This window comes from Canis lupus, chromosome 36 (assembly GCF_048164855.1).
Source record: "Canis lupus baileyi chromosome 36, mCanLup2.hap1, whole genome shotgun sequence".
Taxonomy (NCBI): Eukaryota; Metazoa; Chordata; class Mammalia; order Carnivora; family Canidae; genus Canis; species Canis lupus.
The window spans coordinates 16,029,487-16,101,575 of record NC_132873.1 but is presented as its reverse complement, the minus strand read 5'-3'; the positions used below and the strand labels follow the sequence as shown (position 1 = coordinate 16,101,575).

Below are 72,089 nucleotides of genomic sequence, written 5' to 3'. Positions count from 1 at the left end.
TGCACACTTGGTCTTGCTATATTCAGCATTGAGTCCCGTCCTTCCCCAGAGTAAAGCCCAATAGTCCCTGTACCTACTGGGGGGTCTTCAGTGAAAGCTGCAGTCCCTCTGTTGACAAGCGTCACTGAAATACTTTCCCTTTCACCGGTCCACTCTGTGGAAAACCGTATTGCGGGTCAATCCCACCTTGGCGACATCCTGTGCGTTAGCAAACCCCCCAGAGCATCATACATTATACAAGTGGGACGTACGGATTGCTCTTTCTTGTGACGGGGTTATATTGCTGAGCAAAAAGTCCTTCATGGGCGTTCATGGCATGGTAGGTGAACAGTTTTTTTTTTTTTTTTTTCTTGAAGGCTGCATGCTATTGCATTGTATGTATTCACTGTATTTTCCCTCTCCATTCATCCAGCGATTGATTCTTGCAATAGCTCCATCTCTTGGTAATGTCAACAATTGTGTGAACCTCAAGGGTCAAAATAGGTTTCAGAGACTACTTTTAATAGTTCTGGATAATTCCACGAGTGGGATTCCTGGATCTTTCCTGGATATTCCCTCTTTTCATATTTTTGATTCAACTTCTATAGTCTTTTCTAGCAGGGAGGGGTCCACAATTCACATTCCCTGGAGCAGTGATCTCGCGTTCCTAGCTCTCCATCTCCGCACAGATCTCCTCTGCAGTAATTGTTGTTTTCTTGTTCTGTTGATGGGGCCATCCTGAGACATGTGTCATCACGTATCATTGTGGTTTTCCTCTGCATTTCCCTGATGAATAGTGATGTTGGGCATTTTTTTTTTCATATGGTTCGGGCATTTTGTATACTTTCTTTGGAGATATATCTACTGAACCTTCATTTTGTAGCTTAATGAGGCTGTTTTCTTTTTTAAATACCTATTTATTTTATTTTAATTTTTAAAAATATTTTATTTATTTATTTATTTATTTATTTATTTATTTATTTATTTATGAGAGAGAAAGAGAAAGAGAGACAGAGACAGAGAGAGCATAAGCATGGGGAGAGGCAGAGGGAGAGGGAGAAGCAGATTCTCTGCTGAGCAGGAAGCCAGACATGGGGCTCGAACCCAGGACACAGCATCATGACCTGAGCCAAAGGCAGGCCTTAACCAACTGAGCTACTCAGATGCCCAAAACTTATTTATTTTAGAAAGAGAGAGAAAGAACTGAGGAGCGCCAAAGGAGAGGAAGAGAAACATTTCAAGCAGGTACTCGCGGAGCACAGAGACCATCTCTACACTTGAATTCAAGACTCTGAGAAAATGACCTGACAAATCAAGACTTGGACACTCAACTAATTGTGTCACGCGTGTGGATCTTTTTGAGTTGCACACGTTCCTGAGACATGTGGAAAGGAACCTCTTTACACCTCTAGGATTTGCAATCTATTCTCATTTTGTGTAAGTTGCCCCTCACTCCGTTGATTCTTGAATGAAGTGTAAGGATCTTAATGGTTGATACTGGCATCATAGGCCAATTTTACAATGTGTCCCGGCAATGTTTGTGTATGGCTTGTGTGATAAATACACTGATTGATTTCCCGTGGGTTACTGTAATTTTGTTGTTGCTGTGATCAAAGTTGGCACTAACGAAGGGGTGAGAGGAAGCTGATGTGTTAGTTGAAGGTCTGGAGTCACAATTGCCCAGGGTGTGTGTAGAACTGAGCTAGGGCCTTCTTAGATCATGAATTCCTAAGTGAGAGTTCCCTATAGTTACTGTCCTGGTCCCCCATACAGTCTGAATATCATCCAACAAGCATCAGTGACCCTGTTTCCTGGGAAGTGGTCCCGTGTGCGACAGAGGAGCGCCGCTCTGCACGAAGCACCATCCTGTGCATTGTGCACCGTCGGGGAGACTGTGCCGCTCACTCCAGGTGGGGTCCTACCTGTGTGGCACCCCGGGCTCCTTGGGGAGCAGGCCTGCGCCTTGGCCACCTCAGGACCAACTTTTCCTTTGCCTTACCTCGGCCTCCTGAACTTTCTCCAGGGCTCATCAGCGCACCTCCTTGGCAGGATGGGTCTCTAGCTCACGGTGTAGTAGTAGGTAGAGAGCTGGTGTCCGCAGGCGAGGGTGCGGAGGGCGGAGCGAGGGAGTCTCCACAGGCTCCCGCTGAGCTCAGAGCGGGTTGGATCCTAGATCCGAGAGTTGGGAGCTGAGTCACGGCCAGAACACACTGAGCCACTCCCGTGCGCCCCCAAAATTGAGTTGTATGATGAACCCTGCTGGGTCGTTATTTTAAAAGATTTTATTTATTTTTTTATGAGATTTGCAGAGAGAAAGAGATGCAGAGACAAAGGCAGACGGAAAAGCAGGCTCCATGCAGGGAGCCTGATGTGGGACTCGATCCCGTGTCTCCAGGATCACACCCTGCGCTGACTGCAAATGTTCAATCGCTGAGCGACCCAGGTGTTCTGCTCTCTGTACTCCTATGGTAGGAGGTGAAATGTCTCCTCCTTCATTCTTGATATTATTAATTGGAGTCGACCTTCTTTTTCTCTTGATCCTTTTAAATGAAAATTGTCAATTGCATTTATCTTTATTTTTTAAAAGATTTTGTTAAAAAACTAAAAGATTTTATTTATTTATTAGAGAGAGAGCACAAGCGGGGCTTTTGATATGCATCTCTCAAATGATCGGTGATGTTGACGATCTTTTCATACACGTTGTGGCCATATGTAAACCTTTTTTTAAAAAAAGTTTTATTTGTTTATTCATAGAGATGCAGAGAGAGAGAGAGGCAGAGACACAGGCAGAGGGAGAAGCAGGCTTCATGCAGAGAGCCTGACCTGGGACTCGATCCAGGGTCTCCGGGATCATGCCCTGGGCAGCAGGCAGTGCTAAACCGCCACGCCACCGGGGCTGCCCCATATATGTACCTTTTTTGAACATAGGATATGGAATGCACTGCTCCTATTTTCTCAGGTGACTTGTTATCATCTGGTCGGGTAGAGGTTCCCGAAATGTGCGGGATGGAGGCGTCCCATCAGCGGTGTGACTTGCAGTTACTAACATCCATTCTATGAGTTGCCTTTACTCAGTTGATTGACTCCTTTGACGTCCAGATGTTTTAAAATTTGTTGTAGACACCTTTGTCTATTTTCAAAACTGCGTAAGACCAGTGTTTGTCTATGGCTTGTGATTTAAATACATTAATGGATTTCACATCGATTACCGTGATCGATTATTATTAATGTCTAACACGTTGGCACACACCGAGTGGCCTAAATGATAACCTTTTCTGTTCGAGGTTCATAGTCACAACTGCGCAGGATGTATTTGGAGGTGATCCCAGTCTCTTCCTACGTTTGCAGTCCCAGTGGCAGAGGTCCCTATGTGTATTGCAAAGGGCCTGAATAAAGCATCTCGTCCCGTCCTAAGAAATGTCATATATGGGGACGCCGGGGTGGCCCAGGGTTTGAGCAACTGTCTTTGGTTTAGGATGATATCCCAGCGTCCCGGGATTGCGTCCCACATCAGGACGCCCCCAGAGAGCCTGCTTCTGCCTCTGAAAATCTCTTCCTCTCTCTCCGTAGCGCTCATGAATAAATAAGTAAAATATATATGTATTTATCTTCAGAGTGTTCGGTGCCTAACAAGTAGCTCTGGAATGCACTGCTGCTCTGAACCTTGAGTCCTGCCACGGACTTACGTGGGGCGCCCTGGCTCCCTCCCTCAGCCCCGTGCGGTGCCTATGGACCACTCCCGTCGGTAGGTGGCACCACACGGGTCGTTCTCCTTACCGCGCCACCGCCCTGTACCAAGGTAGTGTAGGTGACAATATTCTTTACCTCAACACGGTATTCACGTTCCTAAAACAAAAACTAGGGTTCATGCGTGCAAGTTTCTTGTAAACTAACTACGAGGGGCCCCTGCTAAGTTACTTTCACCAAGTGTCCATATCTGAGGACACCATCAGGATCCTCCTGCCTCTGCATCGCTCAGGTGATATTCGGTCCCCCCTTCTGTGTTCTCCAGGGCCCTTGTTAGATGGTTATAACACTAATGCCCTCTACAGTGGTATTTCCTCTCGTAATACCCGGAGCAGTCCACACGGGCTCCTTGCCTCCCTTGCACACGTGGCACGCTGCATTTGGATGTGGATCCAGGCTGCCCTGCACCATGAGGTCCCAGCTGGAGGGACCCCTGTCCTAATGCTAAAGGAAGTCTGCATTCCAATATTTAACAAGCATCACGGGACCCTCCTTTCCTTTCCTGGAGCAGGGGCAGCCCGATGCTCTGCAGCGGGAGCCATGTGACACCCCATCTCCCCAGCCGCGTGGGGCCCCGTGAGCAGCGGGGTGCACAGCGCAGCACGCGCGCCCCTAAGTGGTTCCCGAGGCGGCATCGTACCTCGGTCCGCAAGTCACGGGCCTACCTCGGGACCGTCCTGCTGCTGTTCCCCTGCGCGTACCTTGCACCACTTTCCAGGCCTTCGGGTGCAGTGGGATAGGGTTGATTCTTGTTCCTCATACTAGGTCAGGCTCGTGAACCTTCTCTTAGGCTCTCTGTGCACGTCCTTGTCAAATGGACTGTTAACTCCCACCTTGCCGAGTTGGTCTGCCCAGAGCCTGCACCGTCCATTTCTGATATCTGGTGGGGTTTGTCAACCTTACCATCTGCCACGGAGGTCATAACCCCGAGCCATCTTTAGCATGACTCCCCCAGGAGACTTATGTAGAACCCTTTCTATCATTGGTGTCCCCTTTTAGGATTTTCGATCAGTCCTCCGTCCTCTCTCCTGATCTTTGGCTACAATTGCACACATGGTCAAAAGAAATGTGCACACTCGGTCTTGCTATACTCAGCATTGAGTCCCGTCCTTCCCCAGGTAAAGCCCAGTAGTCGAGGTCCCTGTACCTTCTGGGTGCTCTTCAGTGAAAGCCGCGGTCACTCTGTTAACCAGCGTCATTGAAATAACTTTCCCTTTCTCCGGTTCTCTCTGTGGAAAACCGTATTGTGGGTCAACCACACCTTGGCGACATCCTCCGTGTTAGCAAACCCCCCAGAGCATCATACTTTATACAAGTGGGACATACGGATTGCTCTTTCTTGTGACATGGGTTATATTGCTGAGCAAAATGTCCTTTGTGTGCATTCATGCCATGGGATGTAAACAGCTTTTTTTTTTCTTTTCCTTGAAGGCTGTCTGTAACTGCATTGTATGTGTTCACTGTATTTTCTTTCTTTCATCCAGCAATTCATTTTTGGGATAGCTCCATCTCTTTGTAATGTGAACATTATGTGAACCTCAATGATCCAAATAGGTTTCAGATACTACTTTTAATAGTTGTGGATAATTGTACGAGTGGGATTCCTGGGTCTTTCCTGGGTATTCCCTCTTTTCATATTTTTGGTTTAACTTCAATACTCTTCTCCAGCAGTGAGGGGTCCACAATTCACCTTCCCTGAAGCAGGGTTCTCATGGTCCGAGCTCTGCATCCCTGCACAGGTCCCCTCTGCACTAATTGTCTTTTTCTTGTTTTGTTGATGGGGCCATTCTGATGCACGTGTGGTCATATATCATTGTGGTTTTCCAGTGGATTTCCCTGATGAATCGTGATGATGGACGTTTTTTCATATGCTTGCTGGCCTACTGTATACCTTTTTGGGAAAATATCTATTGAATTTTCTGTTTGTAGTTTATTGAGACTCTTTCTTTTTACAAGACTAATTTATTTTATAGAGAGACAGAGAGAGTGAGAGAAAGACTTAGGTCCAGAGTAGTAGGAAAAGGAGAGGAAGAGAAGGAATTTCAAGCAGGTCCTCGCTGAGCACAGGGGCCATCTCAGTGCTGGAACTCAGGACCATGAGAAAAGGATCTGAGCCAAAATCAAGACTTGGAGTCTCAACTGATTGAGCCCCCCCAGTGGCCTGGGCATATTTCTTTTGATATAGTAGAGTTGCACACGTTCCTGAAATATGCTGGAAAGGAACCCCTTTACATCTCTAGGATTTGTCATCTCACCCCTTCTTATTTTGTGTAAGTTGCCCCTTACTCCGTTGATTCTAGAATGAAGAGCAAAGTTCTTAATGGTTGATATTGTCATCATAAGTCAATTTTTCAAATGTGTCCCAGCAATCTGTGTGTATTGCTTGTGTCATAAATACACTAATTGATTTCCCATGGATTACTGTAATTTTGTTATTACTGTGATAGAAGTTGGCAGTACATTGGGGCAGGAAGAAACTCATATTTTAGTTGAATGTCTGGAGTCACAATTGCCCAGGGTGTGTGTAGAATTGAGCTAGGGCCTTCTTAGATCTATGAATTCCAAACTGAGAGTTCCCTATAGTTATTGCCCGGATCCCCCATAAAGTCTGAATATCATCCAACAAGCATCAAGTGACTTCGTTTCCTGGGAAGTGGCACCGGTGCGTCAGAGGAGCGCCGCTCTGCACGAAGCACCATCCCGTGCATTGTGCACCATCGGGAGACTGTGCCGCTCACCCCAGATGGAGTCCTACCTGTGCAGTGACCCCGGGCACCTTGGGGCGCAGGCCTCGGCCACCTCGGGACCGCGTTTTCGTTTTGCCTTACCTCTGCCTCCTGAACTTTCTCCAGAACTCATCAGCGTACGTTCTTGGAAAGATTGGTCGTTAACTTTTTTTAAGGTTTTATTTATTTTTTCAAGAGATATGCAGAGAGAGAGAGAGAGAGAGAGAGAGAGAGAGAATGGAAGCGAAATAGGCAGAGAGAGAGAAGCAGGCTCCATGCAGGGAATCCGATGTGGGACTTGATCCGGGGACTCCAGGATCTCATCTTGGGCTGAAGGCAGACGCTCAACCGCTGAGCCACCCAGGTGTCCCGCGCTCGTACTCCTATGGTCGGAGAGGAAATGTCTCCTCCTTCATTCCTGATGGTAGTAATTGGAGTCCACCCTCTTTTTGTCTTGATGTGTTTAACGAAAATGTCAATTTCATTTATCTTTATTTATTTTTTAAAAGATTTTATTTATTTATTAGAGAGAGAGAGAGAGAGAGCACAAGCCGGGGTTTTGAGGTGCATCCCTCTGATTATCGGTGATGTTGACGATATTTTCATACACGTTGGCCATATGTATACCTTTTTTGAACATAGGATATGGAATGCACTGCTCCTATTTTCTCAGGTGACTTGTTGTCATGTGGTCGGGTAGAGGTTCCCGAAATGTGCGGGATGGAGGCGTCCCATCAGCGGTGTGACTTGCAGTTACTAACATCCATTCTATGAGTTGCCTTTACTCAGTTGATTGACTCCTTTAACGTCCAGATGTTTTAAAATTTGTTGTAGACACCTTTGTCTATTTTCAAAACTGCGTAAGACCAGTGTTTGTCTATGGCTTGTGATTTAAATACATTAATGGATTTCACATCGATTACCGTGATCGATTATTATTAGTGTCTAACACGTTGGCACGCACCGAGTGGCCTAAATGATAACCTTTTCTGTTCGAGGTTCATAGTCACAACTGCGCAGGATGTATTTGGAGGTGATCCCAGTCTCTTCCTACGTTTGCAGTCCCAGTGGCAGAGGTCCCTATGTGTATTGCAAAGGGCCTGAATAAAGCATCTCGTCCCGTCCTAAGAAATGTCATATATGGGGACGCCAGGGTGGCCCAGGGTTTGAGCAACTGTCTTTGGTTTAGGATGATATCCCAGCGTCCCGGGATTGCGTCCCACATCAGGACGCCCCCAGAGAGCCTGCTTCTGCCTCTGAAAATCCCTTCCTCTCTCTCCGTAGCGCTCATGAATAAATAAGTAAAATATATATGTATTTATCTTCAGAGTGTTCGGTGCCTAACAAGTAGCTCTGGAATGCACTGCTGCTCTGAACCTTGAGACCTGACCCGGACTTATGTGGGGCGCCCTCCCTGGCTCCCTCCCTCAGCCCCGTGCGGCGCCTATGGACCACTCCCGTCGGTAGGTGGCACCACACGGGTCGTTCTCCTTACCGCGCCACCGCCCTGTACCAAGGTAGTGTAGGTGACAATATTCTTTACCTCAACACGGTATTCACGTTCCTAAAACAAAAACTAGGGTTCATGCGTGCAAGTTTCTTGTAAACTAACTACGAGGGACCCCTGCTAAGTTACTTACACCAAGTGTCCATATCTGAGGACACCATCAGGATCCTCCTGCCTCTGCATCGCTCAGGTGATATTTGGTCCCCCCTTCTGTGTTCTCCAGGGCTCTTGTTAGATGGTTATAACACTAATGCCCTTTACAGTGGTATTTCCTCTCGTAATACCCGGAGCAGTCCACACGGGCTCCTTGCCTCCCATGCATGCACACTTGGCAAGCTGCATTTGGATGTGGATCCAGGCTGCCCCGCACCATGAGGTCCCAGCTGGAGAGACTCCTACCCTAATGCTAAAGAAAGTCTGGAAAAAAAAAAAAGACAATCTGCATTCTGATATTTAACAAGGATCATAGAATCTTCCTTTCCTTTCCTGGAACAGGGGCAGCGCGAAGTTCTGCAGCCGGAGCCCGAGTGACATCGCATCTCCTCAGCTGCATGGGGCTCTGTGAGCAGCAGAGCGTGCTGGCCAACTGTATATCTTAAGGCCGCACAAGTGCCCCTAGTGGCTCCCGAGGTGGCATCGTATCTCGGTCCGCATGTCACGAGCCTACCTGGGGACCGTCCTGCGGCTGTTTCCTGCGAATACCTTGCACCACTTTCCAGGCCTTTCAAGTGCAGTATGAATGTGTCATATCTTGTTCCTCATAGTAGGTCAGGCCCCTGAACTTCTCTTAGGCTCTCTGTGCACGTCCTTGTCAAATGGACTGTTAACTCCCACCTTGCTGAGTCTTTTTGCCCAGAGCCTGCACCGTCCACTTCTGATATCTGATGAGGCTTGTCAACCTTACCGTCTTCCACGAAGGTCATACCCCTGAGCTATCTTTGGCATGACTCCCCTCAGGAGACTCATGTAGAACCCTTTCTACCTTTGATGTCTCCTCTTAGGATTTTCGATCAGTCCCCTGTCCTCTGTCCTGCTCTTTGGCTACAGTTGCACACATGATCAAAAGAAATGTGCACACTTGGTCTTGCTATATTCAGCATTGAGTCCCGTCCTTCCCCAGGGTAAAGCCCAGTAGTCCCTGTACCTACTGGGTGCTCTCAGTGAAAGCTGCAGTCCCTCTGTTGACAAGCGTCACTGAAATACTTTTCCTTTCACTGGTCCACTCTGTGGAAAACCGTATTGCGGGTCAATCCCACCTTGGCGACATCCTCTGCGTTAGCAAACCCCCCAACAGCATCATACTTTATACAAGTGGGACGTACGGATTGCTCTTTCTTGTGACTGGGTTATATTGCTGAGAAAAATCATACCATAGTAGGTGAAAGTTTTCTTTTTTCTTTTCTTGAAGACTCCATGCTAGTGCATTGTATATATTCAACTGTATTTTCTGTCTTTCATCCAGTAATTGACTTTTGGGATAGCTCCATCTCTTGTTAAAGTGCGAATTGTGTGATCCATAAGGGTCCAAATGAGTTTCAGATACTAGTTTAGTAGTTCTGGATAATTCCATGAGCAGAATTCCTGGACTTTCCTGGTAATTCTCTCTTTTCATATTTTTGATTAAACTTCTCACCTCTTTTCCAGCAGGGAGGGGTCCACAATTCACGTTCCCTGGAGCAGGGTTCTCATGTTCCAGCTCACCATCCCTGCACAGGTCCCCTCCGCAATAATTGTCATTTTCTTGTTTTGTTAATGGGGTCATTCTGATGCACGTGTGGTCATATATTGTTGTGGTTTTCCAGTGCATTTCCCTGATGAATCGGGATGTTGGATTATTTCCATATGCTTGCTAGCCAATTGAATACCTTCTTGGAAAATATCTATTGAATTTTCTGTTTGTAGTTTATTGAGACTCTTTCTTTTTACAAGACTATTTTATTTTATAGAGAGACAGAGAGAGAGAGAGAGAGAGAGACAGAGAACTGGAGGAGAGGCAAAAGGAGAAGAAGACAAACATTTTAAGCAGGTTCTCACGGAGCACAGAGACCATCTCCACACTTGCATTCAAGACTCTGAGAAAATGACCTGAGCCAAAATCAAGACTTGGACGCTCAACTAATCGTGTCACGTGTGTGGCGCGAGGTTACTTGTGTGGATCTTTTTGAGTTGCACACGTTCCTGAAACACGTGGAAAGGAACCTCTTTACACCTCTAGGATTTGGAAACCATTCTCATTTTGTGCAAGTTGCCCCTTACTCCGTTGATTCTTGAATATACTGCAAAGGTCTTAATGGTTGATATTGGCATCATAGGTCAGTTTTACGATGTGTCCCGACAATCTTTGTGTATGGCTTGTGTGATAAATACACTGATTGATTCCCCGTGGGTTACTGTAATTTTGATGATGCTGTGATTGAAGTTGGTACTAACATAGGGGCGAGAGGAAGCTGATGTGTTAGTTGAAGGTCTGGAGTCACAATTGCTGAGGGTATGTGTAGAGCTGAGCTAGGGCCTTCTTAGATCATGAATTCCTAAGTGAGAGTTCCCCATAGTTATTGCCCGGGTCCCCCATAAAGTATGAATATCATCCAAAGCGTCAATGACCCTGTTTCCTGGGAAGTGGCCCCGCGTGCGACAGAGGAGCGCCGCTCTGCACGAAGCACTATCCTGTGCATTGTGCCCTGTCGGGGAGACCATGCCACTCACTCCAGGTGGGGTCCTACCTGTGTGGCACCTTGGGGCGCAGGCCTTGGCCATCTGGGGACCATGTTTTGGGTTTGCCTTACCTCGGCCTCCTGAAGTTTCTCCGGGCTCACCAGCGCACCTCCTTAGCAGGATGGGTCTCTAGCTCAGGGGGTAGTAGTAGGTAGAGAGCTGGTGTCCGCGGGCGAGGGTGCGGAGGGCGGAGCGAGGGAGTCTCCACAGGCTCCTGCTGAGCTCAGAGCGGTTGGATCCTAGATCCGAGAGTTGGGAGCTAAGTCGGGGCCAGAACACACTGAGCCACTCCCGTGCCCCCCAAATCCTGTTTTTTGAAGAACTTCTGGGTCAGCTTTGAGCAGCACTCCATCCTCCATGTCTGGTCTCCCCGTCCTATTTCTAGCAAGAATCTCGGTGGGTGGCTGTTTCCAGAATCCCCCTGTTTCCTCCGAGGATGTCGGATCCCTCTGGTCCCCGAGTTTTGCAGCCATAAATACCCGCTGCTGCACTGCGGTTGGAGGGAAGGGTCGTTGCGCCCTGCTGCCCCCTCCCGCATGACAGCCGGGTGGAGGGTCCACGTTGTCCCCCCCCCCCCCCCGCCCGGGGTCACCAACCGCACTCGCAGCGTCACAGACACTCCGAGGTGGCTCAGCGGAGGCACAGCCATGACCAGTGCGACCCCTGTGTCCTGGACCCTGGGGCGTCAAGGCACCCCCTTGGGCCCCGCACATGGTGGGCTCAGGCTCCCCGTGCCACGCGGGGCTCTGCGGGGCTTGGCATCACTCCAGCGCTGTAAGAGGCGGCGGTCAGGGTGTCCCCTCTCCTTGCTCCCCTCTTTAGCCCGGAATGTCGCCCCCCGTGGACAGTAGGCCCCACCGTGCAAGAGCCATCACACAGGAGGGGCTGCGGGCAGCGCTGCCCTTTGGTGGGGGCCTCTGCTGTGGGGTCCCCTCCGACAGCCCCAGCACTCCCAGCGTGTGCGTCCTCGTTTCTGTGGGATGATCCCCTTGGCTGCAGGCAGTGGTACAACAAGTGGGGCCGACAAATGTTTTGGGCAGACAGAGAGAGGAGCACAGACGGGATAAAGATTGCCTACAAGGAAGAGGTCGGGGGATGCTCGGGGTCCCCTAAAGTAGCAGAGGTGCTGGGCTGGCGGGGTGTCAGCCCCCAAGGTCGGCAGGCAGAAGGGAGAGGGCACTGTGGGGCCAGAGCCTGTCTGGAGGAATTGCAGGGAAGGAGGAGTAATGGGAGGTAAGAGATGCACACACCTGTGATCTAACTGCTTCTTCTAGGCCCTTCTCTCTGCTGGCAGGAAAATGTTGTAGTGTCTCCTGGTGATTTGTACTCGTTTCCTTTTATTTTGTTGAGACTTATTTATTTATTCATCAGAGATACAGAGAGTGAGGCAGTGCCGTTGTCCTTGGAGGGAGAAGCAGGCTCCATGCAGTGAGCCTGATGTGGGGTGGATCCGGGACCCCAGGATCTCAACTTGAGCTAGAGGCAGACACTCACCCGCTGGGCCACCCAGGGTCCCCTGCTCTGTACTCCTCTGATGGGAGAGGAGACGTCTCCTCCTTCATCCCTGATGGTAGTCATCGGAGGCGACCCTCTTTTCTCTTGATCCGCTTAACGAAAATTGTCAATTTCGTTTATCTTTAATTATTTTTATAGACTTTATTATAGAAGAGAACACAGGTGGGAGCTTTGTTGTGCATCTTTCTGATGATCGGTGATGGTGATGATCTTTTCATTCCCGTGTGGCCATATGTATAGTTTGCTGGACCCGCGGTTATCCAATTCTCCGTGAGCAGCGGGGTGCACAGCGCCGCACACGCGCCCCTAAGTGGTTCCCGAGGCGGCATCGTACCTCGGTCCGCAAGTCACGGGCCTACCTCGGGACCGTCCTGCTGCTGTTCCGCAGCGCACCCCTTGCACCACTTGCCAGGCCTTTCAGGTGCTGTGACATAGGGATGGATCTTGCTCCTATAGCTAGGTCAGGCTCCTGAACCTTCTCTTAGGTTCTTTGTGTACCTCCGTGTCAAGTGCAATTTATCTCCCACCTTGCTGACTCGTTTTGCCCAGAACCTGCACCGTCCACTTCTGATATTGATGTGGTTTGTCAACCTTACCATCCTCCATGGAGATGATAACACTCCATCTACATGACTCTCCCCAGGAGGCTCATGTAGAATCCTTTCTACCTTTGATGTCACCTCTTAGGATTTTGGATCAGTCCCCTGTCCGCTATCCTGCTCTTTGGCTACAATTGCACACATGGTCAAAAGAAATGTGCACACTTGGTCTTCCTATACTCAGCATTGAGTCCTGTCCTTCCCCAGGGTAAAGCCCAGTAGTCGAGGTCCCTGTACCTACTGGGTGCTCTCAGTGAAAGCCGCAGTCCCTCTGTTAACAAGCGTCACTGAAATAACTTCCCTTTCACCGGGTCTCTCTGTGGAAAGTGGTGCAAAGTACGTGCAGGGGAACAGCTGCAGGACGGTCCCGAGGTAGTCCCGTGACTTGCGGACCGAGGTACGATGCCGCCTCGGGAACCACTTAGGGGCGCGCGTGTGGCGCTGTGCACCCCGCTGCTCACGGAGAATTGGATAACCGCGGGTCCAGCAAACTATACATATGGCCACACGGGAATGAAAAGATCGTCACCATCACCGATCATCAGAAAGATGTGCAACAAAGCTCCCACCTGTGTTCTCTTCTATAATAAAGTCTATAAAAATAATTAAAGATAAACGAAATTGACAATTTTCGTTAAGCGGATCAAGAGAAAAGAGGGTCGCCTCCAATGACTACCATATTGCGGGCGAACCACACCTTGGCGACATCCTCTGTATTAGCAAACCCCCAGAGCATCACACTTTATACAAGTGGGACGTACGGATTGCTCTTTCTTGTGACTGGGTTATATTGCTGAGCAAAATGTCTTTCATGTGTATTCATGCATGGTAGGTGAACAGTTTTTTTTTCTTGTCGTTTCCATCCTACTGCATTGTATGTGTTCCCTGTATTTTCTGTCTTTCATCCAGTGATTGACTTTTGGGATCGCTCCCTCTCTTGTAAATGAGAACAACTGTGTGCTCAATAAAGGTCCAAATAGGTTTCCGATACTACGTTTAGTAGTTCTGGATAGTTCCATGAGTGGCATTCCTGGACTTTCCTGGGTATTCCCTCTTTTCATATTTTTGGTTCAGCTTTTAAATTCTTTTCCAGCAGGGAGGGGTCCACAATTCACATTCCCTGGAGCAGTGGTGTCATGAACCTAGCTCTGCATCCCAGCACAGGTCTCCTCTGCAATAATTGTCTTTTTCTTGTTCTGTTGATAGGGCCATTCTGATGCACGTGTGGTCATATATTTTTGTGGTTTTCCAGTGGATTTCCCTGATGAATCGGGATGTTGGATGTATTCTCATATGCTTGCTGGCCTACTGTATGCCTTCTTTGGAAAATATCTATTGAATTTTCTGTTCGTAGATTACTGAGACTCTTTCTTTTACAAGACTATTTTATTTTATAGAGAGACAGAGAGAGTGAGAGAGAGACAGAAACTGGAGGAGCGACCATAGGAGAAGAAGACAAACATTTCAAGCAGGTGCTCGCAGAGCATAGAGACCATCTCTACGCTTGAATTAAAGACTCTGAGAAAATGACCTGAGCCAAAATCAAGTCTTGGATGCTCAACTAATTGTGTCACGACTGTGGCGCGAGGTTACCTGTCTGAATCCTTTTTGTTGCACACGTTCCTGAAACATGTGAAAAGGAACCTCTTTACACCTCTAGGATTTGCAATCTATTCTCATTTTGTGTAAGTTGCCCCTCACTATGTTGATTCTTGAATATACTGCAAAGGTCTTAATGGTTGATATTGGCATCATAGGTCAATTTTACAATGTGTCCCGACAATCTTTGTGTATGGCTTGGTGATAAATACACTAATTGATTTCCCGTGGGTTACTGTAATTTTGTTGTTTCTGTTATCGAAGTTGGCGCTAACGAAGGGGCGAGAGGAAGCTGATGTGTTAGTTGAAGGTCTGGAGTCACAATTGCCCAGGGTGTGTGTAGAACTGAGCTAGGGCCTTCTTAGATCATGAATTCCTAAGTGAGAGTTCCCCATACTTACTGCCCGGGTCCCCCATAAAGTCTGAGTATCATCCAACAAGCCTCAGTGCCCTGTTTCCTGGGAAGTGGCCTTGCGTGTGACAGAGGAGCGCCGCTCTGCATGAAGCACCATCCTGTGCATTGTGCCTTGTTGGGGAGACCATGCCACTCACTCCAGGTGGGGTCCTACCTGTGTGGCACTTCCGGCACCTTGGGGCGCAGGCCTGCACCTTGGCCACCTCGGGATCAAGTTTTTGGTTTGTCTTACCTCAGTCTCCTGAACTTTCTCCGGGCTCACCAGCACACCTCCTTGGCAAGATGGGTCTCTAACTCAGGGTGTAGTAATAAGTAGAGAGCTGATGTCCGCGGGCGAGGGTGCGGAGGGCGGAGCGAGGGAGTCTCTCCACAGGCTCCCGCTGAGCTCGGAGCGGGTTGGATCCTAGATCCGAGAGTTGGGAGCTGAGCCTCGGCCAGAACACACTGAGCCGCTCCCATGCTCCCCAAAACTGAGCTATATGAAGAACCCTCTGGGTCAGCTTTGAGCAGCACCCCATCTTCCACGTCTAATCTCCCCGTCCTATTTCTAGCAAGAATCTCGGTGGGTGGCTGTTTCCAGAATCCCCCTGTTTCCTCCGAGGATGTCGGGTCCCTCTGGGTCCCTGGGTTTTGCAGACATAAATACCCGCTGCTGCGCTGCGGTTGGAGGGAAGGGTCGTTGAGTCCTGCTGCCCCCTCCCGCTCGACAGCCGGGTGGAGGGTCCCCGTTGTCCCCCCCCCCCCCGGGGTCACCAACCGCCCTCGCAGTGTCACAGACACTCCGAGGTGGCTCAGTGGAGGCACAGCAGTGGCCAGTGCGACGCCTGTGTCCTGGACTCAGGGGCATCAAGGCAGCCCCCTTGGACCCCGCACACGGCGGGCTCAGGCTCCCTGGGCCACGCGGGGCTCTGCGGGGCTTGGCATCACTCAAGCACTGTAGGAGGCGGCGGTCAGGGTGTCCCCTCTCCTTGCTCCCCTCTTTAGCCCAGAATGTTGCTCCCAGGGACAGTAGGCCCCACCGTGCAAGAGCCATCACGCAGGAGGGGCTGCGGGGAGCGCTGCCTTTTAGTGGGGGCCTCTGCTGTGGGGTCCCCTCCGACAGCCCCAGCACTCCCAGCGTGTGAGTCCTCGGCTCTGTGGGATGAGCCCCATGGCTACAGGCAGTTGTCGGACACGTGGGGCCTACAAATGTTTTGGGCAGAGAGATTGGATCCCAGAGGGGATACGATTGCCTCCAAGGAAGAGGTCGAAGGAAGCTCACAGTGCCCTAAAGTAGCAGAGGTGCTGGGCTGGCGGGGTGTCAGCCCCCAAGGTCGGCAGGCAGAGGGGAGAGGGCACTGTGGGGCCAGAGCCTGTCTGGAGGATTTGCAGAGAAGGATGAATAATGGGAGGTAAGAGATGCACACACCTGTGATCTAACTGCTTCTTCTAGGCCGTTCTCTCTGCTGGTGGGAAATTGTTGTAGCGTCTCCTGGTGATTTGTACTCATTTTTCTTTTATTTTTTTTTTGACTTAGTTATTTATTCATCAGAGATACAGAGAGTGAGGCAGAGCCATAGGCAGAGAGAGAAGCACGCTTCCTTCAGGGAGCCTGATGTGGGATGGATCCGGGACCCGGGATCTCACCCTGAGCTAGAGGCAGACACTCACCGGCTGGGCCACCAGGGTCCCCTGCTCTGTACTCCTCTGGTGGGAGAGGAGACGTCTCCTCCTTCATCCCTGATGGTAGTCATTGGAGGCGACCCTCTTTTCTCTTGATCCGCTTAACGAAAATTGTCAATTTCGTTTCTTTAATTATTTTTATAGACTTTATTATAGAAGAGAACACAGGTGGGAGCTTTGTTGCGCATCTTTCTGATGATCGGTGATGGTGACGATCTTTTCATTCCCGTGTGGCCATATGTATAGTTTGCTGGACCCGCGGTTATCCAATTCTCCGTGAGCAGCGGGGTGCACAGCGCCACACGCGCGCCCCTAAGTGGTTCCCGAGGCGGCATCGTACCTCGGTCCGCAAGTCACGGGCCTACCTCAGGACCGTCCTGCAGCTGTTCCGCAGCGCACCCCTTGCACCACTTGCCAGGCCTTTCAGGTGCTGTGACATAGGGATGGATCTTGCTCCTCATACTAGGTCAGGCTCCTGAACCTTCTCTTAGGTTCTCTGTGCACCTCCGTGTCAAGTGGAATTTTTATCTCCCACCTTGCTGACTCTTTTTGCTCTGAACCTGCACCGTCCACTTCTGATATTGATGTGGTTTGTCAACCTTACCATCCTCCACGGAGATGATAACCCCTGAGCCATCTTGGCATGACTCTCCCCAGGAGGCTCATGTAGAACCATTTCTACCTTTGATGTCACCTCTTAGGATTTTCTTTTTTTTCTTTTTTTTTAAATTTTTATTTATTTATGATAGTCATAGAGAGAGAGAGAGAGAGAGGCAGAGACATAGGCAGAGGGAGAAGCAGGCTCCATGCAGGGAGCCCGACGTGGGATTCGATCCGGGGTCTCCAGGATCACGCCCTGGGCCAAAGGCATGTGCCAAACCGCTGCGCCACCCAGGTATCCCCACCTCTTAGGATTTTGGATCAGTCCCCTGTCCGCTATCCTGCTCTTTGGCTACAATTGCACACATGGTCAAAAGAAATGTGCACACCTGGTCTTGCTATACTCAGCATTGAGTCCTGTCCTTCCCCAGGGTAAAGCCCAGTATTCGAGGTCCCTGTACCTACTGGGTGCTCTTCAGTGAAAGCCACAGTCCCTCTGTTGACAAACGTCATTGAAGTAAGTTTCCCTTTAACCCGTTCACTTTGTGGAACACCGTATTTCGGGTCAACCCCACCTTGGCGACATTCTCTAGATTAGCAAACCCCCCAGAGCATCACACTTTATACAAGTGGGACATACGGTTTTCTCTTTCTTGTCTCTGGTTTATTTTGCTAAGCAAAATGTTCTTTGCTAAGTAAAATGTGCATTCATGCCATAGTAGGTGAACAGTTGTTTGTTTTTTTTTTTTCTTGAAGGCTACATCGTGTTGCGTTGTATGTATTCACTGTATTTCCTCTCTTTTCATCCAGTAATTGACTTTTGGGATAGCTCCATCTCTTGTTACTGTGAACAATTGTGTGATCAATAAGGTCCAAATAAGATTCAGACACTACTTTTAGTAGTTCTGGATACTTCCACGAGTAGGATTCTTTGACTTTACTGGGTATTCCCTCTTTTCATATATATTTTTTAAGATTTTATTTATTTATTCATGAGAGAGAGACACACACACACAGAGGCAGAGACACTAGCAGAGGGAGAAATAGGCTCCATGCAGGAACCCAACATGGGACTGGATCCTGGGTCTCTAGGATCAGGCCCTGGGGGTGCTAAAACACTGAGCCACCCGGGCTGCCCTCTTTTCATATTTTTGATTAACTTCTAACCTCTTTTCCAGCAGGGAGGGGTCCACAGTTCACATTCCCTGGAGCAGTGGTCTCATGATCCTAGCTCTGCATCCCCGCACAGGTCCCCTCCGCAATAACTGTTTTCTTGTTCTGTTGATGGGGCCATCCTGAGACACGTGTGGTCATATATCATTGTGGTTTTCCTGTGTATTTTCCTGATATATCATGATACTGGACCTTTGTTCATATGCTTGTTGGCAAACTATATTCCTTCTTCGGAGAAATATCTATTGAATTTTCTGTCTGTAGTTTGAGACTCTTTCTTTTTACAAGACTAATTTATTTTATAGTGAGACAGAGAGAGTGAGAGAGACAGAGACAGAGAACTGGAGGAGCGGCAAAAGGAGGAGAAGGAATGTCAAGCAGGTGCTCGCGGAGCACAGAGACCATCTCTATGCTTGAATTCAAGACTCTGAGAAAATGACCTGAGCCAAAATCAAGACTTGGACGCTCAAATAATCGTGTCACGCGTGTGGTGCGAGGTTACCTGTGTGGATCTTTTTGAGTTGCACACGTTCCTGAGACATGCGGAAAGGAACCTCTTTACACCTCTAGGATTTGGAATCTGTTCTCATTTTGTGCACGTTGCCCCTTACTCCGTTGACTCTTGAATGAAGTGCAAAGGTCTTAATGGTTGATATTGGCATCATAGGTCAATTTTTTAAATGTATCCCGGCAATCTTTGTTTATTGCTTGTGTGATAAATACACTAATTGATTTCCCGTGGGTTACTGTAATTTTGTTGTTGCTGTGATCAAAGTTGGCACTAACGAAGGGGCGAGAGGAAGCTGATGTGTTAGTTGAAGGTCTGGAGTCACAATTGCCCAGGGTGTGTGTAGAACTGAGCTAGGGCCTTCTTAGATCATGAATTCCTAAGTGAGAGTTCCCTATAGTTACTGCCCGGGTCCCCCATAAAGTATGAATATCATCCAACAAGTGTCAATGACCCTGTTTCCTGGGAAGTGGCCCCGTGTGCGACAGAGGAGTGCCGCTCCGCACGAAGCACCATCCTGTGCATTGTGCACCGTCGGGGAGACTGTGCCGCTCACTCCAGGTGGGGTCCTACCTGTGTGGCACCCCCCCACCCCCACCCCCACCCCCACCCCCCGGCACCTTGGGGCGGAGGCCTTGGCCACCTTGGGACGGAGTTTTCGGTTTGCCTTACCTCGGCCTCCTGAACTTTCTCCAGGGCTCATCAGCGCACCTCCTTGGCAGGATGGGTCTCTAGCTCACGGTGTAGTAGTAGGTAGAGAGCTGGTGTCCGCGGGCGAGGGTGCGGAGGGCGGATCTAGGGAGTCTCCACAGGCTCCTGCTGAGCTCGGAGCAGGTTGGATCCTAGACCCGAGAGTTGGGAGCTGAGTCACGGCCAGAACACACTGAGCCACTCCCGTGTGCCCTCCAAATCTGTTTTTTGAAGAACCCTGCTGTGTCAGCTTTGAGCAGAACCCTATCTTCCACGTCTGATTGCCCCATCCTATTTCTAGCAAGAATCTTGTTGGGTTCATGTTTCCAGAATCCCCCTGTTTCCTTTTAGGATTTCCGATCCCCCTTATAACCCTGATCCTTAGCAATAACTCTCATTGCAGTTGGGGTGAAGGGTGCTCCCTTCCCGAAGTGTCGTTCCAGTTAGAGGGGACCCGGTACCATTTCTATGATCATAGTATCTCCGCCTTACTATCCTCAACGTGTCACGGAACATTTTCTTCCTTCCAATGGCTCAATGGAGGCAAGAGGAGCAGCCAGGTGCAGCATGACGCAGCATGACGCTGTCCTGAGCCCCATAAGCGGTCACTGGCGGCACCCTTGCGGCACCTCACTCGGCTGTATTTGGTTTCCCTGCAGGTCCCAAGTGGGGCTCTGTGGGGTTAGACCCTAATCACATCACTCTTTGGGGCAGTGTAAGGGGACCCCACTTTCTTATCTCTCCAATTTTGGTCTGGGAGTCATGACCGCACTGGACAGTAGAGGACACTGTGTGGTCACCCTCAAGCAGGAGGGAGGTACAAGCAGCGCTGCCTTCAGGTGATGGTCACTCCTGTTGGGTCCAGTGTGTGACCCCGAGCAGTCCCGGGCTGCGTGTCCTCCAGTCTGTGGGATGATCCACGTGCCTGCAGGCCTGTTGTTCTTTATACAGAGCCTGCTATTGTTTTAAGCAGAAAGAAAGAAGAACAGAGACGGGATAAAATTACCCCCAAGCAAGAAGTTTATTTTCTGCCCATGGTCCCCTAAAACAGGAGAGGCTGCCGAGCTGGCAGGGCAGCAGCCTGCAGGGTCCGCAGGCAGGGGTGGAGAGGGCACTGAGGGGCCCGCGTCTGCCTGGAGGATTTGTCCGGAAGGCCTGAGCAAGCAAGGTAAAGGAGATGCACAAACTTATGATTTTAACCACTTTCCCCCAGGCTTTCCTGTTTGTTGGCACGCAACTATTGTGGTAGTGTCTTCTGGTGCTTTGTACTCTTATGTAGGAGCTGGAATGTCTCCTCTTTCATTCCTGATGGTATTAGTTGGACTCCTCCGTCATTTTGTCTTGGGCAGTCTAACAAAATTGTCAGTTTTGTTTATCTTTATTAAAGGGAGCATTTTTCCATTGGTCTTTCTATTGTCTTTCTATCTAGATTTCCTTGATTTCTGCTCCATCCATATTATTTCCTTCCTACAATTAATCTTTGATACAGTAAATTGTCCTAACTATTCTTCTTGTGCTTAAAGTAGGTTGTGATTTAAGATCGTTCCTTATACCTACTGTAGTCGTTCTTAGTATAAATGTCCTCTGAGAGCTGCTTTTGCCGTAGCTTACAAACTCTTATGAGACTTTTTCATTTTTGTGTGTGTGTTTTCATTTCTGATTGCGTGAAGATAATTTGTATTCCCATTTGGTTTACAAGTTTCACCAATTGGTTGTGTGGGAGTTGTGGTACAATTTCCACCAGTTTATGAAGTTTTCTTTTTTTGTCCCAGTAATAATTTCTGTCTTCATACCAGTGTGGCCAGAAAAGAATGCAATATGATTCCTGACGTGACGCTCTAGCCTACTGGGCCCCTTGATGGCACTCTGTGTGCTGCATAGGAGACACTATTTTAAGGTCTTGGTGTGTGGTTCTGTATATAACTGCTCAGCAAGCATCGGCCTTTTTGAACTCCCGAATTTTAGGCTGAGAAATCATGGTAATACCTGGAAAAAAGGGACCAAATGCAGCTTCTATCAAGCAGCAATCATGCCAACAAGGAGGGGTGCCCATTAGGTGGTGGCCCTGGCTGCTGGGTACAGTGAAGAGAACACGAAGTCCCCTGGTGTATCATGTCCAGCAGGTGCAAATTACCTGCTCACCTCACCAATTTGTTCTGAAAAAGTCCTCAGACTTGTTTTGTGTAGATACAAACACAGAGACAGACACAAACATGATGCCCTGAAGGAAAAACTTTTTGAAATTTCAAAGCCCCTTAGTAACATTTGCCAGAGGGCCAACCTGGGTGGCCCAGTGATTTAGCACCAGCTTCTTCGGTCCAGGGCGTGATCCTGGAGACCCAGGATCAAGTCCCACATCGGGCTCCCTGCATGGAGCCTGCTTCTCCCTCTGCCTGTGTCTCTGCCTCTCTCTCTCTCTCTCCATTTCTCATGAATAAATAAATAAAATCTTTTAAAAAAGAAAAAAAATTTTTGCTGAGGATCCACTGGGGAAGTGCCTGTCATAGACAGCAGGCATGTGAAGGAAAGGAAATAATGGGCAAGAGTCTTTTTATTAAGTAGGCTCCACATTCAGTGTGGGGCTTGAACTTATGGAAACAATGTTGTGAGGAAAATGGGGGTCCAAGGGTCTCTTTAGGATCCTATGTTGAGTAGTTTTGGGTGACAACCATTGTGTGAGCCGCCTTTACTCAGTTGATTGCTTCCCTTGATGTGCACATGTCTTAAAATGTGTTGTAGATACTTTTGTCTGTTTTTCAAAAATTTATAAGGGCAATATTTGCGTATGGCTTGTGTAATAAATATACTAATGGATTTCACATTGACCACTTTAATAGTTTTCTATTACTGTGTGACAAATTGCCACATGCTCGGTGGCTTAAATGAAACCCTGTGTATGTTGGAGTTCTGTAGTCACAACTGTGCAGGATGTACTTGGAAGTGAGCCTAATATCTTTCCCAGTTTCAAATCTCAGTGGCAGAGGTTCCCTATATGGATAGCAAAGGGCCTAAATAAAGCCCTTCTTAACCATCTTAACAAGGGTCATTATAATTTTTTATCTTCAGAGAGTTCTGTGCATAACAGGTAGCTCTGGAATGCACTCCTGTTCTGAACCCCAGCTCCTGACCTGGCATTACGGGGGGGCGCCTTCCCTGTCTCCCTCCGTCAGCACCATACTGTCCCCTCCTGGGTACCACATCTAGGGTTGGTGGGTGGCACCACATCCGGATGGTTCTCCTTACTGCACCGCAGCCCTGTCCCAAGGTAGTCTTGGTGACAAGGGTTCTTTACCTCACTACACTTTATTCACATTCCTAGAATTTCAACTAGGGTTCGTGTGTGCACTTTTTTGGTAAATTGAGTATGAGGGAACCCTGCTAATTTATTTTCACCAAAATTTCCATTACTGGGCACCCTGAGTACACAATCAGGATCCTCCTGCCTCCCCATCTCCCAGGTGATATTTGGTCACCCCCTTCTGTGTTCTCCAGGGCTCTTGTTAGATGGGTTTAGCCCCAATGCTTTTACACCAATATTTCCTCTTGTAATTTCCACGAGCAGTCCTCACCAGCAACTTGTCTCCAATGCACACTTGTCACGCTGTATTTGGATTCGGTCTCAGGCTTCCCCACACCATGGAGGGTCCCTATCCTAATGCTGACGACAGTCTGCATTTCCATGTTGAATGAGCATCATGGATCCTCCTTTCCTTTCCTGGAACAGGGGCAGCGCGATGCTCCGCAGCGGGAGCCTGGGTGACACCGCATCCCCCAGCCGCCTGTGGCTCCGTGAGCAGTGGGGTGCACAGCGCAGCACGCGCGCCCCTAAGTGGTTCCTGAGGCGGCATCGTACCTCGGTCCGCAAATCACGGGCCTACCTCGGGACCGTCCTGTGGCTGTTCCCCTGCGCATACCTTGCACCACTTGCCAGGCCTTTCGGATGCAGTGGGATAGGGAGGATACTTTGTTCCTCATAGTAGGTCCGGCTCCTGAACCTTCTCTTAGGCTCTCTGCGCACCCCCTTGTCAAATGGACTGTTAACTCCCACCTTGCTGTCTTTTTACCCAGAACCTGCCTCGTCCTCTTCTGATAATGATGGGGTTTGTCAGCCTTACCATCCTCCGCGGAGGTCAGATCGCCTGTCCAGTCTTTAGCATGAATCCTCGGAGGAGGCTCATCCAGGACCCTCTTTATCCTCAACATTTTCTCTTCGGATTTTTGTTCAATCCATTGTCCTCTATCCTCTCTGGCTATAGTCACACACAGGCTGAAAAAAAAACCCCAAAAAACTAAAAACAAAGAAACAATTGTACACTTGATTTTGCTGTAATCAGTGCTGGGTCCCGTCTTTGCCCGGCGTCAAGCCCAAGAGCAGAGGTCCCTAATACCTATTGCTGTGCTCCTAACTGAAAACTACGTTACCATTTTTAACAAGTGTCATTGAATGTACTTTCCTTTTAATGTGGCACCCTGTTGTATACTATACCAAGGCACCCCCATACCTTGGCACCATTCTCTGCACTGGTGAACCAACCAATAACACCACATACTTTATTCAAGTAGGAATAACAGATTTATCTTTCTTGTGACTGGTTTGTTTTACTAAGCGAAATGTCCTTGATATGCATTCATGCTGTAGTAGTGAAAAGTTTTTTTTTTTCCTGATGGCGCATATTATTGCATTGTGTGTGTATACACCCCATTGTCTCTCCATTCATCTGGCAATTGACTTTTGGGGTAGTCCCACATCTTGGCAATTGTGAACAATGTCATGATGAACAAGGGGGTCATAACAAGTTTTCGACATGATTTCTGGATAATACAAGTGGAATTCCTGGGGCAGCCCCAGTGGCGCAGCGGTTTGGCGCCGCCTGCAGCCTGGGGTGTGATCTTGGAGACCCAGGATCGAGTCCCACATCGGGCTCTCTGCATGGAGCCTGCTTCTCCCTCTGCCTGTGTCTCTGCCCCTCTCTCTCTGTGCCTATGAATAAATAAAATCTTAAAAAAAACAACAACAAGTGGAATTCCTGGATCACGTGATATTTTCTCTTTTAATATTTTTTTTAGTAACTTCTAAGCTATTTTCTGTGGGGGAGGCATACGCAATTCACATTCATACCAACAGTGTCTTGTGTTCCTCATTCTCCATTCCATCTCCCGGAGCAATTGTCATTTGTTTGTTCTCTTGATAGTGGCCATCCTGATACTGTGAGATAAGGTATCTCTGAGGTTTTGATATGCATTTCCTTGATGATTAGTGATGCTTGGCTTCTTTTCATATGCTTGTTGGCAATTTGTATACCTTCTTTGGAGAAATGTCTATTGAATCTTCTGCCCATATTTAAATGGGGCTATTTGTTTTTATCTTGTTCAGTAGTAGAAGTTCCTGAAATATGCTGGATAGGAAACTTTTTATCAGATATATGATTTGCAATTATGTTCTTCCTTTCTGAACATTCCAACACTTTAAAAAAATTATTACTATTATTTTTTAAAGATTTTCTTTATTTATTCATGAGAGACACACACACACACACAGAGGCAGAGGCACAGGCAGAGGGAGAAGCAGGCTCCATGCACCGGGAGCCCGACGTGGGATTCAATCCCTGGTCTCTAGGATAGCGCCCTGGGCTGAAGGCAGGCACCAAACCACTGAGCCACCCGGGCTGCCCAATTCCAACTCTTTTTAGAAGTAATCTCTTCACCCAACATGGGGCTTGAACTCAGGATAGTAAGAGTCAAGTCCTGCACTGACTGAGCCAGCCAGGTGCCCGCTCTCCTCAGTCAGTGGTCTTTTACTCTTTTGATCCTGCATTGAAGTGCAGGCATCAATAGAGAAGTTTTAAAGTTTGATATAGTCTCAGGCTCCTGGTGGCTCAGTGGTTGAGCATCTGCCTTCAGCTCAGGTCACGATCCTGGGGTCCTGGGATCAGGTCCCGCATTGGGCACCCGGCTGGGAGCCTGCTTCTCCCTCTGCCTATGTCTCTGCCTCCCTTTCACAAATAAATGAAATATTTAAAAATAGAAAAAGTTTGATATAGTGTCATAGGTCAAATTTTCAAAATTTATAAGGACATTATTTGTATATAGCGTTTGTAATAAATATAATAATTGATTTCACATTGACTACTGTAATTTTTTAATTGCTGTGTTGGAAATTGCTACAAACTCAGCAGCTAAAGGAATATTCTTTTTAGTTCATGTTCTGTAGCCACAATGGCAGGCTGTATTTAGAGCTGAGCCCATCTGTCCCTTAATCATAAATCACAGTGACAGAGGTCCCTATATCCATTGCTGAGGTCCCTTATAAAGCCTGTCTCTCCATTTGAACAAGTGTCAGTTACTGTCTGTCATTAAGTGGCACTGTATGTGACAGTGTACCGCTGCTTTGCACACAGCACCAACCTCTGCATTGTGTGCAACATTGGGGAGGGGGACCCTGCATCTCACTCTATTGGGGAGTTCCACCTGCGCGACCCTTAGTACCTCGTGCACCCTACAGCAACCCTACCTCCGCCTCTTCCAAGACAATTTTTTTGGTTTGACATACCTTAGTCAGTATCCCAACTTTTCCTAGGCTCATCTGTGCACATCCTTGTAAAATCCAGATTTAAGAAGACTCCTGCTGGGTCAGCTTTGACCAGAACCCCCACCTTCCACATCTGATCACCCCATCCTATTTCAGGCAAGAATCCTGCTTCATGGGTGTAACCAGAATCCCCCTTCGTTTCCTCTTAGTATTTTCGACCCCCCTCAGTAACCCTGCTCCTTAGCCAGGACTCCCACTTGGTGGGGCTATAGTTGGGGTGGAGGGCGCCCCCCCTCAAGTGACTGCCACTCAGGGGGCCTGGTATCTATTGCCAGGATCCTTGCATGCCCGCCTTACCATCTTAAGAAGCATCATGGAATATTCTTCTTGCGGTGGCTCACCATGGACAACAGGGAGCAGGGAGGGCGCCCCTCCCCCATGCCGTCCTCATTCCCATTAGCCTCTCAGGCGGCCCCTTGTGGCTCACACTTGGCCGTGTTTGGGCCTCGTGTGGGGGCCACGCGGGGCTCAGCGGGGCTTAGCGCTATTCACAGCACTGTGTGAGGCAGTGTAGGGGGACCCCACTCTCCCAGCTCCCCAATTTTAGCCTGGGAATCGTGGCCACACTGGACGCTAGACAACACAGTGCAGTAGCTCTCATGCAGAAGGGAGCCACAGCAGCGCTGCCCTTAGGGGGTGGCCTCTGCTGTGGGGTCCCCTGTGTGAGCCTCAGCACTCCCAGGGTGTGGGTCCTCAGCTCTGTGGGTTGATCCCCATGCCTGCAGGCAGTTGTCCTTCATACATAGCCTGCTATTGTTTTAAGCAGAAAGAGAGAGGAACACGACAGGAAAAAATTGCCCCAAAGGTAGACGTCTATGTTATGCTCATGGTCCCCTGAAATAAGGGAGGCGACAGGGCTGGCAGGGCATTTCTATGACAAGAGTTGTAATACCACCTCTTTCGTTTCTGATTTTATTAACTGGAGTCCTCCCTCTTTCTGTTTGGTTAGTGTAACTAAAATATGACAATTTTGTTTGTCTGTAGACCGCTCAGGGAGCACCGATTTTAGGCTGAGAAATCTTGGCCGTATTGGACAAAAACAACAGAATGCAGTAGCATTCAGGCAGCAAGCATGCCAAGGAGCACGGTGCCTCTTGGGTGGTTGCTATGTCTGCTGGGTCTGCTTGATGAGCTGGAGCAGTCCAAGGGTTTATCATCCTCTTCTTGTGAATCAATCCTGCTGGCTGCACCAGTTGTTCTAATAATCTACCCTGGATCTGTGTTTTTTTTTTTTTTTTTTTTTTTGAGAAATTCCCTACTGTTTTCTATTTGCATGGGCAAAGCATTTGGGTGCACTATTTACTTTCACACCCATAGCTCTCATGTCCCAACTTCTCCATCTCCCCCTACTCCTGCCCTGCAACGAATTATCATTTTCTTTTCCTTTGATAATGGCCATTAGATACACATGAGGCATTATATCATTGTGCTTGTGATATAAAAAATCATATTTTTTTCCTTTTTGGAGAAATGTCTATTGAATCCTGTGCCCTGATGTTAATAAGGTTATTTGTTTTATTCTTGTTGATTTGTAGAAGTTCCTGCAATATGCTGGGATAGAAATGTCCTGATCAGCGTATGCTTTGCAATTATTTTGTCTCTTTTTGTAAGTTGCCTTTTACTCTCTGGATTTCTGCACTGAGTTGTAAAGTTTTCAAGTTTAGTGTAGTCCTATAGATCAATTTTTCAAATATTTATAAGGACTATATATTTTTATATTGTACACAATAAATATAATAATTGATTCACATTGATTACTGTATTAGTTTTCTTCTGCTGTGTGACAAATTGCCGCAATCTCAGCTGCTAAAGGAAACTCATTCATTAGTTCCAATTCTGTGGTTACAAATGCCGAGACTGTATTTTGACCTGAGCACAGTCACAAATCCCAGGGGCAGAGGTCCCTATATGCATTGCTAAGGTCCAAATAATACCTTGTTATGGTCTTAACAAATGTCAATACATTTTTTTCTTTCCATTGTTCTATTGTTCTATGCCTGATACTATACACTGTTGCTCTGCTACTCTGAAACGGGCTCCTGACCTGGCATTACAGGGAGCGCCTTCCCTGGCTCCCTCCCTCAGCACCGTACTGTCCCCTCCTGGGTACCACATCTAGGGTTGGTGGATGGCACCACATCCGGGTGGTTCTCCTTACCACACCGCAGCCCTGTCCCAGGGTAGTCTTGGTGACAAAGGTTCTTTATCTCACTACACTTTATTCGCATAACTAAAATTTCAACTAGGGTCTGTGTGTGCACTTTTTGTGTAAATTGAATATGAGGGAACCCTGCTAATTTATTTTCACCAAAATGTCCATTACTGGGCACCCTGAGTATGCAATCAAAATTCTCCTGCCTCCACATCTCCCAGGTGATGTTCGGTCCCCCCTTCTGTGTTCTGTAGGCTCATGTTAAGTGGGTTTAGCCCGAGTGCTTTTCACTCTGATGTCTCCTCTTAGAGGAAATTCAGGGGATCCCTGGGTGGCGCAGCGGTTTAGCTCCTGCCTTTGGCCCAGGGCGCGATCCTGGAGACCTGGGATCGAATCCCACATCGGGCTCCCGGTGCATGGAGCCTGCTTCTACCTCTGCCTGTGTCTCTGCCTCTCTCTCTCTCTGTGTGACTATCATAAATAAATAAAAAAAGTTAAAAAAAAAAAAGAAGTATCCATGCAGAGTCCCCACGGGCTCTGTGTCTACGGTGCACACTTGCCACACTGCATTTGGATTGGGTTCCAGGCTGTCTCGCACCATGAGGTCCTCGTTGGAAGGGTCCCTATAACTAATGCTGAGGTCCCGAAGAAAGTCTGCATTCTCATGTTGAACAAGCGTCACGGGATCCTCCTTTCCTTTCCTGGAACAGGGGCAGCGCGATGCTCCGCAGCGGGAGCCCGGGTGACACCGCATCCCCCAGCCGCCTGTGGCTCCGTGAGCAGTGGGGTGCACAGCGCAGCACGCGCGCCCCTAAGTGGTTCCTGAGGCGGCATCGTACCTCGGTCCGCAAGTCAAGAGCCTACCTCAGGACATCCTGCAGCTGTTCCCCTGCACGTACCTTGCACCACTTGCCAGGCCTTTCGGGTGCAGTATGAACGCGTCATATCTTGTTCCTCATGGTAGGTCAGGCCCCTGAACCTTCTCTTAGGCTCTCTGTGCACCCCCTTGTCAGATTCAGTTTTAGCTCTTACCTTGCTAAAGCTGTTTCCCTAGCATCTCAGCCTCCACTTCTGATCACTTGCATATCTGATGGGTTTTGTCATCCTCAGCATCTGCCATGGATGTCTGATCACCTCGACCTGTCTTCTTCAAGAATCCTAAAAGAAGACTTATCCGGGACTCTCTTTATCCTCAACATTTCCTCGTAGGATTTCCGATCGATCCAACTTCTCCATCCTGTTCCTTAGCTACAATCGCACACTTGCTCTTGCTGTATTCAGAGTTGAGTCCTGCCTCCCCCCCCCTCAGTGTAAAGTCCAATTGCAGGGGTCTGTATACCTCTTGCATTGCTTCTGAGTGAAAGCTAAATTACCATCTTTAACAAATGGCATAAAAAAAAAAGGCATTGAATTAACTTTCCCTTGTGGCGGGGCCTGGGTGGCTCAGTCAGTTGCATGTCTACCTTCAGCCTAGGTTGTGATCCCAGGGTCCTGGGATGGAGCCCTGCATTGAGCTCTCTGCTCAGTGCGGAGCCTGCTTCTCCCTCTCCCTTTGCTACTCCCCCCAGCTTGTGCTCTCTTACTCTGTCAAATAAATAAATAAAATCTTTTTTTTTTTTTAAAGAATAAACTTTCCCCTTAACTATGGCACCCTGTGAGAAACCATACCAAGGTATCACCAGACGTTGGCGCCATTCTCGCTACTGGCAAACCTACCAGTAGCATCATACTTTATACAAGTGAATCATACAGGTTTGTCTCTCTTGTGACTGTGTTATTTTGCTGAGCGTAATGTCCTTGATGTGCATTCACGCCAGAGTATGTGAAAAGATTTTTTTTTTCCCTAAGTCTGCATAGTTTCTCATTGATCCATTTTCCTTCTCGATTCACCTAGTGACTGACAGTTGGGATAGCTCCATCTCTTGGCAACTGTGAATAATGTTGCGATGAATGTGGGAGTCCACATATGTTTCAGACACTGCATTTAGGAGTTCTGGATAATAGTATAAATGCGACTCCTGGGTCTTGTGATATTCTTTTTCCATATTTTGAGTAATTTCTATACTATTTTCTGATAGGGAGGGGTAGACAGTTCACATTCACACCAATGGTGCTTTTTTTTTTTTTAAATAAAGATTTTATTTATTTATTTAACAGAGAGCAAGAGAGCACAAGCAAGGGGAGCAGCAGAGGGAGAGGGAGAAGCAGGCTTCCTGCAGAACGGGGAGCCCAATGCGGGGCTCAATCCAGGGACTCCAGGATCATGGAGCTGAAGGCAGATGCTTAACTGACTGAGCCACCCAGGCTCCTCACCAACAGTGTCTTTTGTTCCTAGCTCTCAATTCCACTTCCCCAACAATTGTCTTTGTTGTTGTTGTTGTTGTTCTTTAGATAGTGGCCATCCTGACACTGTGAGCTAATATATCATTGTGTTTTTCATGTGCATTTCCCTGATGATTAGTGATGTTTGGCTTCTTTTCATATGCTTGTTGGCAATTTGTATACCTTCTTTGGAGAAATGTCTATTGAATCTTCTGCCCATATTCTATTTTATTTTTTAAGATTTTATTTATTTGAAGGCAGCCCGGGTGGCTCAGCAGTTGAGCGCCGCCTTCAGCCCAGGGTGTGATCTGGAGACCCCAGATTGAGTCCCGCGTTGGGCTCCCTGCATGGAGCCTGCTCCTCTCCGTCTGTCTGTCTGTCTCTCTCTCTCTCTGTGTGTGTCTTTCATGAATAAATAAATAAAATATTTTTTAAAATAAGATTTTATTTATTTGAGAAGAGAGAGAGAGATAGCGAGAGAGAGCATGAGCAGGGAGGAGAGGGAAGAGCAGGAAGAGCAGGGAGCCTGACACAGGGCTCCATCCCAGGACCCTAGGATCATGACCTGAGCTGAAGGCAGACGCTTAACTGCTTAACTGACTGAGCCACCCAGGTGCCCCTCTTCTGCTCATATCTTTATGGGGCTATTTGTTTTGATCTTGTTGAGTCATAGAATTTCCTGATATATGCTGAATAAGAAACTATAAGATCTATGATTTGCAATTATGTTCTTCTTTTCTGATGATTCCAACATTTTAAAATGCAATCTCTATGTCCAACTTGGGACTTGAACTCACGATGGCAAGATCAAGAATCGCATCTTGCACCAGTTGAGCCAGCCAGGCATCCCCTCTCCTCTTTTGGTGATCTTTTACTCTGTTGATTCCTGCACTGAAGGGTAAGAGTTTTAAAGTTTGATATAGTCTCGTAGGTCAAATTTTCAAAATTTATAAGGACAATATTTGTGTATTGCTTGTGTAATAAATATAATAATTGATTTCATATTGACTACCACTTAAAAAAGATTTTATTTATTTATTTATTTATTTATTTATTTATTTATTTATTTAAGAGAGAGAGTGAGTGGGGAGGGGACAGAGGTAGAGGGAGAAGTAGGCTCCCTGCTAACTGGCAAATCTGAGGCAGGTCTCAATCCTAGGATCCCAAGATCATGACATGACCTGAAAGCAGGCACTTAACCGACTGAGTCACCCAGGCGCCACTACCAATTTTTTATCAGTGTTAGAAATTGCCACAAACTCAGCAGCTAGAGGACTATCATTTTTAGTTCATGTGTGGTAGTCACGAATGTTAGGTTGTATTTGGCTTGAGCCAGTCTGTCCCCCCAGTCGTGAATCACAATGACAGAGGTCTCTATACCTAATGCTGAGGTCCCTAATGAACCCTGTCTCACTATCTGAATGAGTGTCAGTGACTATTTGTTTTCTGTAAAGAGGCACTGTATGCGACAGTGTATCGCTGCTTGTGCACAGCACCTGCCCCTACATTGTGCACCACAGTATGGGGGGACCCTGTGCCGCACTCCATGTGGGGTCCTACCTGCACGATGACCTTTAGTACCTGGGCGCACCATACCGCGCTCCTTATCTCCACCTCCTCTGTGACAAAATATTTTGATTTGCCATACCTTAGTCAGTCTCCTGAACTTTTTCCCGGGCTCATCTGTGCATGTCCTTGTGAAATCCAGTTTTTTAAAAAAGATGTATGTATTTGTTAGAGAGCACACCTGTGCAGGCAAATAGAAGGGAGGGGCAGAGGGAGAGGATCTTTCAAGCAGACTCCCCGCTGAGCACAGAGGGGTGGCTGAACTCCACCATCCCTTGGATCAGGACCTGAGCAGAACCAAGACTTGGGAGGCTCAACCAACTGAAAAATCCTGTAAATTCCATTTTTATTATTTTATTTTATTTTTTTTTAATTTTTATTTATTTTTGATAGTCACAGAGAGAGAGAGAGAGAGGCAGAGACACAGGCAGAGGGAGAAGCAGGCTCCACGCACCCGGAGCCTGATATGGGATTCGATCCCGGGTCTCCAGGATCGTGCCCTGGGCCAAAGGCAGGCGCCAAACCGCTGCGCCACCCAGGGATCCCTAAATTCCATTTTTAGAAGAATCCTACTGGGTCAGCTTTGACCAGAACCCCCACCTTCCACATCTGATCACCCCATCCTATTTCGGGCAAGAATCCTGCTTGGTGGCTGTAACCAGATCCCCCCTCATTTCCTCTTAGTATTTTTGATCCCCCTCAGTAACCCTGCTCCTTAGCAGGACTCCCACTTGGTGGGGCTATAGTTGGGGTGGAGGGCGCCCCCCCAAGTGACTGCCATTCAGGGGGCCCTGGTATCTATTGCCAGGATCCTTGCATGCCACCTTACCATCCTAAGAAGCATCATGGAATATTCTTCTTCTTGCGGTGGCTCACCATGGACAACAGGGAGCAGGGAGGGCGCCCCCCGACGCCTTCCTCATTCCCATTACCTCCCAGGCAGCCCCTCGTGGCTCGCACTTGGCTGTGTTTGGGCCTCGTGTGGGGGCCACGCGGGGCTCAGTGGGGCTTGGCGCTATTCACAGCACTGTGTGAGGCAGTGTAGGGGGACCCCACTCTCCCAGCTCCCCAATTTTAGCCTGGGAATCGTGGCCACACTGGACGCTAGACAATACGGTGCAGTAGCCCTCATGCAGAAGGGAGCCACAGCAGCGCTGCCCTTAGGGGGTGGCCTCTGCTCTGGGGTCCCCTGTGTGAGCCTCAGCACTCCCGGGGTGGGCGTCCTCAGCTCTGTGGGTTGATCCCCATGCCTGCAGGCAGTTGTCCAACATATGGGGCCTACAAATGTTTTAGGCAGAGAGAGAGAGGAGCAGAGACGGGGGGGAAAAAGATTGCCCCGAAGGAGGAAGTCAGGGGTATGCTTGCGGTCCCCTAAAATAGGAGAGGTGCTGGGCTGGCGGGGGTACTAGCCCCCAAGGTCAGCAGGCAGAGGGGGAAAGGGCATGGTGGGGCCAGAGCCCGTCTGGAGGATTTGTTGGGAAGGAGTGAATAATGCAAAGAGATGCACAAACATATGATCTAACTACTTCTTCTAGGCTGTTCTCTTTACTGGTGGGAAACTGCTGTAGTGTCTTCTGGTGCTTTGTACTCCTATGGTAGGAGCTGAAATGTCTCCTCTTTCATTCTTGATTGTACTGATTGGAGTCCTCCCTCTTTTTGTCATGGTCAGTCTAATTAAAACTTGTCATGGGCAGCCCGGGTGGCTCAGCGTTTTATCGCCGCCTTCAGCCCAGGGTGTGATCCTGGAGACCCGGAATCGAGTCCCATGTCCGGCTCCCTGCATGGAGCCTGCTTCTCCCTCTGCCTATGTCTCTGCCTCTCTCTGTGTGTCTCTCATGAATGAATAAATAAAAATCTTTAAAAAAAAACTTGCCGTATTTATCTTTATAAAAAGAGAACCTTTATTCATCGATCTTTTCTTTTGTCTTTCCACTGTGTATTTCTTGATTTCTGTCGACTTTATTTTTTTCTACCTACCTGATAATTTTTGGTGATATAGGTAGTTCTGTCTTTTGCTCCCTGTGGTTCAAGTTAGATTGTTTTATGACCTCTTTCTTCATTCTTAGTGTAATTTTTCAATAAAACATTACTCTGAGAATGGCTTTCGCTTTATCTTATAAACTTTGTTGTGTTTTTAGTTTTGTTTCTTTTAAGGTACTTTTTGATTTCCGTTTTGATTTCCTCTTTGCTGGGTTGTTCTGATGCTGTGGTTTAATTCTACAAGTTTGTGAATTTTCCAAAATTCTCCTGACAATGAATTTTACATTCATACCACTGTGGTCAGAAAAAAAGAACATGATATGTTTCTGGACCTGACACTCTTGCCTACTGGGTACTCTTGGAGGCATTCTGTGTGGCGTGGCAGGAGACACTCTATTGCAGAGGCTTCGTGAGCTGCTCTGCAAGTGACTCTCTACATGATAGCTCAGGGAGCACTCAGCTCCTTGAGCTCTCCAATTTTATGTTGGGAAATCATGGCAATACCTGATAAAAGAACACAGTTCAATAGCCATCAAGCAGTAAGCATGTCAACAACCAAAGGTGCCCTTTAGGCAGTGAGCCTGGCTGCTGATTTTAGTTGGTCAGCCCAAGCAATTCAAGGAGATATCGTCTCTTTCTGGTGTGAAACGATGCTGCTGCCTGCACCAATTGTTCTAGTCGTGTTCCCTGGACTTGTTTTGAGGAAAATCATAAGAGATACGGACATGAAAGTGATTGCCATGAATGAAAATATTTTCATTATACTCACGGTCCCTTAGAAACAGATGGCAGGCCTGCTAGAAAGGCCACTGGGGAAGGAGTTTGCATGATTAGCAGAGAGGGGGTAGGGAGATTGCAGGCGGGAGCCTTAATGGAGATTTTCTCGGCAAGAAAGTCTAAGCAAGGTAAGCAAGGCATACAGACTGTATTTGGAAAGTTTGAATAGTTTCTGTGCACTCTGGGCTATAGGATGGTCTCCAGTTGTCTGGTACTTTGCCCAGTACTGATTAGGGTAGGGAATTGAGTCCTGGGCTGTTGAGGTCCAATGAATGGGTCCAGGTTGGGGGTATGGACTCAGGGATTGGTTCGCTTGCATATCAAAGCTTTGCTAGTAGGCAAGTTGTTTGTTATCTCTTGGAATGAGTTAATCCTGGGTGGGTGGTTTCCCTGGGTCAATGCCTCCAAATTCCACAGCGAATTTATGTGGAGAACACATAAATAAAAGAATATAGTTAATGCTATTGGCCCTGTGGTGCTTGGGCATCTCAAAGTGCTTTGGTGGAATTATGGGAGATTTGTTAGCCTTAGTAGATGTGCGAGATTAATATCTTCTATAGATCTGCTGGACAACATTGTGCTCAGAGACAAAATACTATATTTTACACTAACAATCTGTTAAGAGGGTAGATCTCATGTTAAATATTCTTACCACGATAAAATAAAATATATGTGTATAATAGTAGAGAACTACATTATTGCAATATTTTAAGAGGCAAACAAGGAGGAAATTGATCACTAACATTCTTATTAGTAAAATTAGCCTAATCTGAAGCTGGTTCCTAGCCATCCATGAAAATAATTACAGATTTGCAAAATACAGGGCGAAAAATCTTGACCCACGTTTTATAGGTGCAATGCCTCAAAATCTTGGGCAAAATTAGATAAAATCTTTGACATTCGTTGATAGTTCTGTGTGATTTGATTTTGTCTGTTGATAGAAGTGACCCTGGTCGAAAAGCCTCCAACTCCCAAGTATATGACCTATTCCACATACTGGGCAATGACAATAGGGTCATGTCAACGCCTTTGCCAAAGTGAGGTTGAAGAGAATGGTGCTTGAGACTGATAGTCACAGGAAGCCCCATTGAATGGGAATCCAATTTTTGTAGGGCAACACCAGGTACAGGCGACATGGTCTTAGGCACAACTGGGATCCCAAACATAATTTTTTGAGGGTTGTATGAAGGCCAAACAGCTCGCCCACCGGGAGAGAGCAAAAACTGCCAGTAAGGTTTAGCAGTAAAGGTTGGTATAAATCCTATCCAGAGGATCCCCTAATTAGACTAGGTTTTTGAAATCTGAGTTTTCAAAAACTCAGAAGTTTGGCATAATGGGAGTGTTGAAGTGAGTTGGACTATGTCTTGGCTGGTTAACTTTCAGAGGTAGGGAAACTCAGAGCCATGCCAGTAGGAGATGAATATAGTGGGAGGATTGTAGTAGGTATATGAAGGGCAGGCCCCACAATTGCAGGCATTTAAGTTCTGTGCTGCCATTTCTGAGAGTTGAATGTAAATATTGCCAGTATCAGAATGACTTTGGGGAGGACAGATTGCTTGGCCTTTGGCTATAAATGTGTGGGAGGTAAGGTTGATAGAAGGAGTGGTTGGTGGAAGCTGTGAAAAATCTTGTGATGAAGTAGATTTAGAAGGCTGGGTTGGTGAGGTGAAGGGGTGTGATGAGGCATGAATGGTAGCGGTCAGGAGCTATCAGGAATCAGCAGAGATTTGTAGCACTACGCGGAGAAAGGGCCAATCTTGTAAATGGAAAATTAAGCATGCCCGTGTGGTAGGATTACAGGGTATATTTCAAGTGATAGCCCTGAAGATATATTGTTTATGATCTCATGTGCATGTGTTTTTGTGTGTGTGCTTCACTTCTCTCCGCGAATGTCAACCTTGTGCTCTCTGTCTAAACAGATCCTGCCTATCTCTCCAGGCCAAGCTCAACTTAGTGCTCAATCATCATATTGGAAGGTGAATTTTGAGAGATATCGTTAAAATACGGGTTTATGGTCTTGTTGTTTATCTTAATGACAAGCACAGCTTTGCAATCATGGGGCTTGTTACTTCCAGTTTGAAGGCAGGATAGGATACAGAAGGGTCCTTTGTGAAGCGAATCGCCAGCTCCTGGAAATAGACGTTCGGTGGGTGATACTGTTGTAAACGATCCCGGAGAAGTTCAGGGTCAGGAGTCCAGGAGGATGGCCTAAGTGTGGAACGATGCAACTGGGCTGAGGCCAAGGGATAATTTTGAATAAGAGCTCGAGCAGGAGGTGAGGTCACTTTGAGATGTGGACTCATGTGCCGGCAGGGGCGATGGCTCCAGCAGTGAGGTCCTCTCCAGCGGGGAGCCAAAATTCTTTCCGAGAAGTCAGTAAGTCCTCTGTAGCTTGGCTCATCTATTTTGATGCCAGGAAGCCACGCGGGGCCGTCAGGTGGTGGACAGTCTGTCTGTTGTCAGGCCTGGGGTGGTTTAAACTAAAAATGTTTAGGCGGACCCAGGTTCAGATGGCAAGGGGCCCCTCAGATTTTGAAGAAAAAAATAACTTCAGTTTTGACTCCAGTTTGCTTCTCACTGTATAGTCACCCAGAGGGGATCCTGAAGTCCATCTAGTAGCAGACAGTGTAGACTGTGTTTCTGAGGCTATCAGACTTCCCCCATACACCTTCTTTTCCACGTCCCTGGGGCGGGCTCCTGCTCCAGAGTCCATTACCAAAACTTTATTTCTCTCTTGTCTAATGTCTTTTAGTTTGAATTTTAATCTAGCTACTATTTTAAGCGGAAAAAATTCAGAAGAGTCATAAACCACAACATGATAAGTACACGGTGACAAATGTGACTCTCCCCACCCTCATCCTCCTCATTTCTCACCACCTGATTTTTGCCATAACTGATTTTATTATTTCCTGAGTTTCATCTCAGAGTTTCTTAGTGGAAATATAATTACAAATTTATATTCGAAGTTCTCCCTTTCTTACACAAAAATTTATTATACTTTGCTGTTTTCACCTAGTATTTCCGGAGCTCTTTCTAAGTAATTGTTTGAGGGTCATCAATTAATTTTTAAAAGCAAGATTTATGGAATTTGTTTTAGGCTCTAAATTCGTCCTTATAGCAACTATATTTAAATGGAATAATTCTTTGTTGTTGCAAGTCGATCAATGAAAATAATTGGGAGGTGTGTTTTTTTTTTTATTTTAGATTTTACTTATTTATTTGAGAGAGAGAGAGCACAAACAGGGGGAGGGACAGAGGGAGAGGAGAAGCAGAGAGCCCCAGATGGGGCTCAGTCCCGGACCCAGGGATCATGACCCGAGCCCAAGACAGGCGCCTAACCACCAGAACCACCCAGGTGCCCCAACAACTGGGAGTTTAAATAGAGGGAAAGTCTCAAGAAAATAGTTCTCATATTGATAATTTTGTCATATAAAAGCCAATAGTAATTTTTTTTTAAAAAAATTTCAAGCTGGGATCCCTGTGTGGCGCAGCGGTTTAGCGCCTGCCTTTGGCCCAGGGCGCGATCCTGGAGACCCAGGATCAAATCCCACGTCAGGCTCCCGGTGTATGGAGCCTGCTTCTCCCTCTGCCTGTGTCTCTGCCTCTCTCTCTCTCTCACTGTTTGCCTATCATAAAAAAAAAAAAAAAAAAAAATTTCAAGCTCCAGAGGACATAACTTTGAAATTAATTTTGAATTAAAGGAAGGAACAGGGACGCCTAGATAGCTCAGTGATTGATCATCTGCCTTCAGCTCAGGTCGTGATCCCGGGGTCCTGGGATAGAGTCCCACATCAGGCTCCCTGCAAGGAGCCTGCTTCTCCCTCTGCCTGTGTCTCTGCCTCTCTATCTCTCATGAATAAATAAATCAATAAAATCTAAAAAAAAACAAAAACAAAACCAAAACCAGGGGTACCTGGGTGGTTCAGCGGTTGAGTATCTGCCTTAAGCTCAGGGCATGATCCCAGGATTGGGGATTGATGAGTCCCGCATCGGGCTCCCTGTGAGGAGCCTGCTCCTCCCTCCGCCTATGTCTCTGCCTCTCTCTCTCTGTGTCTGTCTCTCATAAATAAATAAATAAATAAATAAATAAATAAATAAATAAATAAATGAAACTTTTTAAAAAATAAATATATCTTTAAAAAAAAGAAAAAAGGAAGGAACAAATGTGTGATTAGTAACGTTTTCAGTCCTGATTATCACTAGAAGTTAAAGGCACTATCTTTCAGGATTATAAATTGTGCTCTGGTAGCAGGACAAAAACAAAAACAAAAAGAATAAAGAAGCAATATGTGAATAGAAATGAAAGAGGGGAAGGAGTGAAAGGAAAAAAGGGAAAGAGCAGAATATGGTAAGAATTAGTAAAGAGGGACGCCTGGGTGGCTCAGTGGTTGAGTGCCTGCCTTTGGCCCAGGGCGTGATCCCGGAGTCCAGGGATCGAGTCCCACGTCGGGCTCCCTGCGTGGACCCTGCTTCTCCCTCTGCCTGTGTCTCTGCCTCTCTCTCTGTATCTCTCATGAATAAATAAATAAAATCTAAAAAAAAATTAGTAAAGAATTTTTTAAAAGATTCATTTATTTATTCATGAGAGATAGAGAGAGAGGCAGAAACATAGGCAGAGGGAGATGTAGGCTCCCTGCAGGGAGCCCAATGTGGGACTGGATATGGGAACCCAGGGATTAGCCCTGAGCCAAAGGCAGATGCTTAACTGCTGAACCCCCCAGGCATCCCAGGAATTGGTAAAGAATTATTAGAAAAAAACTATGTCAGTGGCACCTGAGTGGCTCAGTCAGTTGAGTGGCTGACTCTTGGCTTCAGCTCAGGTCATGATCCTGTGGTCGCGAGATCGTGCCCCCTCGGTGGGCTCTGTGCTTGACATGGAGTCAGCTTCATATTCTCTCTCCCTCCAGCTCGCATGTGTGCTCTCTCTTTGTCTCTCAAATGAATAAATAAAGTATTTTAAAAATAAAATAAAGAAAAAACCACAATGTCAAACTCTGCCCTATTGATGTCTTTCTATAACGATGTATTACAGATGTATGCTTAGAACGTAAAAGTGGGAAGGAGTTGGTTTGACTATGTTGAACCAAGAATAGAACGAGGAGGGACGCCTGGGGGGCTCAGCGGTTGAGCACCTGCCTTCGGCTCAGGGTCCCAGGATCGAGTCCCACATTGGGCTCCCTGCATGGAGCCTGCTTCCCCCTCTGCCTGTGTCCCTGCCTCCCTCTCTGTGTCTCTCATGAATAAATAAATAAAATCTTTAAAAAAGAGAATAGAATGGAAAGAGTATAGCAAAGAAGTTAAACCTCACTGCGCTAATTTTAAGTTGCGGGGTGGGGGTGGGGGACCCATGAGGATATTAGAGCCGCAGTCGCCTGTCCTGCTGTCACTCCTTTGCCACATCTAGTTCCGACAGACAGATGCAATTATTAAACATTTTTTTAAATTATCTTTCATCCTGGTGGATCATCTGTATGTTTAGTTAAAAACAGACATCTGTTGGGAGGCCTGGGCGGTGCAGTTGGTTTGGCACCTGGCTCTTGCAGGTCCTGATCTCAGGGTCGGGAGACTGAGCCCTGGGTCGGGCTTGTGCACAGAGTTCGCCGAGGTTCTCTCTTCCTCTCCTCTGCCCCTCCTGCTTGCACTCTCTCTCTTTCTCAAATACATAAAGAAATCTCTTTTAAGAAATAGGCGCATGTTGCTTGGTAGTGCTTTGCCGACTTTAGCCATTATTAAATTCTTGTGTGATGGGTGAGGATTAAACTCATCGGCACAATGTCTCCCGCCCTCTTCTCCCCACCCTGGGATCCACGCCGTGCTCTGTGTCCACCGTGCAGCTCTGCAACGCTAAGCTACACACTTGAACTTGCATTCCTTTTTCAAGAGCCTCTTTGTTCCGACTACCCTCCTGCCCTCTATCTTTTGAATGAAATTTTTGTCAAAGGTGGAGACACTCTTACAGGGAAGAATCAAGAACAAGACAAAGTGAATAGAGATATTTTGTGATCATTCTTATTAATTTCTAAATTATGATTTGGATGGGGCATGCGAATGAATGCTTTTCTATAAAAGATGCCATTATACTCTTTATAGACTCTTTATAAAAAAGCCAGGCTATGGGGCACCTTAGTCGATAGAGTATGAGACTCTTGATCTCAGGTCATGAGGAGTAGCCCTGCAGCCTACTTAAAACAAAACCAAAAATCCCAGGCTAATGATGGGTAAAAGCTTTATAATGGTATCACCTATGAATAGATACATGTGCACTACGAGAAATTTGGGGACAAATAAATCAAACTCTAAACTGATAGGATTTAAATTCTTTTATGATTCAGGAATGAGATCTAGGTTTTCCCTTTTTCCCTAAGACATTCGCCTAATGTTAGCTCAAACAGCTTGAAACATAGGCAGTATTGGAATGATTTCTGGACATAAAATAGGTTTTATTCTTCTTTTGAAGAAAGAATTGAAGTAACATGTCTATGGGATCCCTTTTCTCCCTGGAGAAATAATGAGGTACATACAAACCCAACCTTGATTTTTAGTGTCCTTTAAATAAATATTTGCTGATCGGGTTTAGATCTTTAATGGGTTAATAAAAGAGTGTGAGGAACTGAAAAAAGTTTAAAGCTTAACCTTATAGATAATTACGCTCTGCCGGAAAAGTACCCATTGCCAGTAGCCAGAAATCTAATCTGGAAGGACTTCTAAACTGATGTAGGATGACACTTCCTTGAGTTTTATGATAGTATCATGCTGAAAAAAAAAAATGCCGTCAACTAAACTAAAGCACGTTGACTTTTTATAATTTAGTATTTTTATTTCCTATGTAATGAAATATAGTGAAATAACCCTTTCCGACTTAGATTTGGTATGTGTCAATGTTGTGCACGCGTATAAAGGGAAATGTACGTAAGATTGGTTAAAGGATTTCAAAAACTTCTTTACATTCAGAACCCAATTTTTCTAAATCACTTTTTGAATCAGTTGGTGATGGCGCTGGTTGTCCATATGGTATTGTCTGCGGTGCCACCACAAGTGTTGGTGATGCATCAAGTCTTAAAAAGAGTGCTCTACTATTGAATCTAGTCCCCCCCACCAAGTAGGGTGATCCTATTCCTCAGGTTTCCATGCTGGCGTTTTCTGATCTAACTAGAAGAGGTCAATGGGGTGGTTTCCCAGTAACATACAGGACTCATTTTTCTCCTTCCATGATTTTTTTGACCAAAACTTAGAGAGGTTGTAATTTACAAACCATGCGATCAGAAATAATACTTAAGTCATTTCACTTTTTTGGAATGTGTGTGTGCGTGTGCGCGCGCGTGCCCGCGTGTGCACGCGCACGACTGCCTTGGGTTTAACTGTTCAGATGTAGGTTTCTAAACTGCACTGAGAACTAATGTACTTGGTGAGTAATTTAGGGTTCTCAGAAGTCTAAGCTCTTTTGGCCAGTCCCATCTCTCTCTTTTTTATGTGCTGAAGGAAATCTCTTTTTGGTCCTAGGAAAATCTGTTCTTTTTTCCTAGGAAAAGCTCCCTTCAAGTTGAAGAGACTCCTATGTCTGTTAATTTCCTCCTTTTAGGGTTGTGGGTTTTCTTAAACAATGCACTTGATTCAGTGGAAATAAGGACAATGTGAAAAGCTAGATCCGAGTCTCTGTCTGCGGAGGTGATGACAACGAGGTTAAAACAGCCACCTGGCCAGTAATATTAAGAGATCAGTTTTGAAAATGCACCCTGATTTCTGAGATGTGAAAGTGTGAAAAATGTGTGTCTTCGCATCTGTGAAATACATTATGTCATGGTGGCTGGGCTAATGTATAATGGGTTTTCTTTCACCATTTCTCTCACCATAATGGGATGTTTGGAAAGAGCTTGTCTTAGAAGAAATCAGTACTTTTTTTTTTTTTTTTTTTTGGTGCGTTAAAAAAAAAAAAATCCAAATAGGATTACGCACCAAATAGATGCAATAGCCCAGGTTCAAAATCGGAGGAAGATGGACTGGGTGAGGCAAGAGGGGAGGGATACACAAAGAATGGAACTATGGATGCAAAAGCAATGGAGAATTATTATTATTATTATTATTATTATTATTATTATTATTATTTTAGTGATGGAGAATTTAAAAAAAATGCCCTAAGCTTATCAGAAAAATGTAACGATAATTACAACAGCCAAAGAACTAGGTAGCTCGTTGTAAGAGGATATTCATTTATTTATTTATTTAGAACCTGAAAGAGCAGCTCTCCCTTCCAGGCGCTCTCCCTTTTAGGGGTGATCATGGTCCTTATCGCGGACTCTCGGGCCCCACTCGGCACGGCGAGCGAGGCGACCGTGAGCTGGTTTTGCACAGCGCCGTGCCCGCAGCGGGCGGTACCGGGGACCCTGCGCTGACCGAGACGGGGCCGGGGTTCACGTTCGTGACCCTTTCGGGTGCGGGGCAGCTGCCTGCAGGCCGAGCCTCGCCGAACCCCAGCTGCCTCCTTTGTCCAAAGGGCACGACGGGCTTCCCGGCGCGGGGGTCCCACGGGCCGCCCCGCGCACGCCTTGCACGGACGCCCCCCGCCGGCCGCGGCGCCGCGCGAAGTAGGCGCTCACTAAACCGCAGCTTTTGTTCGCCGCCGCCGGCTCTTCCCGGCCCGGGGCCGCGGCGGGCGGGGGCGGGGGCGGGGGCGGGGGCGGGGGCGGGTCTCGGGGCCTCGGACCCGGAGCCCCGTCCTCCTGCGCCGGCGCAGGTGGGATCCGACCCGCTCCCGAGCCGGGCCGCGACCCCGAGGAGGCGCGCGCCGGGACCTCGCGGGGGGCGGGGCGGGGGCCGGGGGGCCGGGCGCCCGGGCGGGGGCGGGGCGGGGGCGGGGCGCGGCTCTGCGTCACCGGGGCCCGGTTCGCACCTTCGCTGACGTCAGAGCCGAGCGGGGCTGCAGCGCTACGTTCCCGGTGGATGTCTACGTGGGCTGAGTCGTGACTCGGGGCCCGCGGCTGGCGGCTGGCGCTCGCGCTCGCGCTGCGCTTCCCTCTGGCGCCGGCGGGAGAGGCCGGGGGCTCCACCGTCGGGCTCCGCGGGCGGCCCCCGGGGGCACGGGGGGGTCCGGGCCCCGCCATGGAGCCGGAATAGGAAGGGAGCGCGCCCAGCGGTGCTCGGCCGGCGCCCGGGCCCGGAAGGAATCCGGGCGGCCTCCGCGGAGGTGAGCCCGCGCCGCAGGGCCCCGGGGGCGGGCGGCGGGCGGGGGGCGGGGGCGCGGCCGGGGCGGCGCCCGCGGGCTCGGGGCGCGCGGCCGGGGGTGGGGCCTGCTCGCCCTGCGCCCCGGGCGCCGCCGCCCTCCGCTCCCGCGGCCCGGCCGGCCGGACAGCTCGCCCCGCGCCCGCCGCCGCCGCCTCGCGGGTCCCGGCGGCCCCTCGGCTGCGCGCCCCCGGCTGCACCGGCCGGGATCGAGGTGGCTGGGGCGCGCGGGGCGGGGGGCGCGGGGCGCGGGGCGCGGGCCGGGCGGGGCGCGGGGCTGCCGGCCGAGGTCGGAGGTTGCAGGGGCACCTGCGGGGCCGAGACCCGCAGCCACCTGTCCCCGGATCCCCTCCCCCCGTGCCCGGCGCTGGGTCCAGCGGCCCCCAGACCCGGGCCTTCATCAGTGCCTGGCGATCGGAATATACTGTTCGATTTCTGTGTGTGTGTGTGTGTGTGAGTGTGTGAGCGTGAGCGTGAGCGAACGTTCTACTATCGTCGTGCAACAGTTGTGTGAATCTGGGCAGATGACGCCGTCGTCATTGCGTGCTCCGGAGAAGGCCCTCTGCAGCTTCTAACGTGATCCGTCGCGATGGTTTTGGGCAGCGCGGGGAAGAAATGCATAACCAGGGGAGATGCTGGCTCTCAAGGAACTAAAACGGTTTTGCTTCTTTTTGTTTGTTTGTTTTTTACCCCCAGAATGGAATTGCATTTAATTTGTTTTACAGCGATTATACACTCTCGGGGGTGGGGGGGTGGGGCAAAGAATAAGCCCACTGAAAAAGCCCATAGCAATTCATCCTCAAGGGAGTCGGTAGAACGGTTTGGGGCACGTAAACGCATATTCGTGTTACATAAAGGGGCTCCTAGTGTAATCTGCCTTCTTTTTGCTGAATGCGTTGTGGCTTTTTTCTGTAGCAGTGCATCAGCGTCCTTCCACTGCCTTGTTAACTTGCACTGATTTGGACCCAAAGCTGGAAGACAGGAATTTTCTTCTTCTCCCTGCACCTTGGCCAGTGGCCAACCTTAGTAGAACTCGTTAGAGATTTGATAAAGTATCACCGCAATGGTCAAGATATTGGATAGAATAAAGCTGAATTCAGGGTAACAGCCATCTTTTATAAAATACTGTCTGTACTGCTTAATAATGTGAGGCAGTGCTTTTTCAGATTGCAGTTTTCACCCATCGGTGAATTGTGAAATTAATCTTGTGCGTCGTAATTAGCCCTTGAAATTAACGAAGTAAGATAGCATAGAAAATACCAGAATGCATTACATGTAAGGAGGGTATCTTGTAAGCGTTGTTTTAACTGCGTGTGTGTGTGTGTGTGTGTGTGGGCTGGTGTGTGTATGGGGTGCATGCATGTGAGGGTGCGGGCCTGTGTCACTGCGTGTGTGTGTGTGTGTGTGTGTGTATGTGTGCTGGGTTGTGATATAAAATGTATTGCTTCCTCTGTGCCATGCTAATTAAGTTTGAAAGTCACTAATCCGAGGTACTGTCAGCACTCATCTGCGAATGGGAGCAATGATGTAATTAAGCTAAACGTTAGCTTTACTCTTTTCTTTGGAATATGTGACAGTGTTTATTGCAGCAAATTAGATTCCTAATTATTTGTTTTCACGTAATATTAAAACAATCAATTAGCATTCTTGAAAATACAGAGAGGAAGAGTTTTTATGGAAGTTAAGAGGTTAAGAGCATAAACTGCTCAGATTGACCTAGGGTCAAATCCCAGCTACACTGGTTATTGGTGTGTGACCTGCAACAGGAGACTGCTTGTCTCTAAACCTCAGTTTCCTGATTTGTAGAGTGGGAGTTACTGGGACACCAATTTCATAAGGCTGTTTGCTGTTCAGATGGGATAATGCATATATGAAACTGTTGACACGGTGCCTAGCCCAGATTAAGTATTCACCGAAAGTTAGCCATGATTATTTTATTAAGACTGAATGGAGGTGTCCAGGATAATGCGTGTCACCAGATGCATAAGATGGATAATCCAAACAAGTTGGAGGTTGAATATGAGTTAATGTTGTAAGGAGAGGGACAGTGAATTAAAATGAATGGTCTTTTTATTTCATTTGGCTATTGTTTTGTGCTCCCTCCCCAATTGTTTTCCGATTTCTAGACAGGTAATTTAGATGACCGTATTCAGTAAACCAAAGGCCTTTCTATTGTGTTTTTAAATTTAATATTAAGTTGCTGTCTCTCTTGTTAGGCGGTTGAAAAAATATTTCCCATAGGGATTCTGGATTTTGTTAGCTCTTATTTCAAAATACCGCAGTCAGCGTGGGAGACACACACTACAACTCTGAACTCATTTCAGTAGTGTGTTTATCTCTGCAGTGGGTGCAGATTTCAGGTGTGCAAGAAATAGTCCAAAGAAAAAAATAAATGCAATTTTGAGACATTTGTGTTGAAGTCCCCCCAGGCAGTTCAGAGGTCTTTGTTCACGGCCCCAGATCACTTTATGCAGTTTCAAGTGTTTCATAAACCAATGAAATGGAATGTGAGCATTGTCTTTTTAGGATAGCATGATTATTTTTATGAAAAATAAATCGAATACTTTGCACTCAAAAAAAACCCCCACACCATCGCAAGAGTATTTAATTGCGTGTGACAACGTAAAAGGTTGGGGGAAATCTTAAATGTTAGCCCTAATGCTGGTTTTAGAAATATCTTTAAGTTCTTGTTCCGTTTTAGAGGAATCGAAGTGAAAGCTCGATGGTAAATTATGATGTGGTTTATGAAAATATGAAAAAATAGGACTTCAAACTCTGTCCTATCCACAAAAAAACCTCAGTGAAACAACAAAAAACCTTAAACTTGACCTGAAATCAAACATATATACGTTTGTATATCTTAGGTTAGACAAAATATTGATTATGTGTGTATGTATTTTTAAAATCCTCTTAGTGACGAATTTTTAAATAGTTAACTCACCGACTACTGGGTCTTATCTTGTCAGATAAGAGGGCTTTTGTTTTACACAGGTAAAATACTATGCAATCATTAAAGATTTTGTTTTAGAATTATATATAATATCATGTAGAGGTGCTCATTGTATATGGTTAAGTGAAAGAGGAGGCTATAGAATAGACTGTATAGTACCATTCCATTTTTGTAAAAACATGTTTAGAACAAAGAATAAATGATTAATATTAATGGTGGGTGGTAGGATTATGACTGATTTTTATGCTCTTTATTTTTATAATTGTACCATAATAAAAATTTTCATAAAATAAAAGTAATTTTTTAAAGAAAAAAAATTAATGTGTGTTTTCCTAATTTGCAAGCATAAATGAGACTAAGTCTTTGCTCTGAGGGATACTGATCCTTTGAATTTGGATGTTTTTGATATTAACTAATTCTCCAATATTCTAGAAAACGGTGCTGAATATTTGAACTTACCCTGTGAAAAGCTCCTTTGAATAGGGAAGAACCATTGTCCCAGAATTTTCTTAAATTCTATTCTAGAATTTTCTTAAAGCTCTCTGCATTTACTGCTTTCCCAAAATATATCCACATTGCCCAAATATGTAGTCTAAATTCTTAAGTTTTCTTTTAAATAGAATCATGTTGGAACTGAATCGACTTTCTTGCTTTATTGCCCCTTAAATTTTTAAATAAAATCTTAGCTCCAGCTGAACTTGTCAGTTTACTATCTCTAAATGTGCCTTCTCTTTCTTGCTTTTGTGCTTTTGCTTCTTTGTTGCTTGGAATATCTTTTCCTAATCTTTAAGTAAATCCTACCCATTTTCCAATGTACGGTTAGAAAACCATAGCCACTGTGACATTTTGGCACATATTATTTGTGCATTTCTCAGATACCACCTGGTATTTTCGCATTCATTTCCTAATGCCATTTTAAACTTCTTGAGAGCAAGAAAGCTAGTCTATTTCTATCCTTTAACGCTTCTAACATGGAACTCTGCACAGGGTAGGCGCTAAGTATTTCTTTGATAATACAAGGCTGTCACTGGCTCTTTTAAATCCAAGTGTTGGAATTTTTTGTTAACCAATTATTCTGGGTGAGGGGTCAACACACTGCCAACAACAATGTGGAAAAATTAAAAAATGTATAATTTGGGTTAATTGTCAATTGATGGAAATGATAAAGCATTGACAGTGTCTTTCACTGAAATTAACATAAGAGCTGAGTTGTCTGGTTAATCCAGGACCTAAAGTTAATTTCATGTAAATATTTCTTTCAAACATTTCTATGAACATTTCTCCTATGGGGTTAAGCATCTTTGTTCTTAACCTTACCAGAGACCCAGTTTATTCTTTTGCAGCTGCTTGTTCCTGGAACCCAGAGATATGAAATATTTGTTGGTGGGTTATATGGGTGGGCCGTTACAATTACTCTGCTCCAGAGCATTTTAGGAGTGCATGTGGGATTCAGTGAGTCATAGTACGTAAAGTGCTTTGTGTTTCTTTTCCTCCCATTGAAACAAAATTGTATTATTTTTCAAATTTATCTATGACTGGGGGGTATTTACTTGACCAATGGTAGATACTTAGGGGCTTATCTTTTTTTTTTTTAATTGCTTTAATTTACAGATGTTTGCCAGGACTAATACGGCTGATGTAATACCTGTCCTTTCCTGCTCAAGGTAGGTGATTTGTTACTTTATCAAGATACCAGGTACCAGTAGAATTCAGAATTGGTATTCGGTCATGAAAGATAATATAACCCCAGACCCCAAAGAAATGATCCCTTTAATAAGTGAGAATTTTATTAGTACGTAAAAAATGACGACTTATGTAATTGCTTCAGCCTGTCTCAGAATCACCTTAGAGCATTTTAAATACGCATAATGTGCATGTGCCTGGCTCCCTGCCAGGCGATTTTGATTCCGTAGGTTTTTCAGGTGGGGTTCCTAGCATGCAAAGTTTTAAAAATGCCCATCAGGTGCTTCTGAGTCATTGTAGCTCATTGTCATAGTGGCATGTATGTGACACAAGATGATAGAAATGTCGTAGAAATGTCAGATAATAATACCATGGGAATTGAAGGCTGTAAGTACTGAAGATCAAGAAAATAATTTAAAGGAGTTTAATTTTGTGTATGTATGATAGTAGACTCATACTTTAATTTTGCCTTTCATTTAATGATGGTTTTGTTTGTTTACAGAAGGGAGACTTTCTTTCTTTCTTTCTTTCTTTCTTTTTTTCTTTCTTTCTCTGTGTGTGTGTGTGTTTTTAGATTTTTAAAAAAATGTATTCATTTGACAGAGGAAGCACAGGCAGGGGGAACGGGAGAAGCAGGCTCCTGGCTGAGCAGGGAGCTCAGTGTGGGGCTCAATCCCAGCACCCTGGGATCATGACCCGAGCTGAAGGCAGATGCTTAAGTGACAGAGCCATCTAGGCGCCCCTTAGTGATTGTTTTAAATATATTTTGAATAAAGCACTTAAAAGCTTGTCACTTTACGATTTACAAAGTGCAGGTTTAAGTGCTAGGGTTCTCTCAGCCCGAAAATTGCCGTATCTATAAATACAACTTAAAGCTTGCTTCATTTTGTTGCTTCAGGCTAATAAATGAAGTAAATAATGGGGAAAACACCAGATTTTAAGTAAGTCATTATTATATATTTTCTATTTTAGAGGCTGGTTTAATTGATTTATTTTCCCCGTAAGTGTGGAAGTCAGAAAGTCAAAGTTTCTCATAATAGGAAGTAACAGGTAAGTGAATGTTATGATAGCATTTTGATTTAATAGAGCTCTTCTGTTTTCATTGACTTCAAGGCTGTGATTTCATTTTTAAAGGTTGATATTAATGAGTAACCTTTCTGTGTTGGAGGATCACCTTATCAGAAATACTCAACACTTTATAGGATTATTCTGTTATGTATTCTCCAATAGACAAGAATGTTTAAAATAATTAGAATTAACACTTGATGAAATTATTATTTAAAATTCAGTTTTCAATTTAACAAAACACAGCCAAGAAACCTGAAATTGTGTTAATTTATTATTTAAGATAATAATTAATTGTAAATGCTTTGTGTCAGTGAATGAATTGGCTATGTATCAGAATTACTTGGGGAATTAAAAAAAATTCTAAATTCTAGGCTCTGTCTCAGTCCTACTAAATCAGAATTTGGGGGGATGATTTTGATATTAAGCCTTGCTTGTGAACCACTGCAATATGTAATGTTGAAGGATTATAGTTTTAAGGGGTAGAAATTTGGAAACCTTTTTCTTTGTGAGAAATCTCATTTCACCATTTGGAAAAAATCTCTTATGTAGTTTGATCTATGTGGTTGTCAGAAGAGAAGTGTCTTGTGTTTCAGTCACAAATTAATTGTTATTTTGATTTTCAGACTCTGTCAGAGAATTTATTTAAAAACCTACCCCTTTAAAAAAAAAAAAAAACCTGCCCCTTTGTGGCTTAAGCAGAAAACACGTGGTATTTTTATTCTTGTGACAGAATTAGACGTTAGGTGTAACACTGAGAGTTCACATGATGTGGGATTTTGTGTAAGAACATAATGGGAAAAATTAATGAGCCTCATTTGCAAATAGTAAATATACTATAATAACAACTTAGAGGTAGGATTTGTCTTTACAAATTGAGTACTGAACCAGTTCCTAAAAAATTTCACAAGTTATCAGAAAATTGATAAAAAATTTGGTTCAGGCTCCCAGTATTGACAACAGACTGTTCATGTAGAAGATGCACAGCTCTCTTGGGGGACGTGGGTGGTTCAAGTCATGATCCCTAGGATCCCTGCTCAGTGGGGAGTGTACTTCTCCCTCCCTCTGCAGCTCCCCCTGCTTGTGCTCGCTCTCTCTCAAATAAATAAAATCAAAGATTTTATTTATTCATGAGAGACAGAGAGAGAGAGAGAGAGAGAGAGAGAGGCAGAGACACAGGCAGAGGGAGAAGCAGACTCCACGCAGGGAGCCCAATGTGGGACTCGATCCCGGTCTCCAGGATCATGCCCCAGGCTAAAGGCAGTGCTAAACCACTGAGCCACCTGGGCTGCCCAAAATATTTTTCTTTTAAATATTTTATTTATTTATAGGAGAGAGAGAGAGATAGCAGGTGAGAATAAGAGCAGGGGGGAAGAAGGAGAAGTAGGCTCCCCATGGAACAGGAAGCCTGATGCAGGGCTGGGGCTGGATCTCAGGATTCCAGGATCATGATCTGAGCCAAAGGCAGATGCTCAAACAACCAGAGCACCCAGGCATCCCTAAAATCTTAAAAAAAAAAAAAGATGCACAGCTCTCCTATGTATTCCGGGGTCACTGATCGATTCGGTAGCTCATGGCAGCCTTATCTAATTTCATAATTATTAGAAATCAGAGTGCGTCGGACTCAAGAATGAATTTCTGTTCTCTGATATTATCAAAGCTATTTTCCTCATGGTAGTAAGGAATTATTGTTTTTGCCATTTTCTTTTTTTCAGTTTGAGTATTCCAGGACAGTAGCTGTTTGACTTCAATTATTCAACATGCAGAGCAGACAAGGATACTGCAGCTATTGCTGTGTGCGCTACAATAACCTGGAACAGGTGAGAGGGTCCTGTAAATGTGCTTATACCTCAGGAGACCTAGTCCTGACTTTCTCTTATATCTTATTATATTCATTTATTCACCCATTGAACAGATCATGTTGTGAGTCTTCTAGTTGGTAGATACTGTTTAAGCTCCTCAGGTTATGACTATCAACAAATCCAGGTCTCTTTCCTTCATGAAGCTTTCTTTGTACTGTGGTAAGACAGAAAATAGTACGTATTTCGTACAGAATGTGTCAGATTGCTTTTTTTTAAAAAAAAAGATTTTGTTTTTTTATTCACACAGAGAAAGAGGCAGAGACATAGGCAGAGGGAAAAGCAGGCTCCCCATGGGGAGCCCAATGTGGGACTCAATCCCAGGACCCCCGGGATCACACCCTGAGCCAAAGGCAGATGCTCAACCCCTGAGCCACCCAGGTGCCCCAGAATATGTCGGATTGTGATAAATGTTATGAGGCAAATAGAGAAGAGAGTGCAGTTTTAGATAGGGTGGCTGAGTGAGGTTAAGGAAGTGACATTTGAGTTGAGATTTGAACGAAGCATGGGGATATGAGCTTGCTTATATCTGGGGGAAGAATTTCTAGGTAGAGGGAAGAGAGAGCCAAGACAGAGACCCCAAGGCAGAGGGCTGGTTAGCATGCTAATCGAAAGCCAAGAACCAGTGTGGCTGCAGTGCTGGTAAGGTGGAGCATAGGTGTTAGGTAAGAGGTGAAGAATTCAGACGATTAGATTCTATAAGACATTATAGAATAAGGGAAGGACTTTGAAGTTCATGTTTTCACACACGAACATTTTAGTTTTGCTGTAGTTAAATGTAGCTTCCCCCCCCCCCCACCCCCCGCCAATAGTTGCTTATGTTTTTGGTGTCACAAAAGATTGCCTAATCCGAGGTCCTGCAGATTTATGCCTCATAATTTCCTGGAAGATTTTTATAGTTTTTGTTCTTACATTTAGGTCTTTGGTTAATTTTCAGTCAATTTTTTTATACGTTGTGATTTTAATTACCTTCTAAAAACCCTGTCTCTAAATACAGTCACATTGGGAGTTAGAATGTCAACATATGAATTGGGCGGGGGGGGGGTACACAGTTCAGTCTGTAGCAATTATATTGATTTGAGTTTTAGCTCTTAAACCAATTTGGTATCCCTGGGCTAAATCCCACTTGGTCATGGTGTTTAATCCTTCTGTATGTTACTGGATTTGGTTCGCCAGTATTTTGTTGAGGATTTTTACATCTATATTCATAAGGGATATTGTTTGTAGCTCTCTTTTATTGTGATGTCTTTGGTTTTGGTATTGGGGCTTCATAGAATGAATTGAGTAGTGTTCCTTTCTTTTCTTTGTGTGGGAAGAGTTTGTAAAGCATTGTATGAGGACATTTTGAAATAAATATTCATGGTAATAGTAGCTGTAGTCTTCTGAGTGGGAGTCTTAACTTGGAAGAGTCTCAGGGTTTACTTCAGGGTCTAAGCTGAGGAATTGTGTCATAGGTGAAGTAATAATATAATGAAGCTCTGGTCCTGCTAGTGCTAAACTGTTTAATTCTAAGTGCTATCTAAGATTAGTAATACATAAAAATTCAGCTGTTTAGTAGCATCTGTTTTGTCAACAGTCATTTAAATTCATACTAAGGAAAAATTTTTACTATGGTGATTCCCACATCTGTGTCTTTTTACAAAAAAATTTTTTTCTAATGCTGTTTAAATACATGAGGCAGCAGATAATAAATCTCAGAGCTCTCTTTAGTTAGTGTTTCTGTCATGATTGATAAATTATATCATCACTTGACTGGAAGATTATTTGTTGAATTTTTGATATTAATAAAACATACTAAATCTTTATAAGTTCTATTCAGTAAGCAGTCTTAGCTTTTTGCTTAAGGTTCAAAACATTTTTAGATATTCGGATACTCATGCATTTAATAGATATTAAAAAAGACTGTTTAGGACAGTCAATTTGTGCTAAGTATAAAGGCTTAAATAAATAAATTAATAAAAGGAAAAATTTCATGGCTTTGGAGAACTTTGTATTTGGAGAAATACAGGGCCCAGATCTAGCTGAATATTCAACAGAAAAAATGGAAACCAAAAGATAGACTATAACTGCCAGCTTAGAATTCTATGCTTAATAAATATGTCCTTGAAAAAAAAAGAAATAGAAATATTTTCTGAAAACAAAAATTAAGAGAATTTGTCAACAGCAGACTCTTACTGAAGGAAATCCTACAAAGAATTCTTCAGATAGAAGGAAAATGATTCCTGTTGGAATCTCAGAGACAGGAATGCATGAAGATCAGTGGAAAGGTACTAGGTGATCTAAATGAGCAGTATCTCATGAGGTTAACAACAATGTCATAGAAACTGGAAAGAAAGTAAACCAAGTTCAATCCTTGCTCAAGAAGAGAGTAAAAGTAGAAGTAAATTTAGATCTTGGTAGGTCAGGTCTGCTTGCTATAATCTGTTACCACTAATAGAAAAAGTGCCTAATCTATAACTAACTGCCAAATTAACAGAAAGAGAAAACTTGGAATAATAAAAAGCAGTCCACAAGAAGGCAAAAAAGAACAGAAATAGGGATATCGGCTAGGCAAGAATAATAAAAACAGATTTAAAAATAAAAACAGATTAAATCTAGATATATCAGTAATGTATTAAGTGAAAATAGACTTGGTGCTTGAGTTAAAACTATATTCAATATTTTATTGGAGGTTCTAGGCAGGGAAATAAGGAAAGAGAAAGAAATTGAAATGTAATTAAGATTAGATAAAAAGAAACAAAACTGTTATTATTTGTGCATAGTGTGATTATGGACATAGAAAATCCTCAAGATACCTGGGCAAACTATTAAAATTGATAAATGAGTTTACTTTTGGTTTTTTATTTTTTAATTTTTTTGATAAGTGAGTTTAAAGAGCTTCTTGGGCCAACATAAAAAGAAATTGTATTCTTATGAAAAAGATACAACAGAATCAAAGAACATCAACTCTTCAGGAATAAATTAACAAAATATGTATAAGGTTTTTATTTAGGAAAGTATAAATATCGAGAGAAACTTAAATATTAAGTAATTGGTGTGATATACTGTGTTCATGGATTAAAAAAAAATCAATGTTACAAATATGTCATTTCTCCCCAAACATACATATTGACTCAGTGAAATTCCAAATAAAATTCAGGAAAAATTGTGTTTAATGGAAATTAAGCCAATTCTGAAAATATGTATGTACATGCAAAAGGCTAAGAAGAACTAGGATAATCTTGAAGGAGAAGAACAACAAAACCAGAAGTAATAAATACCAAATTTATTACTAAACTACAATCTTAAGACAATGGTGCAAAGTTAGAAAGATTATGGAAATAAACCAGAAACTCCAGAAACAAGACACATAGATATTTGATTTGTGACAAATGTGGCACTACAGAACAGTGAGGACAGGACTTAATTCATTTAAATGGTACTGGGTCAATTGGTTATCTCTATGGAGAAGAAGAAATGAATCTCTATCACTAAATCAATCTGGATACAAAGGTCAATTCCAAGTAGATGATAGATGTAAATATTGTAGGTAAAACAGTAAAACTTCTAGAAATAAATAGGAGAAAATCTTCATGATTTTGAGGTAGGGCGACAAAGAAAAAAATCGGTAAGTTGGACTTCAGTAAAGTTAAGAAAATGGGAGGTGATTAAGAAAGTGGAAAAGCTGTGGATTTACTCTGTATGTGTGTGTAGGCACAAATAAACTATGAATGCCCCCTCCCACAAAGGAAAATAAAGTGAAGAGGTAAGCCACAGAGAGAAAGGATGATACTTGAAACACACATAATTGAACGAGGAGCTCATGTCCAGAATAAATAATTACTATAATTCATTATAAAAATGAACATGCACTTGAAAGACAGGAAGAGACGTGAACAGACGCACTGTAAATGAAGATAGCCAGGTGGCCAGAAAAATGAAGCTATCACAAAAATTGCAAATTAAAGCAACACTGATATGACCTTAACCCCCCACTTCAGTCGCTAAAATTAAAGAGACTGACAATGGCAAGTGTTGATGAGGAGAGAGAGGAATGGAAACTATGATGCATTGCTGGGGAGGGTACAAATTGGTAGGCCACTTCGGAAGACTAGTGAACACAGGGTACTAAAGCTGAGCGTATGCAGACCTTATGACGCCGAAGTTCCACGCCTAGTAATGCACTCAACAAAAATGTGTGCACATGGACGTTCCAAAAGTCACAGATAAGTTTTTTGTAGTATAATTTGTCATAGCCATGAGCTGTGAAAGACACGTATGTCCATCAAGAATGGAATGAATAAATAATATGATATATTGCTCTACAGAAATTAAAATGAACAGACTGCAGGTAATAAGGATGAGTATTACCAATGTGGAGTGAAAGAAGACGAATGTAAAAGAGTATCTACATTGTATGACATTGTATGACTGTACTTCTAAAAATTCAGAAACTTTCCAAACTAATCTCTATCGTTAAAATTTAGATAATTTGGGGGAAGAGGGAAAGAATATTAGATTGGTATGGGACGTTGGAGGGGTTCTGGGTGCTTAATTAGTTTTTCACAGATCGACGGTTATGGATGTGTTTATTTTACGATAATTTATTGAGCTATATACATAGGACTCGTGCACTTTTCCTTACGTAAATGTCAATTCAGAAAGTTGAACAAAACGGACATCTTCTGGGATAAATAGTGTGGTGTTTTCTGGGGTTTGTGTCAGTGCAGCTTCTCCATTCATGTTGCCTTTTTAAAATGTTTACTGTGGCACAGGATGAGGTTGCATTTTAACTGAACCTTTGTTTCCTTGTCAGTTTGTTCCCTTCCTGAACAAGGCAGGCTAGGGTACTGGGCTGTGGGGAACTTGGAGGCCAGAAAGTCCTGAGACCGTCATACTTGAGAGTGTTACTGCGGCTAAGGCAGCCTCAGAGTAGACTATGACAACTCCAGTTGTCATAGTTGTAATAGTGGTTGGGAGCTAGCAACCTGTTTTAAGTTCTTTTGGCATCTCCACTCTGATATTTAAAACATGGCTTTTCCCAGGTATTGTTAAATGAAAACATGTTCTTAAATTGTTGTGAATAACTCATGTTGGAAATATGGCATTAGCAGTAGCATGATGTAGGGAAAGAGGAGAAGCTTTAGAGTTAAACACAGATGGAAATCCTGGCTAGATACTCAGCTTGAGACAGTTTACTCTGACTCTGTGCTTTAATTTCTTTATATCAACATGGGGACAGGATTCCTACTCAGTGAAAATTCAATGAGATTACTATGTGAACGGAGTAGCACTGTGATATGTTATAGGTGCTCAGTGGATTTGAGATTTCTTTCCCATCCCTCTTGATAGTTCACTGAATAACACTTGTGAACACAGACTCTTTCTGTGGAGAGGATTCACAACAACAAAAAATTTGTGTAGTTATTACAATATTCTGTGTAAGGATTTGTAATCTGTGAAGAAAAATGATGGACTTTTTTTGAATTAGTCTTCAGCTTTTACAAATACAGTGATCCAACCCTCTTCTCTCTTTTAACAGATTTTTATTTTAAAAATATTTGCTTGGTACAAATACAAGAATGCATAAGAAAAGGTTGAAAATTACCTATAAATATACCTCACAGATGTAAATGGCTTTTAAGGTTTTGGTGTATTTTCTTCCACTGACGTGTCTGTGTATTTTATTTTATTTTATTGGTCTGTACGTTTTAAAACCATAGTTTCAGGTAAAAGCATACATGTGATTTTTGCATCTGCCATTTATCTCTTAATAGCTAACATTTCTCCATGTTATTTAAAATTTTTTGTATTGTAGATAGCTGTGTGGTATTATTAGGTCATATTATACATTTTACTATTAGACACCTTGGAGATTTCCAGTTTTTTATTATTATGCTGTGATAAGCATCTTTTTTCCATTAATCATCCACATTTAAGATGATTTCCTCAGGAGAGATTTAGAGAAATGTAATTACTATATTGAAGGGAAAGATAACTTCTGTGGTTTTTAGAAACACATTTTAGAATTGCTTTATAGAAAGGGTTTATCAATTTATACTTCTATCAGGAGTATCTAACTGAATCCATTTGTGAAACTCTCACTACTAATGAGTATTACCTGTTTAAAACTATGTAGTATTTTTTCTTTTAATAGCATATGTCCAGTGCTCAGCACAGATACTTGACCACACAGAATCGACAACGGATGGGTACCACTAGTTTGATGGAACGTTTCTTGCAGGATGTACTCCGTCACCACCCATATCATTCTCAAGAAAGCAGGTAAAGTAGTTGGGTAGAGTTATATTAATACAGTTATTACATGTTACAGTAGATGTTTGTGTGAACTTTCTAGTACTTCTAATAATAAAAAAGATTATTTATTCATGAGAGACACAGAGAGAAAGAGAGAGGCAGAGACGCAGGCAGAGGGAGAAGCAGGCCCCCTGCAAGGAGCCCGATGTGGGACTCGATCCCGGATACGGGGATCACGCCCTGAACCGAAGGCTGACGCCCAACCTCTGAGCCACGGAGGAGTCCCCTAAAGTGAATCTTTTGATTAAGGAATATAAAGTGAAATTTTACCTAGTAACTTCTCTTTGCTATTATTTTAAAACTTTTTTCTAGCTTAGATAAGAAACTTCACTACAAAAGATAATGGACTACACCATGTTTTTTTCTAAATAAAAGCCTTAGGCCAATAACTATACATCATTAAGGTGTTCTATTAAGTATGTCATAGGATTAAGCAGGGGCAAAAGGTATGGGCAGAAATTGCTTTTAAATGATTAGGAACAGATATGTTGGTGACAGTAGCAGAGTAAGGGTGGTTTAAGTAAAAACTGAGTCAATTCTATATTAACTGAACTATTTGCTACCTGAATAGAAGAGATATCAAATAGAATTGGCTTTTTAATGATCTGTCAGTATCTTGATAGCTTTTTCTTGTGTCAGTTTTTTGGTTGTTTTAATAAAAATAAATATTTTTGATAATATATAAGAGTTAATGTCCTGTGTTCAAAACATTGGTAGAAGGTTGGATTAATTAAGTAGTGCTGCAAGTTTACAGCTATAGTTGTACAAGGAAAAGCAAAATAGAGTTATTGGCAGATCTGTGCAGAATTAGTTGAGATAAGCACCAGCAGTAGAAAAAGGATAAACTTCTTGAATGATTTGCAAGTCACAACCCAGAATTTTGCAAATGGGGAAAAGTTTAAATGGGGGAAAAATTAAAAAAATAAATGTTTTTTCTTAGCTGCTGGAAAGATAGACCATCTTGGGGTCAGTATAAATTTCCAGTTTATAGCTTGTGTAAGCAATGCTTCAACAGACATATTTGTACATACAACTATTTTTGTGGTATAGATTCCTAGAACTTGAACTTCTGGGCTAAAGTTTCTAGGCCTTAAAAAATACTTTTAATTTTTTAACCTTTCATTTTGGAATAATTTCAGGCTTACAGAAATGTTGCAAAACTGATCCGAGGAATTCTTGTATAACTTTCACCTGACTTCTTCAAATGTGAAATCTAAAATAATGACAGTATAATGATTAAATCCATGAAATTACATTGATGACATACTAAAGTATAGACCTTCTTCAGATTTTGTCAGTTGTCTCAAAAACGTCCTTTTTTTAGAACTAGGATTCAGTAGAGGATCACACTTGACATTTAGTTGTCCCGTCTCTTCAGACACCCTTAATCATAAACAGTTCCTCAGTCTTTGCTTTCAAGACTTGGACACTGCTGGCCAGTTACTTTGTAGGATATCCCTAAATTGGGATGTGCTTGACATTCTTCTCATAATTAAACTTAGGTTATGCATTTGGAACAAGAATAAATTGTAATTGATGCTGTGCCCTTCTCAACATATTACAGAGACTCATGATGTTGCCATGTCTCATGGCTAGTGTTGTTAACTTGAATCACTTAATTAAGGTGGCTTCTCTACCGTCTTGTTCCTTTTTTCCCCATTACAATTAATAAGACTTGAGGGAAGTACTTTGAGACTATGTAAATAAGTACCCTGTTTCTCATCTTATTTTCACCCACTTATTTTAAACATAAATTGATGATTCTTCCCTGAAACAGTTATTCTGTAGGTTAATCAGCCTTCATAAAGAAGAGCTTTCTTGTTCCCCCATCTATTCAAGTATCTATTTATATCCTTATAAACTCATGGCTATATCTTCTGTGGGTTTTAATCCTATACTATTACTTAACTTTGTTGGTCAAGTTGTGTGTGGAAATATACAATTCTTGAGCCACTTCCTAGAAGGCTATGCCAATTTATATACAATTTATATAACACATATACACCAATAATCTACGAGAGTGCTCATTTTCTATTGCTCTTGCCAATACTGGGGTTAGCAACTTCTTTTTATCCCCCCATAACATAATAGGTCAAAAAAGTGTATCGCTTCATTAGCTTTTATTTACTTATGAGTAAAGTAGAGCATCTCTTTATATATGTTTATTAGCCATATGCTTACATTATGGATTGTTTGTAGATGTTGTCTGTTTTTCTATTGAATTGTTTGTATATTTTGGATTTGTATGCAATATTTATAGATAATAGACCTTTGTATTTTAAATATAATCATTTTCCCAGAATCTGTCATGTGTCTTTCATCTGTGTGTATTGTCTTTTTACCATATAGAAATTAAACATCCTGACATAATTAGATCTAAGGGGAATTCTCCTTTATAGCTTCTTTCATGTGTTTTTCTTCATGTCCTTATTTTTGCTTTTAAGTATTTTTAATCTTCCTGGAATTTGTTTCCATATGTGGTGTGATATAGGACTTATTTTTTTTAAATAAATGTATATTAATTATCTCCACTGATACGAAATGTCACCTGTAGGGGTGCCTGGCTGGCTCTAGTGGGTAGAGCATGCAACTCTCGATCTGCTGATTGTGGGTCTGAGCTCCATGTTGGGCGCAGAGATTACTTTAAAAACAAACAAAAAAATGTCACCTGTAACATGAACTAAATTCCTGTATTTGTGTATCTGTATCTATATTCCTATCAATATATCTGATTTTAAATTCCATTTTCTTACTTTGAGTTTTTTTAATCCCATGTTAACACATTGTTTCTAAGTTCTAAATTATACAGTTTATTAAAAAAAAAAATTATTCTCAGGGATCCCTGAGTGGCTCAGTGGTTTAGCGCCTCCTTCAGCCCAGGGTGTGATCCTGGAGTCCTGGGATCGAGTCCCACATCAGACTCCCTGTATGGAGCCTGCTTCTCCCTCTGCCTGTGTCTCTGCATCTCTCTCTGTGTTTCTCACAAATAAATAAATAAAATCTTTAAAAAAATTCATCTCTTCCCCCCTTATCTAGACATTGTAGGTTTTTCTGTTATTTTGGCCTTCTTGAAAATTAGCTCTTGCTTTATTTTTGTTTTCTATTTATTGATTTTTCTTAGTTAATTTCCTCAAATTTCCTGGGGGCGGATTTGGTTATCTTTCTATTGTCTTCCTGTATTAAGTGCTCATTTATAATTTGGGTGTGCTAATTCTTCTTTTAGTGGAAGATTTAAAAGTGTGAGTTTCCATTATGATCATATCTCATAGATATGTAGCTTTTAAATTTTATTTATAGATTAAAAAATTAAAAAAAATTAGCACAGGAATTATATAAAAGAGGGGCTTTTAATCTTTAATGGTTGGATTTTTGAGGGGTTTTTGTTGTATAATTAGTTAAAAATGAGTGAAACATAGATTGTGATTTAGTTGTTAATTTTAACCACATGCACATACAGATGAAAATCAAAGCATCTAGATGGTGATTCCTAACTTTTGGGGGATTTTGCCTAGTTGTTTGACTTTATGATTCTGCCTGGCTTTTCTTTGCCAAATGTTACAGGTTAACTTTATTTTGAGAATGTTTTAGTAGTCTTTAAGACACACAAATGGAGACGATCTTCTAGAGTTTGAAAAACTAGGGTAAAGTGGTAATTGTACTGCACTTTTATTGATTACAATTCAGAAATATGAAAAATTCTGGAATATTTTTGCCTCATCATACTATTCTGATATCTAAGTTAACTTTTTAATTTTACAAATACCAAACATATTCTTTTAGTGTTAATTATGATAAGTGTTTTTGGGAAAGAAATAACAGTATTTGTGACATGTTAAAAAAAGGCACATGTGGCTGCCATGAGTATACATTTCCCTTAGGTGATTAAAGCATCTTTCAAATTGAAAAATATTTAATAAAAGTATCTTTTAGGTGTTAAAAGATAAAAATAAATAATAATAATAAATAGTTTATAATAATATTTTTAAAAATTTTAAAGTTATTTTAAAAGTTACTTTAAAACTATTTTTTAAAAGTTATTTATTTTAATGGCTACATTTTAGGACAGATTTATATCAACAGAAAACTTGAGAATATAGTACTGAGAGTTCCTGTATACCCTCCCTATCTAGTTTGGCTATTACTAAATCACTTACATTAGAATGACAGATTTGTTACAATTAATGAACCAATATTAATATATTAAGTTCTGTAGTTAATTCAGCTTAGTTTTAACTAATGTTTTTTTTCTGTTTCAAGATCCCATCTCAGATAACCATGTTCCATTAAGTTGCCATGTCTCCTTAGACTCCTCTTGGCATTTTTAATTTTTTCTTTTTGGAGGGGAGGGTGCAGAGGGAGAGAATATTAAGCAGGCTCCATGCCTGATGCAAGGCTTGCTCTCATGATCCTGAGATCATGACTTGAGCTGAAATCAAGAGTCAGATGCTTTACTGACTGAGCCACCTAGGCACAACCTGATTTTAGCCATTCTGACAGGTGTGAGGTGATTATTTCATTATAGTTTTGATTTGTACTTCCCTGATGATAAGTGATATTGACCATCTTTTCATGTGTCTGTTGGCCATCTGTATGTTTTCTTTGGAAAAATGTCTATTCATGTCTTCTGCCCATTTTTTAATTGGATTATTCATTTTAGGAGTGTTGAGTTTTATAAGTTCTCTAGATATTTTGGATACTAACCCTTTATCAGGTATGTCATTTGCATATGCATTCTCCCATTTGGTAGGTTACCTTTTAGTTATGCTGATTGTTTCCCTCACTGTGCAGAAGATTTTTATTTTGATGAAGTCCTAATAGTTTATTTTTCTGGAGACATATCTAGGAAGAGTTGCTATGGCCGATATCAAAGAGGTTACTGCCTGTGTTCTCGTCTAGGATTTTAATAGTTTTTTTGTCTCACATTTAGATCTTTAATCCATTTTGAATTTATTTTTGTGAATGGTAGCATTATCTACAATAGCCAAATTATGGAAACAGCCATATGTCCCTTGACTGATGAATGGATAAAGAAGATGTGGTGTACACACACACACAACCACACACACCGGAATATTAGCCATAAAAAGAACGAAATCTTGCCATTTGTAATGATGTGGAGGAGCTAGAGTATCATGCCAAGTGAAATAAGTCAGAGAAAGACGAGGGGTGGGAGGATGGGTGAAATAGGTGGTGGGGATGAAGGAGTGCACTTGTGATGAGCACTGAGCGTTATATGGAAGTGTTGATTGAATCCCTAAATTGTACACCTGAAACTAATACTACACTGTATGTTAATTAACTGGAACTTAAATAAAAACTTGAAAAAACCCAGTGTGTTAAATAATAGCTAACATTTGTGAATGATTATATTTTCCAGGCTTTTAAAAAATGCTCTTTACATATAACAACTAACTTACTCTTCAAGACAATCTCATGAGGGAAAATAATATTATGGTTTTTTGGGGGGAGAAAACTGGAGCCTAAAAGGTTAAGTAACTTATGTTAAACCTTTTGCTGTTTGCCACTCTGATAACTGACAGATGATAGATGGCTATTTCTTTTTCCTTTCCTTTTTTTTTTTTAACAGTTTTTTTATGTTTAGGAACCATTTGTGTTTATTAAGTAGCAATTGGTGGAGCTGTCTCCACCTTCTCTACTGATTTCCATCCCTGAGGGAAGTACAGTCTCATGTGATTGCCTTGGTTCCTTGTTCTATAACAGTGGGGCCCAGGATAGAAATAAAATACAGTTATTGTGCCTTTATTATAACATTTTAAATATATATCAGAATATTTTTATGGATTTCCCCCCTTGCTTTTTAGATCAACACAAAATGAGAGACTTCTTACAAATACTGCGTCACCTCCTGAAGTGGTTCCTGTTGATGATTCTGTTTCTGAGGAAGCGACTGAGGATGCTGCTGGAGTCAAAGGAGACAGCTCCACCAAGGGTTTTGAACCTAGTAAAGAGTTACATTCTAGACCCAGTAAATCTCAGGAATATATACAGGGTGTTTCAGTTAGACCATCAGTTATTCAAAAACTGGAGAAGGGACAGCAGCAGCCCTTAGGGTTTGTTCATAAAATTGGAAGTGGTGTGAAGGAATTTAATCCAGTTGGGATAGGTCAAGCTACACATACTAGACGAAGCTTAATATGTCCCTCAGTGATTTCTAGTGCTCCTTCTAGTTGTTTAGCTGGAAGTTCCTATGATAGACCAGTTACAACTAAACCTACTAAGTTACCAGCAGCAGCCAGTTCAGAGACAGTCAGAAAATGTGACCCAAACAAAGCTGACAGATACCTTGAACAGCCAGACAGGGGCTCTAGAAATCCTGGGCTATCGTCCAATCTAGAAACGTCTTCAGTTTCTTATCAGAAACCTAAAGAATCGACTAGGAAATCTTTAGGTATAAGTTCAGATAAATTGATCATACAGGAAGATATAAAGTCTCAACGTAAAACTTTGTCAGCTGGCGCTAAAGGCCGTGACTTTGTGGGTATGGAAGACTCCTTAAAGTCTGAATCTCTTTCCAAATTAGCTGTCAACCAAGCAATCAGCCTGAATAAAACTGGCATGCCTTCTAATAAAGGAGTCTTTGAAGATGCTACTGCAAAGCACCGTGAGAAATTCTTTTCTGGTATGGGTCCTACCCAAGAGGAAAAGCATTTGGTTTTTAATAAGTCAGCCTTTTTGGAACAGAAGAGCTCAGTGATTTCTGAAGTGAAGTTTGCTCGTGGCTCTCTTCAGTCAGTGTCCAATCCACCCGAAGAGGCTGCACAAGACCTTTGGAAGGAGGAACAAATTGACCAAGAAGAGAAAAACTATGAATCGAGAGCTTCTGAAATGAGTTTTGACTGCAGTTCTCCATTTCAAAATTCACCTACTGACCAATCTAAAGTGACTGCCAAAGAAATAAACCTTTCAAAGGAAGCATATGCTGATTTGCAGTGTAAGAATAATAAATCTTATGTTTCTGAAATAAGTTCTGATCGTGATGGCTCCCTTCGGTTGGCTACCAACCGAGCTCAAGTAATTGTTAAAGGTGTAAGTGTTCAGAAGGCAAAGCCTATCAGCTTAGTTGATGAAAGCTATGAATCTAGTGATTCTGAGATTAATTATGATTGTGATGCCTTACTTCAGTCAACTGATGACTACCCCCAACAGCCTCCAAAAGAAGTAAGCCTTCCTAAGGAGGAACACATTGACTTGGTTGATAAGAACTATGGATCGAGTAGCTCCGAAGTAAGTACTGATTGTGCTTTTCCTCTTCAGTCAGTGGGTGACCGACTCCCAGTGGCTGTCACAGAAGCAAAACTTCAGAAGGTTCACATTGGCTTGGTTGATAAGAACTATGGTTCAAGTTGTTCTGAAACAAGTATTGACAATGATGCTTCTCCTCAGTCAGCAGCTGACCATCCCCACCTGGTTGTCAAAGAAAGAAACCTAAAGGATAGACCGGTCTACCTGAAAGATAAGAACCTTAAAATCAGTAGCGCTAAAGCCCATCTTGATTTTGCTGTTTCCCTTGAAACAGTGATTGACGAATCTCAGAGGGCTGTTGAAGAAATAAATCTTCTGGAAGAGAAGAATGAACCTGTGGAGATGAACTATGATTCTCATGGTTCTGAATTGAGTTTTCACACTGACGCTCGATTAGTGCCTGGCCAGTCCGGAGTAATAGTTAAAAAAGTAAACCCTCGAGAAGTAGCTGTTGACCTGGAGAGTAAGAGTGTTAAATCTAGCAATTCTGATCAAAGTTTTGATTCTCGTGCTTCTCTTTATCAGTCAACTAATGATCAACGTCAAGGGGCTCTGGGTGAAATAAGTCTGAAAGAGCTAAATGTTGACATGGAAGTTAAGAGCTATGGGTGCTCCAGTTCTGAGTTGACATTTGAATCTGATCCCCCTGCTGTGTCCGGTACCGAGCAATCTGAGATGGACATTGAAGAAATAAGAAAAAGGCACATTAAATTGGAAGGTGAGCGCTCTGGGTCAAATAGTTCTGGAATAACTTTCGATTCTGATATTCTTCTTCGCTCAGGAGGTGACCAACCTCACGTAGCTGTTTATGTGGAGGAACCTAGTCACCTGGAAAATAAGACTAATACATCTCGTGTTTCTGAAATAACTTTCGATTCTGATATACCTGTTCATTCGGGAACTACTCAACCTGAACGAGCTGTTAAAGACATAATCATTCAGAAAGAAGAATATATACACTTAGGGAGGAAGAATGATGAACCCAGTGGTTCTGAAATAAGTTTGGATTTTTATGTTCCTCCTCATTCAGTTATTGACCCTCCGGAAGTAGCTATGCAAAAGCTAAATCTTCAAAAAGAAGAGCAGATATACTTAGAAAATAAGGACAATGAACCTAGCGGTTCTGAATTAAGTTTGGATTATGGTATTTTTCATTCAATGACTGGCCATTCTAAAGATCCCATTAAAGAAATAAACCTTCAGGAAGAAGAGCACATACATTTAGAAAATAAAGGTAATGGGCCTAGTGTTTCTGAAATCAGTTTGAAATCTGACATTTCTTATCATTTAATGGCTGATCATCCTAACATAGCTGTTAAAGAAATAAGCCATCAGAAGGAACACATAAACTTACAAGATAAGGATAATGCATTAAATGTGTATGAAACAAGTTTGGATCCTGGTGTCCACCTTCATCGGTCAGTGACTCACAAGCCTGAAACAGCTGTTAAAGAAATATGGCTTCAAAAAGAAAGACATGCTAAATTCAAAAGTAAAAGTGCTAAATTTACTGGTTCTGAAGCAGATTCTGACATCCCTCATTATTTAGTGACTGAACCTCAAATAGCTGTCAAAGAAATCAATGTTCAGAAAGAAGAACATGTTCTAGAAAAAAAGAGTGATACATATAGTAGTTCTGGAATAATGTTTGATTCTGACGTCCTTCCTCCGTTAATGACTGAAACACCTCACATTGCTATTTTGAAGGAGGACCATGTTGACCCAGTGGGTGAAAGTACTGGATCTAGAGGCTTTGCAATAAACTTGGATATTGGTGTCCCTCTTCATTCAGTCATTAGCCAACCTCCGCTAACCCTCATGAAGGAAAAAAATGTTCATCTGGAAGACAAAAACAGTGAATCTAGTCATTGTAAAATAAGGTATGATACTGGTGACCCTCTTCAGCTATTGACTGGACAATTTCAGGAAGTGGTTAAGAAAACAAACCTGAGGAAGGAAAGGAAAGTTGTAATGAAAAATAAAATGGTTCAAACTAGAGGTTCTAAATTAATGCGTGGTTTTGGTGTTTCTCTGGTGGCTGATCACCCTGAAGGGGCTGTTAAAAGAGGAAACCTTGAGAGTGAAGGTCATGGGAACGTGGAAGATAAGAACAGCCAGTGTAGTGGTTCTGAAATGAGTTTGGATTCTGATTTCTTGGTTGAGTCAATAATTGAACAACCTCAAATAACTATTTTGGATCAGGACCACATTGAGCTAGAAGATAAGCACAGTCAATCTGGTGGTTCTGAAATGAGTTTTGATTCTGAGGATCCTCTTCAGTCAGTGGCTGACCAGGTTAGAGAAACTGTTAAAGAAATAAGCCTTTGGAAGGATGAAGATGTAGAAGATAAGAGGGATGAATCCAAGGGTTTTGAAGTTATGTATGATTCTAATGTCCCTTTTCAAAAGTCAGTGGCTTCCCAAACGGAAGAAGTCATTGAGGGGATGAACCTTTGGAAGGAGCATGTTGACTTGCAAGGGAAGGTTGTGGAACCTAGTGATTCTAAAATAAATTTTGATTCTGATGAACCTCTTCAGTCTGTGGCTAATGAAATTCAAGATGCTATTGCAGAAATAAATCTTCTGAGGGAAGGACATGTTTGTCTGGATGATAAGGGCTATGAACCCAGTGATTCTGAAATAATTTATGTTTCAAATGTCCCTCTTGAATCAGTGGTTGAGCAACCACACATTTTGGAAGGGGAACACGCCAATTTGGAAGATAAGAGCAATGTTGTCTGTGGTCCTGAAATAGCTTTTATTTCTGATGATCACCTTCAGTCAGTGGCTGACCAGCTTCAAAAATCTGTTAAAGAAGTCAGTCTTTGGAAGGAAGACCATATATACCTGGAAGATAAGAGCTATAAACTAGGTGACTTCGATGTAAGTTATGATTCTGATGTTCCTGTTCACTTCGTGACTGATCAGTCTCCTCTGGCAATCAAAGAAATCAACTTGCAAAAGAGGGGTCATCATGACCTAGGAGATAAGAGCTGTGTACCTAGTGTTTCTGAAATAAAATGTGATTCTGGTGTTCATTTTCAGTTAGAAGTTGATCAATCTGAAGTGGTGTGCAAAGAAATAGATCTTCCGAAGGAAGGGCATCTTGGCATGGAAGTAAAGACCGGTGAACCTAGTGATTCTGAATTAATGTGTGAGTCTGATGTCCCTCTCGAAATAGTGGTTAATGAACTTCAAGTGTCAGTTAAAGAAGCAAATCTTCGAAAGATGCTATTTGTGGATCTGGTGACCAGTGATAGTGACTGTGAAGTGATTGCTGAGTCTGATATCCCTTTTCAGCAGGTGATTGACACACCTCACGTGACTGTCAAAGAAATCAACTGTATAAATACAGAAGGCTTTGATCTAGAAGGTGAGTGCTGTGACTCCTATGATTCTGAAATAGGATATGTATGTGAAGCCTCTCCTCAGTCACTGGCAAACCAGTCCAAAGAGACTTTCAAAGTGGTAAACCAGAAGAAAGACTATATTATTTTGCAGGAGTCAAGCTGTGATGGTTCTGAAATAAATTTTCAAATTGATCCCCCAGATCGGTCTGTGACTTACTCATCACAAGGGTCTGATAAAGAAATGGTGAAATACATTGATTCAGAAGAGAAGAGTTGTGGATCTGATAGCCCTAAAACAAATTTTAAGTGGGAAGAGGATTCTCAGCCAGTGGTTGACCAACTTCAGAAAGCCGACAAAGGAATCAACGTCTGTCAAAGGAAAAATCCAGAAACTACCAGCCGAAAAGATAAGCACCATGAACCTGTTTCGGCAGTGCCTCGTAATGCCTCTCCTGGGTCGGCAGCCCATCAAAGGTCTGGTAAAGGAAAACTTTTGAAGTTAAAACATGCAGATCCAGAAAGTATGAGCTGTGAACCATGCAGTTCGGGAATGAGTTTCCAGTGTGATCGTGCTCTCCAGTCTGATGCTGACCAGCCTCAAGAGGCTGGCTCTAAAGCAGGACTATTTAAGAAGATGCCTCTGGATGTGGAAGAAACAAACCCTGATTCCCATTCAAGCTCTATTTTCGTGGTTGATCCTGTAAGGAACCTGGACAAAGCAAAGGAGGTCGTAGAAGACAATCCTGACGAACCGGTCCTTGAAGCCTTGCCTCATGTCCCTCCTTCATTTGTAGGGAAAACGTGGTCTCAAATCATGAGAGAAGATGACATGAAAATTAATGCTCTTGTGAAGGAATTTAAGGAAGGTCGTTTCCACTGTTACTTTGATGACGACTGTGAGACCAGGAAGATAAAAAAAAAAAATTTGAATGAAGGAAAAAAGATTACGTGGGCTGACGCAAGTCAGGACACCACAGCGATTCAAGTTCTTTCAGATTGTGACGATAACGCAGGTGGCATTTCAGATACTGATGACTTTTCAGTGGCCTTAGATAAATCTAGCCATCATTCTACAGTAAAGAGGCCTTATTATGAACAATCATGGCGAGTGGCTTCTCGATGTCAGGCTGTAAAAGTCAGCCATGGAACTCAAACCAATCTCACATGTCTGTCACAGACCAAAGGAAGTGAAGAGGAAGACTCCACGGGGAAGCGTTCGCTTTTACAGAAGGACAAAAAATCAAAAAAGAAAGTGAAAATCGGAACACTTGAATTTCCTGAAACATGTACTAAAGTTCTGAAGCCTTTGCAACCCAATGCCTTAGTCTATGTTATTTCTTCAAATATGAAATTTCAGGACAGTGAATGCGCCAACTTTGCTAAAAAGTACCGCAGCTGCAGAAGTCGGGATGTCAGCATAGAGTACAAATATAAACGGCGTACCTTTAATTATTATGACCCACTGAACAAGAAAATTGTGATTGATCCTCCGCCCAGCCTGGAGGAGTTGGACAGAAATAACTGGCTTAATCTCAGCGACCTGAGCTCCAGCTCAGGCGATGAAGATGCTCAAGACGCTGACCCGACCGCCGTTTTGACGCTCCGAGACGAGCTGCTGGCCTACCCGGGCGCCCCCGTTTCCCCCGAGCCTGCGCCGAGGCCCGGGACCTCGGGCGTCGGCGCAGCTGCAAAGGGACGGGGCGCCCAGCTGCCGCCGTCGGCCCGCGCCGCGGCCGGGACCTCCTCACAGGCGGCGCCTCGCAAGTTCCTGGAAAGCAAACGGAAGACCCAGACCCAGAGGAGGTTGACGACGCCGCCTACTGCTAATCCCGGTTTCCCCCAAAAGGTGTACAAACCCATTACGCTCCACCCCAAACCCAGAACCGCCTCGGAAAAACGCCCCATTTGGATTCAGACCAAGCTAAGTGATATCATTCAGAAGTACATTTCAAAATACTCTGCTTTTCTGCGTCGCAAGTATCAGTCCAGGAGCGCGTTCGTGAGACTGCACCTTAAGAAGAAAACGGGCGACGTCACTAAGTTAAAGAAGGGAAAGAGCGCGGCCCCAACGCCTCCGGGCTCGTCCGGCCCGCCCGGTCCTTCCGGTCCTTCCGGTCCGCCGGGTCCCTCGGTTGCATCGGGTCCCTCGGTTCCGCCGGGTCCCTCGGTTGCCCCGGGTCCCTCGGTTGCCCCGGGCCCCTCGGTTCCGCGGGGTCCCTCGGTTCCGCCGGGTCCCTCGGTTCCGCCGGGTCCCTCGGTTGCCCTGGGTCCCTCGGTCACCCCGGGTCCCTCGGTTCCGCCGGGTCCCTCGGTTCCGCGGGGTCCCTCGGTGGCGGTCGCTGCCTCCGGCTCTACTGCCAAGCCACCTGCGCAAGGTGCTTGCCCCCCGGCAGGAAAAAAGAGGAATGGTGGTAAAAAACGCCCCAGGAAGAAACGCAGGCGGCTTTCCAGGCCCGTTAAGATCTACGCTTTGAGAAGCTTGTACTCTCAGGTGCCCTACTCCGACAGGATGAGGACTCGGCTCTCGGAGAAGCCGCGGGCGCCCGAGGCCACCTAGTGTGGGCGGCCGCCGGGCCAGCCCCGCCCCGCCCCGCCCGCCCCGGTGGCTTGTGCACACCGCTTGCCCGGCTCTGGTGAAAAAACTACCCTTCGACTATTTTGCTACAGACATTATTTTTCAGAACTTTTGTAATTCATTTAAAATTCGTGTTTAAGGTCCTTTCTCCCCTCCCTCCCCCCGTTTTTGAAAGATGCAGACGCATCCTTGTCCGTTGGCTGTAGAAGAGCTTCATCCTAATTTATACCCATAACTCAGCACCCTACGTACACATTTTTTCTCCCTCAAATCATGTCCCTCTTATTTATTTTTTTATGACTGTATCTCATGTCAGCAGGTTGTCATATTGCAGAAACTGAATGTGGCAAGCATTAAATGCTATCTTATTTTTACTTTCTAAAAAATCGGAACAAACGAACCCGTGCCTCTGTGTTTTTCCGGAGTGGCGTTGTCCATATCGTACTCTAACTGGATAACTAAAAAGGAGAAACTAGAATAAATTCGACTCTTGAGTGAGGTTGATTGAAATAATCACGAACAACATGTAATCTACCTTTCTTTTTAAAAAAGCATTCAAGAAAATGAGATTCCGTGATCTTTAATCGAGTTAAAAACAAAACAAAACAAAACAAAAGCCCGCCTGGGGATTTTACATACAAAAACACAAACTCCTTCTGCTTCATTTAAATTGGATCTGCAAGTCTTTGACTTTCCTTATTTGGACACACACACATAAACGATCTCTGTAGGTTTTTCTTTAGCATTATTAGATCTTGAGGAGACCATGATCCTGCCAGTGTAATTATGTTTTCTACCACCTTTATTCCCCTCCACCTGAAGCGTTGGTGGTTTAATATGAAAACCTGGGTTATCCTTACGGCCTTACCTCTCAAAAGCATTTCTGCCACCATCGTGTCATTTTTTTCCGTAATAGCTTGCACTGAAATCACTGGGGTGGTAATTTGGGCAGACCGTTAATTGTTGTCATGAACGAATTATTTGTAATCTTAATATTTCAAAAGATCTAA

At 44.0% G+C, this 72,089-nt stretch overlaps 1 protein-coding gene across 1 annotated transcript; it reads left to right on the top strand.

Moving 5' to 3' along the window:
* Window positions 1-44,811: 44,811 nt before the first annotated feature.
* ZDBF2 (zinc finger DBF-type containing 2) lies at window positions 44,812-71,061 on the top strand. The gene is made up of 6 exons (XM_072812649.1): window positions 44,812-45,138; window positions 48,599-48,651; window positions 49,643-49,720; window positions 51,451-51,555; window positions 57,731-57,858; window positions 63,714-71,061. The coding sequence occupies exons 4-6, from the start codon at window positions 51,496-51,498 to the stop codon at window positions 71,059-71,061; spliced, it is 7,536 nt and encodes a 2,511-aa protein (XP_072668750.1). The 5' UTR covers window positions 44,812-45,138; window positions 48,599-48,651; window positions 49,643-49,720; window positions 51,451-51,495.
* The last annotated feature ends 1,028 nt before the right edge of the window (window positions 71,062-72,089 follow it).

Bases quoted from the DNA above. Each gene is read 5' to 3' on its own strand.
- ZDBF2 (XM_072812649.1), top strand. From the start codon at position 51,496: ATGCAGAGCAGACAAGGATACTGCAGCTATTGCTGTGTGCGCTACAAT. The intron at 51,556-57,730 runs GTGAGAGGGTCC...TTCTTTTAATAG, and splicing joins GCTACAATAACCTGGAACAG to CATATGTCCAGTGCTCAGCA. The intron at 57,859-63,713 runs GTAAAGTAGTTG...CTTGCTTTTTAG, and splicing joins TATCATTCTCAAGAAAGCAG to ATCAACACAAAATGAGAGAC.